Source organism: Empidonax traillii, unplaced genomic scaffold (genome assembly GCF_003031625.1).
Source record: "Empidonax traillii isolate 1590-97213 ecotype Southwest subspecies unplaced genomic scaffold, ASM303162v1 scaffold2:size4533513, whole genome shotgun sequence".
Classification (NCBI taxonomy): domain Eukaryota; kingdom Metazoa; phylum Chordata; class Aves; order Passeriformes; family Tyrannidae; genus Empidonax; species Empidonax traillii.
Genome location: NW_020955195.1, coordinates 1040952 through 1109125, shown reverse-complemented (window position 1 = coordinate 1109125; position 68174 = coordinate 1040952). Strand labels below are relative to the sequence as shown.

The window sequence follows — 68174 nt, the reverse complement described above, 5'->3', positions numbered from 1 at the left end:
ATTATTTTGTTTTCACAGCCAGAAGCAGTAAAATAATCAATCATGTAATAATGCCATGGATAATTATCATGTTGCTTGGTGTTCTTTGAGCTACTGCAGGTGTGTTCAGAGCCTCTATTGGTTGTGTTTAAACTGTGATTTTACAACTGAGATGGTGAAGAGCTTTGGAATGTACCCACAATTGCTTTACTCTTTTTTTTTTTTTTTTTTTTTTAAGCATAATGCACTACCAACAAAGACCACTTGTTATGAAATCCAGAATTACTTTGTGGGGTTTTTTTCTGTGATTCAATGCTTTTATATTCTCCCTGGACTGTATATGCTCTTGGACTGTAAAACATGTAGTTGTACAGAAAAACTATGCTGGTGATAGCTGGTAGACTTAGTTACGTTGTTGCTAAATTAAAAATTTGGGTTTCATTCTTAGCTATTAAAGATTTCTGGTTTAATTCTTAGTTATTAAACATTCAGGACAGTTTTATTGGCATAATTACATGTCAATTTATTTCCAAGTACTGCTTTATGCTTTGCTTTTGTTGACTAAGAGCAAAACCAGAGCTCTGCTGTGACTGTAGGGTTCCTCTGCCGCAGGTTTAAATCTAGAATTCTGTGATCAGCTGTAGTGGCATAAATCGCCACAGTCATCAAAAAACTGTCTCTTGCCTTTTCTGTGTCTTAGCTTCTTGCTTCCATGCTGCTCCTTTCCTTGTGCTGACTCAAACACTAATGCAGCTGCGCTGGGAACCACTTCAGGGAACTAACCTTTCCCCCTCTCCACCCCTGGGGCAACTGAGGTGCAAAAGATTAAGGGATATTTACTGCAGACATGAGATTCAGGTGCCCACATGCTTTTGGGAGTCCTCGTAGACATCTGTCTACATCTTTTGGCATCAAATGCTTTTCTAATTTGGCCTAAGGTGGCTTGGCTAGGACCTTGCAGGAAGTCCTAAGAACTGAAAACAGGATTTGGATAGTCCTTTGTGCAGGCTGGGTTCCTGTTAAATGTTCTTCACTCTGCAGTGTAAAATAGGAGTTGGACTTTATTATAACTTCATCATAGCGTTTTGAATAGTGAATTAATAGAATAATTTGTAATCCAAAGCTTATTGTCTTCAGAACTTGTGGACTGGAAGTGGTGACTTAAAATGAGTGTCTTCTTTTCCGTGGGTGCTGTTTGTTTTACTGTAATGTTTTGACAGCTGTTAATGGGGGTTCCTCTGTGACTGAAATTCTGAATAAATCTTTATCTTTGGTTTGTCTCACTAGCATTTCTGAACTCTCATTTTAAGTGGGAAATAGGAGTTGCAGGAGAAAGAGTCTAAGTTATTTAATAGCTAAGCTTTATGATGAGGGTTGTGTAATGAAAAGATTAAGATTGGCAGTGCAATTGAAAATGCAGCTGTGTGGTTAATGTAAAATGTGCTTTAACAGTATGAGAAATTAAAATAAATCAAGGTATTCACTGAAGTCTGTGTTTGAATCCCTATTAACAATATTTTAAATGACATCTCATTTTGTTCTTTTCACACTGACTTCATGGTACTTGTTGAGGCGCCTGGCTGATGACTAACAAGATAAACTGCATCTTCAGCATGCTTTTTTTTCTGTTTGAGGGTTCACTGCAGCCCTGTGTGAAAATCAAGAATCATTCCTTCTCAGGATTGCTGATTTCTTTCACTGTGTTTTAGAGTGGTTGGATGGTAGGTTAATAAGGATTATTTTATTAAATGAAGAAGTTCCTGCAGGAACATTGTGACATTTTTGAAGTTCTTTTTCCATCATGCACTGGATAGCTAGTTTTCCAAATCAGGCAGCTTGTCTATCCTGGATCAATCTGTGAACACAAACACTCACAGAAACAGAGATTAAAGCAATATACAGATTCTCTCTTTATGCTTCATCTGACAAAATACAGAGTTTTGAATCTCTGTTAACATGTGTTTGAGAAATGAGTCTTCACCATGCAGAATGAAGGTGGCTTAACGTTTTGTTTGTTTGGAATTTTATTTTAATTCAATGATAAATTTTCTGTCCAAATAAAGAAGCTCTTTTAATTGCTACAGATCATAAGCCTTGGATCTGCCTTTGTTCTGTAGTGTAGTTCCCACATTTTGCAGTAGACTGTTTTTCCTGATTCTTACTGAAATGAAAACATTTCAGTATAACTGTTAGGTATAATAGAAAAAGAATCTAAAGAGGGGAAAATTCTAATGAAACAAGGTATTTGCTTTAACAAGGAATGCTTATAAATTTGGGGAATTTATTCTGTATAACTCAACGCTGGCTTTTGTAAAGGGTTTCTTGTCTGTATTTTCGACCAGCTTTCTGAAGTTCTGTGACTTGTAGGCTGGTGTTGTTTTACTTTATATTTTTGATGTTGTAACAGGCAGGCTTAAAAAATTTTACTCCCTTTCTAATAGTCTCATAGTGAGAACTTTTTATCATTATGAATTTAGCTGAAAGTAATTTTAAAGAATTTTGGATAGCCAAAGAATAAATTTAATTTAACTAGTTAGCCAGTTATCCTGAAAATAGTATGCTTTGCAAGCTGGTAACAAGGCAAGAAGTGACTCTTTTGCAGACTTCACAATTAGCTCAACAGAGCAACTGCAACAGAAAGTGAAGGTTATTTCCCCCACCTTCAGCTATTTTTACATGAAGCTGCAGCAGCGTGTGCTGTGAAGGTTCTAATCTGCCACCACTATGAAAGGGGCGCTCTGATTTTATGCTACAAACTGCGTCTTTTGTAGACTATTCACCACCCTTTACAGTTCTGCCAAGCCCACTCTGCAATTGGTTGCCAGGGGCTGCAGATGTTGGAAAAGAGAAATTTCAATGAAAGGCCCTAATTCAGCAACCCGAGCAGCTTGCCTCCCCCAGCCAAAGTAATCAGATTGGCAGCTGAATCAAAGGGTACAGTGGGCCCTTTGTTTGGGAGTTCCAGAGGTTAGTAATTGACAGAAGGTCAACAAAGTTTTACGAAGAAAAGAACAGAATATTAGAGGGTATTAGGCTGAAGAGAGAGAGGGTTTGGGAGTTTTATGTTATTGGAAGAAAGTTAGAACGCGAGTAAAAGGTTACGGCCGCAGGAAGCAAAGGTTGCGTATTGCTGCTTAAATCAGAAAATGGTTTCAGCTCCAGAAACAGGATTATTGATGAGTGGAAGAAAATTCTGAACAGAAATCTGCAGTTTCCCTAATTGTAGCTCTGTGCAATTGTTAGTGTTGAAGGATTTATTTGTAAGCTTTGGGATTTAAAATGCAGTGGTACAAAGATGATTGTTTAACTCGTAGAATCACAAGACTGGAAAAGATCCTATTTCACCCTGGGATAAGAAGTAGCTATTACCTGTGCAGTGTCATATATAAATAAAATAGAGGGCTGCCAAATCTGAGACCCTGGAAAATTTCATTCACTGAGAGCTGTGTGTTTGAAGAATACTAGTCCTGAGTCAATGGGTCATCTTCTTCAGACTAAGCAGGTGTAGTAATCATTATTTTTTCATTCTGTTAGTCATGGTTTGTAGAATATCCTCATGGTGCTAGTCACAGCATTTCAGTTTTACCCTTATCCATCCTGCAGTGGAACATAAGAAACTGAAAAAACAATGCAGGGCCTTACTAGGTTTGAGTAGATGGGGAAGATTACTGTTGTTTATGTCTGCTGGTATGAAGTCTGCCTTGTTTGCAATAGCTTGTGATTGTTGACTTATGTTCAATTCTAATCCATGTAAGCCAAGTCAACGTTGGCTTCTACTTTGGTTATTACTCATCTCTCTGCTTTATCGTAAATGCTTAAAAATAACCCCTTTGTTCCATTATTTTTCCAGGAATTGAAGTTAAGCTGATAGCTCTATAATTCTCTGGCACTCCTTGTTTTACTCTTTTTAATAAATAATAGGAAATGTTTGTGCAATTTCTCATCTTTTAAGATCTCATCTGCGCTCTGCAGTAACTGAAAGACAGTTATTAACTTTGCATGTCATTGCATCAGCCAGCCCTTCACTGCTCTAAATCAGGCCTACTCTGACTCAAAATACCTGGCCCTTGTTTTTTTCTTCCTGTGTGAGGCTGAGGCCTTGGTTGGTCCCTGGTATCAATTATGGTAACCACCTCCTTGTGACTGGCTTTTTGATGAAGATTAATGCACTGTTTTGGTGTCTGCTTATGGCCACGAGCATTCTGGAATCTGCTTATTCCAATTACCTCCCAAGTAATGAATGATCTGTGAACTCATAACCATTTCAGAGGGAAAAATTCAGCTCTTTTATGATGACTGGTGTATGCCCTGTGAGCTGATAACTGTGATCAGTTGGGCAACATAGTTTCTAAGAGTGTAAAAGAGCATTCCTGTCAGAATAACACTGGCTATTTGCTTCTGTATTTTGTTGGTTATTGGTGCCTAAAACAGAGCAATGGGGCTACTGGTGCTGGATCCTGTCAGTAAGCAAATTGTCCTCTTTTATTCAGGAGAATGGAATTGACAAAACAAGAGATATTTATACACAATCTCGAACAGGATTTCCTGTATCCCTTGTTTTCTTGCTGCAGTTTGATGCAGTAAGCCAAAGGAACAGAATGTATTTTGTACATCAAAATTATAGAACACTGATTTTTAATTATAGTTTCTCTTTTGGAGTTGGCAGTTTCCTTAAGTTGAAATAGCTTCCTTTACTGCCCTGAAAAGTTAAGAAATCTTCTCTGTGTGAGTGAGCAGTTAAAAAGAGTTACTGTTTACAGCATCTGCATTTTACTTGACTGTGTCTTCCATGAAAAGAGGGGTATTCCTGAGTATCTACATGTGGCACATCTGGCACATACATTGTCCCATGCTGACAATTTGCATTCAGGCTGAGTTCTGGTTCTGCTGAAGTCTTGTCTGGTCATGCAGTTTGCAAGGAGGACAAGGCACTCATCATATTTTCATACCTCACTCTGTCACTGCAAATGTAAATTGAAGAAGTGGGTTTTCAGAAGTGAGCTGTGACACATTTAATGTCTGAGCAGAGAACATATGCAAGTGAAAAGTAAGAGAGTAACCTCACTGGAGCAGATTAGAGATCTGTGCAATGCTGTGTCTTGGTTCTCATGGCAACAAGAAGGAGGTGGTGAAGTAAAAGTGTAAGAGGTGTAGGTTTGTAGTTCTGCTCTGTGCTGGATATTCACCTGTAGCCCGTGTGAACTCTGCCCTCAGTCTAACTATATCATGTCTGAGAAAACTTTGCCTTGTTTTAACTCTGTTTTGAAATTGATTGTTGCTATTTTTTTCTAACGCTGCCATCTCTTTTACTGAGAGATAGGTCCATCCACTCTAAACACTCTCCTGACTCCACGGGCCCTTACTGTCAGTGAACTCAGCTGTCTCCTTCTCAGAGCGGCAAATCCCAGTAGCAAAACCTAGCTTATAACTAATTATTCTCGCTGTTCTCCCCTGAAACTCTTACAGCTCTTCTGTACCCTTTTTGAGATGAGAGAGCCTCAACAGCACACGCTGTTCAATGTTCTCAGTATACTTATTGCCAGTGTGGGGTGGTAATATCACATCTAAGGTTCAACTATTGAGCGCTTTTCTTCTTATCAGTTTTTAATAACAACAGTGCTGTTGTTCTGCCAGTTATGTGTTTTGAAACTCTACCTTTTTTCTTGGCATTTTACGACAATGTGTGTATGTGTTATAGATATAAAAAGAAGTGACTATCTGATCTTCGTGGCATCTAAAATCAGTTTAATGAACAGTTATGTCTTTTCTAGCACTAACTTTTCACTGATCAAGACTGAAAATTACTGATAATAACTTCTGGTGGTTTAATTTGTGGTACAGAAACTTTGGGATTAAAGCTTGGAATTTGTCCTAAATATGGTGGAAGTGGAATTTACATGTTTCTTTCATAAAAGCAAGTTTTAGTGACAGATCTGGTTTGTACTTAAAAAGTACTTACAAGTACACAAAAGATTTTTAATTTAATTTTAATTTTAATTTAATTTAATTTTAATTTTAATTTTAATTTTGCTTGGTTCTTGGGACTTTGATAATAGACGGTGTCTATGGCTTGTAATGGTTCTCCGGTAAAGCACATCTGGAGATTAATAATTTTTTTCCAGGCAGAAACATATCAAATGCAAGAGTGAATCACACAAAACTGTTATTGAAATTTTTTCAAATCAGCAAATACTTTTGTTTCTTTCCATCTTTGTTTTGAAAAACTTAAGAGAGATAAGGCTGGGAAGGAGAGATAGGAGAAGAAAACATTTCTATGCTCATTTATCTTAACTTCCAACATCTTTTCCTGTGATTAGCACCACTAAATTACTGAAGAAATGGAACGATTATTTTAAAGTTGAACCTTCTAAACCTGTTGTGTGACATAGAGGAACCAAGAGCAAGGGAATAGAGGTGCCTTGCCCCTTGGTAAGAGCAGGATGTTATGTATCTCTGCTGAAATTTGACAGAACATGCCTATCATGCATCCACCGTTTCACACTGAATCAAACAAATCAACAAAGCTTCTGTACAGTAAAAAGTCGGGCACTAAGTCTGTACTGCGCCCTCAGGGGAATGAAGACACACTGCAGTGGGATTTGCAATGGCAATTTAAGATGTCACCCATTTCCATTTCTCCTTCCAGTCTGCAGATTAATAATGTCTCCCATTTCCATTGGCCAGTGCTGGGAGTGGCAGAAGATGATGTCTGCCCAAGCCTTAACTGTTCCAGTTTGAAAGGAGTGTGTTACCAAGGGTACAACACCATCTTCACCATCGCTCCAGTTGGGGTGTCTGGGAATAAGCACAAAAGTCAAGTGGAATCTGTAGTGCTGTCAGGCAAGGAGCCTTGAGCAGTGGGAGATGAAGGGAGGGATGAAGTAGTGATAAGGTGGCAGGACTGTGGCAAAACAGATACTTTCAGACCCAGGCTGGTGTAGAGAATGTCTTCAATTTCGGTGTTTCACCTTGTAAAGCTAAAGGCAAGTTAGCTAAATCTTTTCTCAAATAGTGGGTAAAAGAATAAAAGGAGAACAAAGAAGTCTCAGTTATTTTCTTCTTTCGTAATGTGGCAGAAGAGAGGGATGGTGTTACTTGTGTTTCATCACTGTGACTTGCAGTCAGAGCGTTGTTGTAGGGCGTAATTTGGAGAAAGGGTAATGGGGACAAAAGGAAGAGAGAGAGAGCCTTTTCTCTAGTTTCATTTTACCCAAAATGATAGAGTGGACACGCCTAACAGATCTCCAAACCCCAGATCCTTCACTTTAGATTCTGATTACCTCAGATTTATGTGCTCTTTTGGTGATATCCCAAGGTCACAAAGAATTTTGGCAATTAAATGTAAATTAGAAAAGATGAAAAAAAAAAGGGGGGAGGGGGATGTAACGATAGAAGTTATTTTAGTTAACGCACATCTGCAGCTTTATCTGATATAGAATTTCAGCTCTGTTCCTTACAACACCAGATTTTCAAAAGGGAGAGCAGACAGGTCAACTCCTGATTTATAACGGTCAGGGTTTAGCAAGACCTACAAATGCAGAAAGGAACATGAAAGTACTGTCTGCTGTCTGATGACTTGCTCTGATACGTTAGACACAAGCAAGGAGGACAGACAGAAGATGTCTGTCCCTTTCCCTACGCTTTGAAATGCTTAAAGTAGCAGTTATTTTATTTTCATTTGTGGAAGGTATCTTTTAGGGATGAGGCTGGGCATAGGATAAGAAAGTCAGCAGCGATGGTGAGTCTGACCTCTGGAAATAGAATCTGAGTTATTGTAATGTAACTTCAAAGGTAAACTTGCGTCATTTTGCAATTGGGACTGTCAGTAAAGCCTGAAGTGCCGCTTAATTTCGCAAGCCAGCATTGCTGACAGGAAATATTTGCATTCTTTGTAAAAATGTGTGAATTTTAATCCGGCAAGAATTGATAAGTAGTTTTTAATGCTGTCTGCAGTTGCCAAAGTACATCCACAAAGTAAGTTATTGTAAAGTTTTCTGATCTGCAGTGGATAAATCCTGACCTCATTAGGGTGTGTTTCCTGTGTGCTGCTCTGGGAGCAGAATATGGACTGAGTGAGTTTGCTGAACTCAATATTGTAACGCTGTTTAACAGAAAGATTAATTCAGAACCTCAATTCCTTCCTAGGTGAAATGGAAATTCCGGATTCAAATGACCCCTTAAGTCATGTGGATAGACTAGAGAGACCAATTCCAACACCTAAAGGTAAAAAGTAGTTTATTTTTCTTCACCCTGCTTAAATATAAACATACTTTGGAAAGGACCATCAAACTCCTGCTATTGTGTGTTCCCTTGATTTACCTGTTAATACAAGTCTGTAAGAAAGGCAGCCTTTTGTCCCTTAATACTTCTAGTTCCAAGCAGGGATAGTGAAGTTAAAGAAGTCTATAAAAATTAATTTTTAAGAATGTTGGGTCCTCCCCACCCCCACCCCAAGGGATTAGATGTTTGGTCCAAACACAGAGGGCTATTATTACCTTCCTAGAATATTTTATTTCACATTGTTGTCATGAAATTGATTTAATTCTGTACAGTGCCACACTTGGCCTCTATAGGTAAATCTTAAGTATTGGTATATCTAAATATCTTTGCTATAAGGTAATTAAATCTAGCCCATGACAACAGAAGAATACTTACTCTTCAAGTAGAGCTGAGCATTAGTGTTTGTTGGTTTGGGGTTTTTTTAAACTCACTGTAATGTCAGAATTCCTAGTAACTTAATTAGTTAACACGAATTTCATGATATTTTATCACTTAAAACTATATATCCAAATGCTACTCTCAATCTGAAAATGCACATATTTACTGCAAATTGTGATTCCAGTGGCAACGTGGTGCGACTCCCTAAAGCAGGACATTTTCAGTGTTCTACCTTACTAACTATATTTTCTCACTTGTTGTACTGAATTTTTTTCTTTTTAGGAATACACTGCTGTGGTACAATGTCAATTCCTTTGCTTAGAAAAAAATGCCAGGTAATCATGTTGGCTTCATTAGATGAGCACATGTTGAAGTCTTCAAAGCTCTGTGATGCTGGTCAGATGTTATTCTTGTAGTTTCTCTTTCAGAGGAACATTTCTGTGGGGGCACTTTGGAATATAATCTCATGGTTATCCAACACCATGTAATCCTTATTGCGCTTCACTTGAGTACTAGTGAGAGTTCGTACCCTGACTGTGCATACTAGAAGGTTTTTTACAGAATCTTCCTTTAAATTTTGTCCTTAAGTGGTTAAGAAAAAGATGTGTTTATGTTTGCACCATGTCCAACACTATCAGTGTGGGACTGCGTCCCTCCTGTTTGTGGGGAAGACCTGGTATACTGCTTTTCCCGACCCTTCCCACTTTCTGAAGCTCACAAATTGTTTTAGAGGATTAAAATTTGTCATCTATTATGGGAATAAATCTCAGTAATAGTCATTCCTGTCAGTTAGCACTGTGTAATACCAATTGTTTTATTCACACCCATGGACTCAATTCTTTTGATGGAAAAAGGTCCATGACTAATCTTTAACTGCATCTGACCAGCTTGTTTGCTTGGCAAGTTGGCCCCACTTTTCTCTTCTGTTATGTCTGAGCTTTTAAGGGCACAGACATAAAAGAATTTTTTTTTTTCTTCATGTGACAGTGCTTGGCTGAATTCTTGCTGAGAAAGAAGTAGCAGTTATTTCCTTCTTTTGCAGAGCCACAGGCAATACCTGTCTAAGGAAGTAATTAATCACATCTAAAACATTTCTACATCATAAGGATTTTGTATTTCCTTCAGAAGAAAACAAAAAAAACCCACACCAACAAAACAGAGACCCTTGTTCTTAAATGATTCATTGGTATAGAATCAGTTGTTAGTTACCAGCATGCCTGGTCTGGAAATGGCCGCATTTTCCTTTTATTTCTGTGGCTACAAAATTCTCCAGACAAGCAAAAATCCCTCGGCTGAAATTTTTTGTTTCTTTAGTTGAAGTGTTAACCCATGTGTTTCTGTGTCATAGTAAGGTAGTAAATTTTGTTTCAAAAAAATGTTGGACAGTTCTACTTCAACGTTCGTGCATACTGTTGAGACCATTAGAATGAGTTCTTCAGCTTCTTCCATCACATCAACCTTCCTTCCTTTCTTGATAAATCTGTAGTTATTGTGCTTGTAACCTCTATGGGGTTTTTTCTTATTTTAGAATAGACCCAAAACAGGTCTGAAAATAACAGGCTTTAATAATACCCAAAATTTAAAGTCACTTTAGAAGTACCAAGTATATTAGTCATCCTCTGCTCTAGAATGTTCCAGAAGCCCTGACAAACATTTGTGTCTCAAAAGAAATAACCAGGTTAAGCAAGGTATTATTAATAATGTGCACTTATGTAGATCTTGCATCGAAAAATGATGTGTGTTGGTGAGGACGTTCGAACAGTACCCTTTAACAGTCAAAAAAAAAAAAAAAAAAAAAAAGCATGAGAAAGGGCAACCTGCAATAGCTGAGCCATTTAGTGAGTGGGGTTGCTCCAGAAGATGTGGTGCCTCAAGCCTCTGACCTTAACTGTGGTTTCTGCACAACTGTGCCTAGGAACTTACGCTGGTTCAAGAGGTACTTACACGATAAATACAGTTTTTTACTTGACTACTCCTGCTGCTTTGACTGGACATGAGGTAACCTGTCAGGAATCAGTTGTATGTATTCTAAAAGTAGTGGCTGCTGACCCAAAAAGCAGTCCATGTCCAACTACTGTGGCCCTGCAAAGATCTGCTCCTGAACGGGCAGTATCTTGGGATGGGTGGTACCTATGTATTCCCAGTCTTGTCTGAGAGTTCAGAAAACAAGAAAACAAAACCATTCCACCTCATAAAATTGGATTTCTGAGCTAGGTGAGATCTTCAGTCCTTCAAGTATGAGAAATGACTGTTCAAAAATAGTTTCCCTTCTGCTCATAAGAGAGTTTAAGCTCACTGACTTTGGAGGAGGAGATAATGTGCATGCTGAGACAGTATTTCAGTGCTATTTTTGCTTCATTCCTGGCTTGGCAGTAGTTCATTCCTTATTCCAAGGGAAATTTCAAGAGCATGTGAATCGAATCAATTTATTTTACATGCTTCTATGTGCATTTTTGTACATTGAGGTAAAAAAATAGTATGGAAGATGAGATGCAAATTGGATTAAATTAGGCTGTAAAGGTATCAGTTCATTATTATGTGTCTGTATAAACCAGTGTAGTTTCCTTAACTACTCATATGTACTTTGGGAGACCTGAAAACATCCCCTCCCATTTCCTAACCTGGCTCCAATATACTGTAAATCGCTCATCTTCATATTGTGATTAAATAAAGCAGAGGGGTGAAGAATTGGTAGGACTGTTTTTTATTTAGGGACATTGTTCTGTACAAAAAATCATGAGTCTTTAACTTTAATTTACCTTCCTTATTAGGATGATGTTTCTCAGTGTTGTTACACATGCATCTAGAAAGAAATGCTTTGAATTTCGGCAACTTCCATGTACGTTTTTTCTTATTAAAGTCTTCCTTTATAAGCCCAGAACACTCTGCAATTCTTTTATAATATTTATAGATTGCCTGTCAATGCTGTGAACACTTTACACTTAGTACTGTGCTGGAACAGTATTGTCTTCCTCAGGTTCATTATCAGACATTCCATAAGCTAAACTATACGTCCTAGGTGAAAAATTATGTCTTATTATAGGAAATTATTACTTTGCTTCTAATGGAAATATCAGTAGTTTAGTTACTGGAAATTATTTTCCCCAAAATCTTTCGTACTGGATGTAAGCTGATATTAGTCTTAAAACGCCGTTGCAGAAGGTTGTCATCTGAAAGAACTGTGGTAAGAAAGGCCATGTTCTTTTATTTTTATCTAATAAAAAAAAAAAAAATTAAGAAGAATCACAGAATCAATTATGTTGGAAAAAAGCTCTGAGATCATTGAGCCCAACCTCTGACCCAACACCACCATGTAACCAGACCACGGCACTGAGTGCCACGTCCAGTCTCTTCCTAAACACTGCCTTCCTGGGCAGCCCATTCCAATGCTCAGTAACCCTTTCCATGAAGAAATTCTTCCTAATGTCCACCCTAAACCTTCCCTGGCAGAGTTAAGACTGTGCCCTCTTGTCCTACTGCTTGTTCCTGGGAGAAGAGACTGACCCCTCACCTGGCTCCTCAGCCTCTCCTCACAGCACTTTTGCTCCAGTCCCTTCCCCAACCTCATTGCTCCTCTCTGGACCTGCTCCAGCACTTAAAGGACTTATTTGAAGACAAAAATGAAAAAAGATTGGGAGGGAAGGAAAAAAAAAAAAAAAAAAAGCAAAGGGGCTTAGGGAAAAGAAAACCCCACATTGATTTTTACACAGAAATCATAATATACATATTGTTATAGGGGCTTTGAAACAAGAAGGTTTTATGCCATGAATCTGAAAATGCTCTAAACTGTGTGCAGTTATGCAGACAAAAAGTATTTTTTCTTTTTCAAAAAACTCTTCATTTTAAATTTTGAATGTCTAAAGCCAACATTCCTGTAAGTTGTGACATGTTCTGTAATACCAAGCTGGTGGCTTTATGGGCTTTTCTTGACTGTTGGATTAAGTTATATATTTCTTACGGAGAAATAAGTATTCTAAAAAGTAATAAAACCATGTATGTAATTGTTACTAGCTAGTCTAAAAAATAAACTGTTGTATCTTCAGATATCTAGCAAATTACGACTCAGATTCCCCTTTCTTTTTCTCAGCAACTGGATATTCAGTGTTAGTTTCTCTTGTGCAATGCAGAAAGAAAGGTGAATCAACTTGGATAGGAACCAAAATGGAAGATTATTTAATAACCTCAGTATCTCAGGCACACAGAAAGATGTGAAACTCAGTATAATGTCATAGATATTGCCACTTAGCCCACGTGTGAACTTTGGAAGTCACTTTAACTCCCCTTGCTTTAGTTTCCCTATTGCAAAATAGGTTGATGCTATCATCCCGTCTCATGAGACTTCAGTATTCATACATGATTTAGAAGTTCCCCAAAAAAAGGAGTTGCAAATTTTTACTAAATGCTATTCATGGATGCCATCCTGAAGCTCGTTTTAAAATTAGTAATGCATAACTATTTTTAAAATCATATGGGTAAAAAGGAGTAATAACAACAAAAAATGAACAGAAACTAAAACTCGAAAATGTCTAAGGCGGAATTGGTTTGATCTAAAGTGACTGAAGAGGTTTAAAACACTTTTTATAGAATGAACTTTAAAATCACAGCTCAAATCTTAAAATAACATGAGCAGAGCAATCATTCTGTATTGTGTTTATGCCAAGAATAGCACATATGGTTTGAGCCAATAACTTGGACATGTAAGTGCCAGAATAATGTAAATAAAGCTAAGAAATATAATACACACGTGAGGTCTTAGTGATAGCTGCACCCTTTATGTTTTTAGCTTAGTATCTATTCTTGTGCATATCTTGACAAAGATTTGACATGCACTGGAAAAGTTTATTTTTATATTCTTGCCAAAACATGAATAATAGACCTGTCATGTTAATTTTGATTTGCTGTGGGATTCTGTTTGATATATTTATATCAAATTTATTCCATTTAAAAATACGAAGTGCTGGCAACCCAACAAAGGTTTTTCGAAATATGAAAGAGTTTTGCTGGAGTTCATGTCAGTCATTTCCCTAAGCTGCGTTATTCATAGGGTACATAGAATATGATAGCATGGTATAATATAGAGATTAAGTTGAATTATCCTCTCACAGCTTCTTGAAAGAACAGTTTTTACTCTGTTCAAGCAAAATAAGTACCAGTATTGGCTGTAGACTATGTTAGAAACCATAATAAAAGAGAAATTCAATTTAGAGTGTTGTTGTATACAGCAAATGCAGAAATATCCACCAGATAGCTTTTCATTTTGCAGTCGTTTAAGCCAAGCCAAAGACCACGGAAGGCAAAGGAAGCATTTTCCTTCATTTCAGTGACCTTGGAAACAAGGGTATAAAAAATAAAACATAACAACAGTATTTGTGCAACACAGAAAATTCCTGAACATAATGCTCATATTTTTTTAAAAAATTCCATTTGTTATCCATCTCCTAAATAAAATACGATTCCTTATAATGTGTCATTTACAATTTTAACAGTAGATATAGAGAGTATTTAGTCTCTGCTTCAAAAATATGTTAGTATTAAAACAGGTTAACAACTCTGTTCAAGTTTTAAAAAATTCTAGTTGACTGATATTTAACGCAAAACATAGGACATTAGTTAAATACAAATTCTAGCACCTTCCCATTAAATTTTCCTCCATACTTCTCCAAATTTTAAGATTTATTACGAGAGAAAGCAAGCTACTCTGGGGAAAAAAAAATTGTTTTGCATGTCGTTGAGGTCCTAATTTATCCTGGGAAAATCTGTGTTTTTTCCCCAAACCATGGCATCAAACTGGCATCCACACTGTGTTTGTGGTGTGACGTACATCACAAAACAGTAACTGCTGATTATCACCACGGAAATTAAATAAAGAAAACATCCTTAAGAACATGGTTGGTTAAATTTTCCACTTTGTTTGAAAGAATTGCAATTATGGGTTATCCAAAGCGGACACCAAATAACAGAGCAGCTCAAAAAAAAAAATACCCGTTCTGCCGTATGATTACTTCAGAATGAGGGAGTATGTAAACATCAAACTTCAGCATCATTTCTCAAAGAGGAAATGAAACTAGCAAATAGAGAAGGTGCACTTCAGAGTATTTACAAAGGCAGAGAATGGGCAGTGAGCTGCCCTGCTGCTCCTGAGCTGCTCTGGAGAACGTCGGAAAACACAAGTGCTTCAAAGTTCAGTGGGTTACAATATTTTTTTGCTTAGTTTGCAGCAACAAGGTAATATAAAACACTGCAGAAAATACCTGTAAAATTGGCAGGAGAAATAATGAGCTGAAGCCAAATTCTGACCTGCAGGAAATGGATGCAGTTACACTGACTTCAGGGAAAGTCCATTTAACCACTTATTATAATTGAGTCTGAATTAATTCATAAATCTTTGGCATCGGTTTTGGTAGTAATGGTTTTGTTCTAGTTAATAATAGGATTTGATCCATGGATTCATATGAAATACTTTGGATGGCTTAAAAGGTTTGGATCTAATTACTTCCTACGGTACCCATGGTTTAATTAGTAAAACAGAACAGTCTAACATGGATTTAACCCTTAGTTAATAGGTCCCTAATAAGTAAATTCACCATCTGTTTTCATCCAAGTTTATTGGAATGTGATATCCCAAAAAGAAGACTCAACCCAGCTCATTTTAAACCAGAAAAAGTTAAACAGTGGTAACTGATTAAGCTGACCAGTGGCAGAAGAACAACTTAGACCTTTCATGTACTTGTGTGCAAAGAACAGAAAGTTTATCAAAGAGGCCGGAAAACCCCAATCCCTGGCTGTGAGCTTACAGTGCTTGCATTGGCCCCACTTTTTAGACAGCATCTTCTCTGCCTCTCCCATTTCTTATGAATCAGAAACACCTCTGAGCCAGATGAATGTAGCTCTGTGCTGGCTGCCTGCTGGAAGTGGACGGAGTTCTTCTCAAAGAGGGCCTTAAACCATCTGCATTGCCTCCCTTGTATGAGCACATTCAGGCTGTCCCCACCATTGCTGAGCCTCAGACCCACCGAACTACACGACATCCCAGGCTGGGAGGTGCCTCAGAAGATCATCTGGTCCAGCCTTTTGGTTGAAACAAAACCTAGACAAAACAACCTGGTGCCGAACACTCCTTGAAAGCCTCCGGTGTGGGGACTCCACCACATCTCCAGAGAGTCTGACTGTTCTCACTGCAAAAAAGTTGTCCATGTTCTGTTGAAATGAACCATCTCCTGATGCTCCTTGCCCTTCTTGCTCTTTGTCTTCTCCGTGTAACTGCTTGTGAAGAGAGTCTCCATTCTCTTCGTAGACCCCTCTTAAGTACTGGAAAACTGTGACAATGTCTCCCCTGAACCTTCTCTTCTCTAGGAAGGAGAGACTTAACTACTCCAAGTCTTTCCTCACAGGACAGGTTCTACAGCTGTTTGATCATACTGATGGCCCTCCTTTGGATCCTCTCCTGTCTTCCTGCGTTGTTCCTGAATTTTGGGGACCCAAACTGGACATTGTACTCCAGGCGTGGCCCGACAGACACTGATTAGATTGGAGTTATTGCATCTCTCTCTCTGCTAGTAACAACCCTATGGATACAGCCCAGGATCTCAGTGGTGCTGATGAGAATTAATGACATACGGATTATGAAAAAGTGACAAAATGTGTTGTTTTACTCTCTCAATAACCAGCCAAGAGTGAAACAGCCATAGAAAATTCTTTTCTAACCTGTGGTAGGATTGATCACACTGTCTTTCTTGCTGCTAGAGATGCTTATGTATAAAATATTGGCTTAAGTAGAAGTTTCAATAAATTCCTTCTATTTTCTGTATCAACAAAGCAATTTACCGTTTTTTTGTTCCCTGCCAGAATGTCATCATAGTAATTCTAATTTTTCATTAGTGAAATGTACCTGGGAACTACAACAAATGACACTGTTGTGGTGTGACATTGCTGAGAGCATTAGGGTATTTCTTCTCCTTTTTATATAAGTATTTGAAAAGAAGTATTTTTTGTGTCCTGACAAAATGTTTTGAGGTCAGCTAAAGATTTGTAGATTAACAGTAGGGAAACCTAATATAAAATCAGATAAAGAGTAATTTGTTATTTTATTATGGGAAAGGATAACAAATTATTTTCCTGTAAGTTTTCGATATCATGTGGAGAACATGCACGTATTTGCATTTACTTAATCTTCAATTTAAATTCACACTTGTCTGCATTATATTATCTATTGTTCATTAAAGCAGTATTTCTTTTGAAAGGCCAGTGGTAGAGAACAATCCAGGTTTCCAGAAAAGTCCAGTTTTCCAGCATAATCTGACTTTGCAAATTCATTATATTCTGATGTTTCTACTGCTCCCTTCTCCAGTGGTATACCTAGCCATTACACAAGAACTGATTTCATGGTCCTGTCAAACATAAATCAAAGCAGCACATCAATTTTCTGAAGGTATTTCAGCAATTAGACTGCACATGTTGACCATTGTATTGCTGGTGTTAGATTCCTGCACAGTAATACACTATTTCTTAATTAAAAAGTTGCAAAATAATCTGAAAGGAAATGGCACATGCGGACATCCGTCAGAGTTGTTTGATATTTGGATCCAACTGACACAAAAATGTAATATAATTTGAAGTATCCCTGATGCTTTATGTCTAGGTGGTATAAATTCACCAAAACAAACATATGAGCATGACAGCTAGATATTTTTCTTACCTGTTTTGACAATCACATTATTGTTCCAGTGGAATTACATGCTTTCAAGCTGTCAGTGTGTGATGTGTGTCAGTTGCAGCACTCCTTTGCAGGACCAAATTAAATTTACAAATAATAACCTCCCAAAGATTTGATTGTCAGGTTTTGAGTTTTGACATTTCTTCCATCAGTTCTTTCTCTTTTTTTTATCACTGGGGATCACCAATACACCCCATGTGCTTCTTGACAAGCCTTTTGTTTTCAATGAACCTCAAATCAGTGCTTATATAAGTTTTCACTTATAAAAACTGACCCCACGAAACTTTATTACACAACACCCATACAGACCTTTCTTTCTCCAATTGAATCAGTATTTTTGGACTTGGTGTAAAAAAATGGCACTCTATAATCAAATTAAAAGTGCCCTCTATTTCACAGGTTACTTCTGCAACTGAGATGTCATTTCTTTAAACTGAATGTAAGACATAGCATTACAATTTAATTATAAGATGAAGCTGCCCAAATCAGACTAGTTTTAAGATTTTCCTAAGTAACTGTCAAGTCAGATTAATATCTAAAAGTAACTTTTCCAGTGGTAGTTACTTTTATGACAAATCCATGAGCATGTAAGAAGATAAAGTGGTAAAGTTACAATAATAGTCCAATGTGGTTACAATTGGGATTACTCTTTCATGGAATAAAGGTGTATTTTGCTGTTGGAACAGAACAGCAGTAGATGTATGTTAGGCATGCCAGGTGTAGAAGAAGTCATTACTGCTTCAAAATAAGCATCCACAAAGGGAGTTAGGATTGTAATGGTATCAATTTGTGCTTGGATCCTTCTAATCTGCACACCTACCTGCACACCAGCGTGAAGTCAGCCCTGAAAGACAAATAGGAGTGTGATGCTGAGGTGTCCTTAGGAGTGAGTTGCATTTTTGTGAGTATGTGCCTGAAAGAAAAATGAAACTGTTTCCAAGCTTCTCTCTTCATAAAGTGCCTTTGGGCAGGCTTTTACCGCAACCCAAGTGCAGTCTGATCTTTCACGACCTTTTATTCTCTTAGGTTACTTCCTGACCTTTTTGGAGCCAGTAAACAACATCACCGTAGTCCAGGGGCAAACAGCAATCCTCCACTGCAAGGTAGCAGGAAATCCATCTCCGAATGTCAGATGGCTAAAAAACGACGCTCCAGTGGTTCAGGAGCCAAGACGGATCATCATTAGAAAAACAGATTATGGTTCACGTCTGAGAATCCAGGATCTGGACACCACAGACACAGGATACTACCAGTGCGTGGCTTCAAATGGGATGAAGACAATAACTGCAACAGGAGTGTTGTTTGTCAGGCTTGGTGAGTTCCTGGCTTTCGTAATTACTCAGTCTGCTCTATAAACTAGGTATTATTTTTCACAATAGCATAAGGAGAAATTAACTTGCTGTTTTTTCAGAAGAACTCTCAACACAAAAGGAAATAAATAAATTCATGGCCTGGTTTCTCTCTCCTGGCACAAAACTTCTTAGCTGAACTTGATACCCCTTTACTGGTAATAAAAGAAAGTAAATACAGATGTAAAGGTCTGTAAATACATAATGAAGAAAAAAAATTGAAGAAGTGCCAATATAAAATACAAAAAGGTAGCATTTCATTGCCTGGAGCTTTCACTCTACTGCTCAAGTCAGTCTGTAAAAAAAATAAAAAAAAAAAAATGAAGGGAAGAAAGAGAAGCAGTTTTCTACGTGGCGCATAGTGCTGGGCCCATCCTTGTGAAATATCACTTCTGTACAGCCTGGCCCCCAGTTCTGTCCTTTGACAGGTGAAGGTACACCACACCTGTCAAGAAGTATTTCTATTGCTTTTTTGAGACTTAATCATCCAGCCCAGAAACCAAGGGTTTTTTTTTTTTTAATTTCCTTCTAGAGCAATGGGGAAAAAAAATTTCCAAATAATTTTTTCTAAAAATTTATTCTAACTTTGTGATGTAAATAGTTAACTCACAGTGTAGTTTGTAGTGATTCACTAAATGCTGGGTGTTAAACTTTGTTCCTTTGTGACAAAAATTGAGTATCCCCTTGCCACACCATAAACTCTGAGAGTAAGCCTGAGGTAAGGCTTGTTAAAAGGTAAGTGATGTGTCAAGATAACACCTTGTCTTTTTAATAGCCTATGTTTTTATGGTGGAAGATATTTTCTAAAAAAATTAAGTCCACTCAAGTTGCTTCCTGAGCAGACAGTAGATTCATCTGATTTTTATTTGTGGCTTTGAAAATAGCAATATATAATTATGTGCAGGAATGCAGAGGGTTTTTGTTTGAATCTTGAGACGAGCCTTCCTTAAAGAGACAGTTTCCTTTAGATTGCTATTGACTTTTTTTATGATGTTGTCCTTGGGCTGAACTTGTCAGCAATGCCTGTTTGTTTTATGTTTACAGGTCCAACAAACAGCCCGAATCACAATCTTCAGTAAGTACTCTTTGGAAAATTACTTAATGCACTCTGACCACTTTTGTTTTGTAAGAGTTCAGTTCATAAACTCAGTAAACACTGCCTTCAACCACAGTGTTCTTGCTAAAATTATCTAATTTGATCAAAAAATCACAGAATGGATAAAAATTTTGAAACAGAGGTAGCTTTGTGTTGCAGTGGGTTTTGATTTGACTGAGTTTTCTTCAGAAACCTCTACTTGCTTATTTCGTATTTTGGACAAGCAAAATACCACAAAGTCACAGTGTTTTAACAGTAGTTGTTTACAGGGCAAGTATGGGCTGGAAGAGTGGTTAAAAATGAATGGGTGAAATGCTTAGGTTGCTGTGGTTGTAAATTTACCCATGTTACTCTATTATAAGTTGAAAAGTCCAGTAAAACAAGACTAGAATCCTGTCTCTGAGTAGCTTAGTAAAACCTCTATTTTTTAGTGTCATTTTGATTTGAGTGGTGATTTGGTGATTTCTCTAAAATGCCTGAGCTCACTTGCTGATCCAGTCATAAGGATGAAAATAGAATTGTGGAATGGTCTGGGTTGCAGGGTACCTCAAAGGTCATCTAGTTTCAACCCTCTTGCCTTGGACAGGGACACCTTCCACTAAATAAGGTTGCTCAAATCCCCATCCAGTACGGCCTAGAACACTTCCAGGGATGGGGCATCCACAGCTTATCCAGGTGACTTGTTGCAGTGCTGAGTAAAGAATTTCTTCCTGACAACTGCCCTCTTTAGCTAAAAGTCATTGCACCTTGTCCTGCGCTACCTACCAGTGTAAGAAGTCCCTCTCCTTCCTTTCCATAAGAACCCTTTAAGTACTGGAAGGCTGCAGTGGGATCTCCTCAAAGCCTTCTCTTTCTCTAGGCTGTACAACCCCAGCTCTCTCAGCCTGTCTCCATCCCTCTGATCACCATCATGGTCCTCCTCTGGAATCACTTTGACAGACCCACATCATTCCTGTGCTCAGGACTCCAGAGCTGAATGCAGCACTCCAGGAAGGGTCTCATGAGGGCAGATAGAGGTGGGGAATCACTTCTCCAGCTCTGCTGGCCGCGCTGCTTTTGATGCAGCCCAAGAGGTAGTTGGCCTTCCAGGCTATGAGCGCACAGTATTGTCTTATATCCAGCTTTTCATCCGTGAAAACCCCCAAGTCCTTCTCCAAAGGACTTCTCTCAATGAATTCTTCTCCATTCAGTACTCAGGTCTAGGATTTCCCTGACCCAGGAGCAGGACCTTGCGCTTGGACTTACAGAACTTCATGAAGTTCTCACAGGCCCTCTCCTCAAGTTTGTCCAAGTCTCTCTGGATGTTATCCCATTGTTCTATTTTGTCAACTGAACTGCTCAGCTCGGTGTTATCCACAGATTTGCTGAGGCTGCACTCAGTCCCACTGTCTGTGTCACTGATGAAGACACTGAAGAGCAGTGGTCCCAAGACAGAGCCCTGAGGGACTTCACTCATCACTGGCGTCCATCTGGACACACAGCCACTGACCACAAATCTACAGCTGCATGCATCCATCCAGTTCCATGGATCCATCAAATCCACGTCTCTGCACTTTGCAGATAAGGATGTCACATGGGATGGTATCGAGTCCACAGAAGTCTAGAGAGATGACATCTGTTGGTCATCTCTTGTCACCCATTGCCTTCACTCCATCGTAAGCCACCAGACTGGTCAGGCGTAGTTTGCCCTCAGTAAAGCCATGCTGGCTGTCTCAGATCACCACCTTATGTGCCTTAGCATATCTTCTAGTAGGATCTGCCCCATGATCTCATGATCTTCCAAGGTGCAAAGGTGAGGCTCACCCATCTGCAGGTCTCCAGATCTTCCTTCTCTCTCTAAAAACGGGAACGGCATTTCCTTGTTCCGGTCACCAGCGACTTCACCCGACCGCCATGGCTTTTCAAATATGATGAAGAGCAGTTTGGCAACAACATCAGCCAGTTCTCTCAGGACCCTGGGATGCATGTCATCAGGTCCCATAGGCTTGTGGATACTCAGCTTCATCAGGTGGTCCCAAACTTGCTCCTTGCTTATAGCGGGTGGGACACTTCTGCCACACTCACACGGATGATCAAGGACTTGAGGCAAGTGGGAAGCCTGACAGAGGTAAAAAAACTCAGTGAGTATCTCAGCCTGCTCCTTATCAGTCACCACCAGTTCATCCTTATTTCTTACTGGGGTGTACAATGCAGTACAGTGCTCCTTGGCCTTTCTTTTCTGGCCTTCATCAGACAGCAACAGTGATGTAACAGAACTGATCTTAATGTGTTAATTTAAATATTGCATATTGTTTAATTTCTTCAAATAACTTCTGCAGTTGATCAGTTAATGGATGAGGAGTGCAGTCTGAGGCCTTTCTGTGTGTTAATGACATAAAATTAATTCTGATGATGAAAAAACTAAATATAATGACTTCAGTGGAAATGCATTAAACAGCTGCAGTGGGATGAACATTAATCTGTCCATTTGCATGTACTTCAGTTGTCATGAATATATTACAGAATCACAGAATATGCAGAGCTGGAAGGGACCCACAAGGATCATGAAAGTCCAGCTCCTGGCCCTGCACAGGACCATCCCCAAGAGTCACACCATGTGCCTGAGAGTATTGTCCAAATGCTTCTTGAGCTCTGTCAGGCTTGGTGCTGTGACCACTGCCCTGGGGAGCCTGTTCAGTGCCCAACCACCCTCTGAGTGAAGAACCTCTCTCTAGTATCCAACCTAAACTTCCTCTGACACAATTTCAGGCCATTCCCTCAGGTTCTGTCACAGAGAAGAGATCAACGCCTGCCCCTCCTCTGCCCCTCACAAGGAAATTGTAGCTGTTACTGAGGTCTCCCCTCAGTCTCCTCTTCTCCAGGCTGAACAGACAAAGTGATCTCAGCCACTCGTCATATGGCTTCACCTCAAGGCCCTGCTTCTTGTTGTTCTTGGAAATCAGGACATTTGCCAGCTTCCAGTCAGCTGGGACCTCTCCAGTGATACCTTGGAGTTTTGATGTTTTGATTTTTTTTTAATTTTTGTAGATCTCAGAAGTAGTTTAGATTTTAGAGTAGCAGCTCTTTACCCTTAAGACACCAGCTCAAACCCCTGTTACCCATTCCCATATCAATTCCCTAAATTCCATAGCCTGTTTAGTCTCTTTTTCAAGGCAGAATTGTAGAAGAACATCTTAACCCCACGGATACAGCTGTAGACCCAACAACCTTCAGGCCTAGAATTCTGGAACGCCTCCAAGTACATTACGTGCTCTGAGGAAGATGAAGATGAAGAAGAGGGGGTCCCAAAACGCCCCCAGACCCAATTTCCAAGAGGCGTGGCGGGGGCAGAACCTGGGTGGTGGCTGGACTGGATTGGGTGAAAACCATTATAAAAACTGTTAACATCTCGATTTTGGGTGCATGCTGGAGGTATTCCAGAAAGCCTGGGGGCTCATTAAAACCTTTGTATCCTTATCTTATCTCCTACCTAATTTGGCTTGGAGTCTTTTTTTTCCTCACAACCATTTAGGCAACACCAGATTCCCAAGATGGCTCAAAAATCAAGGAGAGAAGTTTGCAGTGATATCAGCTAGCTTTCTGAGGATTCTGGAATGAATCCCATCAGGCCCCATAGGTTTGTAGGGATCCAGCTGGAATCTTTATGCTGCGTGCACCCCGTCAGGTGTCAGTAGACCAGGAGTTGAGTAGATCATCCCACGGTCAAAAAACCCCAAATTTCTCTGATTACACCAACCTTGGAGCCAAGCATTGACTTGATGGATCTGCCTATTAATATCAATATTATTCCTTGTTACCAGAAGGATCAAGGAATTCACTACCTGTGCTCCTGATGTCTCTTCCAGTTTTCCCAGGGCTCTGAAATCTCTTTTGATTGCCCTTGGACTTCTCTTTGTTATCTCATTGCTGCCAGTTTGAACAACCAATAGTGAACAGTAATCAGAGGGTCTTATTAGACTGCAGACTTTTCCAGTAATATCCCTTACCCAAGCCCCTGGGACACAGCAGAGTTCCCTGTGAGCTGGGTCCAGTCTGCATATCGGACCCTCCATTCCCCACGGAAGGGAATCTCCTGTTATTACTACCCTTTATTTCCTCTTAGAGGAGGTCTTGGTGCAGGTTACAACTGGTGTTGTTTTAGGGGGCCACACTACCCCAGAAGGACCTTCGCCCTTCAGTTGTCTGGCTCTCTACTTCCAGAGCCTCATGCCTATTGTAGAATGTTCCGGTCCTACCTGTGTCCTTTTGAGGAGGAGGAACCTTCCTTCTGGCACATGCAGTGACCCTCTTCAGCCTTCATCTTTAACAGACCCTTGACTGATAGTCCTGTGACTGATTTCCCTGCAGGGTTCCGAGTCCACCTGCTTCTCCCCTACATGCAGGATTGAAACTCCCGAGAGCCTTGAGACTGTGGTGGTTCTGAAAATAATGGGTCTCTCTCTTGCTGGTTCACTTGAACGCTACACAGCCTGTTCACTTCTTCCCATGGCTCCCTCACCCGGTGACTCAGCCCTTCAATCACAGCACATCTTCTGCAAAATAACTGTTTGTCAGCCCCAGCCTTGCCAAGAGGCATCAGGCACTGCTGGAAACCTGGAGAGCTGCATCTACCACCAGCAGGTCTGACTGGCTGGAGACCTCTGGCACAGCTGGTTCAGTGACTCCTGCAGCTCTGAGGGGCGTGTCATCACTGTGACACAGGCAGCTTAAACTAATATGCTAATGAGACTGGGCTGAAAGGATCTCTTTGCTCCTCCTTACCAGCTTCTGAGCCTGTTTGGTGCCTCTGCTGGCTGCTCCCAGCTGGTCAGAGAGAAGCCCTTCAGCACAGGTTATTTTCTGCAGGTGGGGGAGATCAGGAGAGAGTGGTGTGATTGGGTCTGGGTTGGGCTCCACAGTGAGCATTTGCACGTGAATCACCTGTAAATATTGTTGCTGTTACTCTTGGTTTTCTTATCTCATTGCTGTTTCCAGAAAATTGTTCTCATCTCAGCCTGTGCTCTTTACCTTTTGTGCTTCCAGTTCTCCCCTCCAGCCCCCTGCAGGGGGGAATGGGAGGAGAGACCAAGAGAGTGGCACATCCTTTGCAGTGGTTTCAGTGGGAACACTATAGATGGGAGAATACAATTCCTAAACCATGATACAATATGATAGGGATTTAACAAGTTTTCATATTTTCTTACAATTGATTGAAATCAGCTGTTCATTACAGTACAAAAAAACCCCCAAACATAATCACTTCTGTAACACTGAAATCCTGCTTCAGATCTTAAAACTGTTGTGCACCTTCTTTACAAAGGAGAAAATCAGTGAAATACCAGGAAGCTGTCTGATCTTTTATGAGATCAGAAGGCAGAGACAAGAGGCAGCAAAAACTTGTAATGAAGCTCTGAACTGAAGTTCAAAGATCAGTCCTCAAAGGTGACTGAAGCATAGTAAGCTCTGAGCATAAGGTGTAAAACTGGGAACCACATTTTACATCGATTCACTTTTTGTTGTACAGCAAGTAGTTAATCTGATTTCTGTTGGTTTCCCTAGTATTTCCCAAATGCTTCTCCTGTACTGAGGATGAACTGAATAATATTTTACAAGTATCAACATAAATGAAACATTTCAAGTAATACAGTGAAAAAAAATTGAATTCCTATGTATGTGACATGTAGCTCCTAATTATGTTCTCTCTCTTATGTGGGAGTGAATTAGGGTTCCCAAGCCATCTTTCATCCTGGTTTCGCCTAGGTTTTGAATTCTTTGCTGTTCAACCTCTACTGGTTTTGAACTTGAAGTTAAAACAAAGAAAGAAATAACTCAAAAAGAAAAAAAAAATCTGTCTTTTGGCTTATGACACTTCACAATGGGCATTGTACCATTGGTGTTGGTGCTGGACTTGGAAGCAACAGTGTGCCATCATTGTTTTGGACCTGCCATTAAAAGGTGAAGTGAGGAGTACACTGCTGGTAGATTATTTTTGTTTTAGTATCCACCAGATTGAAGAGGAAGCAGAAATTTCGGAAGAACAAGGTCAGGTCAAAGGTCCAGTGAGAAGTCGTGAGGGACTTATCATAGGAGATCCAGGAGCTCCTGGGAGTTACAGATCTTTGCTTCGTTGCATGCCTATTCCTGTTTGGTTTTTTTTGGGTTTTTTTTGTCTCTCTTTCCTACTTAAACAGGTTTTATCCACCTTTCCAAGGTTCCTGCCTTTCTTCTGATCCTTTTTTTTCTTTTTTTAAATTTTCTTTTCACAATTATTCCCTATGTTCCTCCGCTCCATGTCTCCTAACTAAGCCCTTCAAATAAAATGCTGTGTTTTGACAGTGTAATAATTTTCTTCTCAGAAACTGTGATTTTTTTTTTTTTTTTATTTAAACTGAATATTTTGCGTAAAATCACGTGGATCATTTTGTAAGCCAGAAAAAGGCAAAAAAGCATCCAACTGCTTGGAAAGAGCTCTTAGAGAACAAAGGACTCTTTCTGTTTGCTGCCTGCACGGCGCAGTCTCGCGTTGAGCCGTCCAAGAGCTGTTACTGCTGCTAGTAAGGCTTCAAAAGAGACACGCTTCAGTGGGAACACTGAAACATAAAACCATTGTGATTTGGTTTAAAACTATACCTGACGAGTTTTTAAGGGGTCAGAAGCATTACCTATGCAGATACCATCTATCAAGGCATTTTTATGCAGCCCATGCTGTGGATTTTCCAGAAATTATCTGCAATTAAAGATTGACAGAGATCAAATGTGTGTTATGCAGTCAGACTTGCCAGTGCAAAAAAGGGTCCTGACATTCAGGTAGTGAAGTAGAGACATTTTCACAAAAATCTGGAAGCAAAAATTTTCAACCAAATACATAGTCTTAGTTTGCTGTGAATTTTTTTTTTTTTTTTTTGAGTTCTTTATTTTCTGCTAAGGTCCGTATGTGTAAGAATTTCTAGGGATTTTCCTATAGAAGTGGAAGCATAAAATCTATCCAAATTATTTATCAAAAGTATTAGTAGCTGGTAGACATTAAATTAAAAAGGAAATAAAATCAAAACACAGGCAAACAGTCTGTGACTAGCATTTGCTGTCCAGAGGACTGTGCTACTAGAGGACTGTAGTAATAGAGTATGACTCAGCAATCCTTTCTCTTACTGCATTGTACTTTCACCTTTTGTATCATCAGCATTATTAGCTTTTTCCTGTCAAAAGAGAAACCTCCTGACTGTTTGGAAAGGTGTGTGTGAATGAAAACAAAATAAAGGTTAGCAAATATCAGAGAATTTTTCTTCCACATGGTTTAAAATAAAGCAACAGATGTTGATCTCTTGGAGCCTCAAGAGTAGGTGGGCAGAAACAGTTCACTTCCCTTCTAGAAGTGTTGCTTTTACAGGATAAAGTAATTCTAAAAGTTTGTGTGTTCTCTAGTCTAACATATTTTTCTTTTGAATCGAATGGTTAGACTGAATTTTACCCATTGGGTAAATTCGTGCTTTGAAGCAGTTCACATTTCCTATTGTGGCTGTAACTGTAGTGGTGCCACCTTGAAGGGAACTTGGGTTGGGAGATATCTGGCAGGTTGCTGACTTGTAGGGCTTCTGGAAAATCTGATGAAGCTTTAGCAGAGGTGAGGAAGGCACAACAGAATACAGGCAGAAAGAAGTACCTGTGCGGTCAGCCCTTGCAAAGTGTAGGTGGAAGTGGCTCTGTTGCCAGTCCTTCACATTTCCCTGGGTGACCTTTCTGCAGTCTGCTCAGGAGACCAGGAGGTAAACATTTCCCTCCAGAGCCCTGTGCAGGGGAACTGGGCTTTTCAAGAAACTCAGAGAAGTCCTTGTTTTATTGAACTTCTGACTAAAATCAATTCTCGGTTTGCAGCCTTTGATGCCAGTATGGTGGACCCTTAGAAGGAGAAATAAGTGGGAAGGAACACTGTCATAGAAACATAGAAATTATCCATTACTATGGGGAGGAATTTTTGATGTATTATTCACTTAGAAAAAAATTGCATGCACTCATGACGGATTTTCTTCAAATAATTTTGGACAACAGTTAAATTTTTGAGATCCAGTCCATTGAAGAAAAGTGATGAAGCAATTGCAGTTGAGAAAAAAAAAACAAACAGTTCTTTAAAACAGTGGAAAACAGAATATCTAAAAACTAGTAATGCAAGTGTGTTAAAACTCTAATGAGGAACCCTGAGACTGCAATAGTCAATTAATTCTCCATGGCCTCCATATCCTGTGGCTTTTATTATATAGCCACAGCACACCTTTTCTGTGACCCCTTTGGGAACCTTCTGCATGATGTGAGGGGAGCTCATACATCTTTATGATAGGAACAAATATCTTTTCATCATGTGTCTTGGTAAAGAAGGTGGAAAGGAGTGAATCATCAGAGTATTTCACTCTCCAGCCACCTCCCTGCCCATGACTGGGGTCTTTCCAGGTAGAAGGCAGCAGCTGGGGGGACAAATAGTTTTGTGTACTGAATCTGTCTGGCAAACCAAAGGTACCTAACATCACACTAAAAGGAAAGAATGCTTTCCTTGCCATCAAACACCGCTGCCACTCGCATCTTCCTCCTCTCCTCAGGTGGTGTGGCAAATATGCTTTAGTCTCAGTGCAGTTCAGTCACTGATGACATTGTTAAATTATGCAAGATTATCTTAAAATTCACATAAACAGATGTTTTTATAACCAATACAATGTTGTCTCAACTCTGAAGTTACAGTGTTTATTCAGGCCCACGAGAACCAGGTGTTTGATGATGGCTCTCCTCCAGAATGACATGCACGCCTTTTGTTTCCTCAAAATATTCACATGGCAGAGACAGCCATACTTGAACTATATATGTTTTTCTAAGATGTTTGTGTTGACATGTTGAATTTACGGAATAAGCACATACTTTGTGTTCTCGTTTCCTGTTTTAATCAAGGGAGAATAAGGATTTAGTAATTAAAACACTGGACTGTAATTTTAGAGGTCTGGTTTCAATTTCTGATTGTACTCCTGTCTCCACATGTGATTGCAGCAAGTCATTTAACCTTTGTCTCTCCATGTTTTGTATATCAAGTGGAGATGGTGGATCTTGGGGAGTTTTTTGCCTTCCTCTGCTATAGGATCAGATTATTTCAAAATGCCGAAGGTACTCTCTCTCCCCATAAAGCATGGAATGTTATTCCTATTTTACGAGTGAGGAACTGAGGCACAGATTATATCGGGCTGTTGTATATTAAACAGCATGTGTTTGTCTTGGCAGATTTCCTGACTCCCTGACAATCCAATTTGGGGATCTGGCTGGAACATGCTGCAATTCCCCTGTAGCCCCCGTGTGTCAGTTTCCTTTTTTCTCCCAAGGTCGCAGGGGAAGGCTGTATTTCACCCTTCTGTGGGTTTGGGGCTCCTTTCAGGGGATTTGGATTCACAGTCTCAGATCTGCATCTGGCTTCATCAGTTTAAATATCCTTTGACAGTCTCTCAGGCCCAGACAGGAAATTTGGAGCAAGGAGGGAACTAAAACCAAGGTTGCACTAAATGGTTTTGTGTACTCTTTTCTCTCTTAGCTATCTTAGAGCATAATTTTTCAGTTTTTCCTCTTGTTATGTAGGATACAGCCTAGTAGAGCTCATAAACATACCATGTCACAAATTAAGACACGTAACTGAAAATTATAGTCAGTTCTGCCCAGAGAGGTGGGGTGTACTTAGAGGAAGCTGACTCTCTGTCTTGTTATAAAAACTGAATTTTTCACCCTAATATTACTTATATGTTTCAAAAAAAAAAAAAAAAAAAAAGAAACCCAACTTTTTTTTCCTTGTTTAAAACCCCGGAATATGTGTAATACCTTTAAAACACAGAATATGTGTAATTCAGGACTGAATTGAAGAGCAGTGGAAATACTGTTTTGGTTTGCTTTGCACCACTCCACATCCCAGCTTCTTCCCACACTGCATAATTTCTCCATCTTTAATCTTCCACTTAAATGTTTTCTAATCACCAGTAAATAAATGATGAACAATCTAGTGCATTTTGTATTATTTAGTGATAGCAGTAAAAATCAACGTGCTTACAAAACTGATGAATTTTAAAAGCCAGATGTGCATTTAAACTAATATGAAAAGCACCCTGGAGTAGACAGAGGTGTCTGTACTCCTGCAGCTTGTTATCTGGGGAAGCTGTTTCAAGGGGGAGGGTTTTTGTCCTTTCCATCAGAAGAACGGAAGAACAAAAGAGAGACGCTGACAGGGAAGGTATAGGGGGGAAGAAGAAGAAAAGTTGTCTGTTATGCTCAGTAATCCATACTGTTCAGAATCCCCTCCCCCAAAAAAGGAAGCCAAACATATGCAAAGACAGATCTGCAGGAAAGCTTTACCTTCTTCATGCTACTGTATAAATCAGATGTCCTTGTATAAATTGAAGCGTAATGCAGCTGCTTTGCCTGGTTGCAAAGACAAGAGAGCAACCCTACTGGACTTACCTGCAGTTGGGCAAGATTTCCCTCAGGAAGGAGAAGAAATTAGTTTCATTTCTTACAGTTAAGCTAACTTAGGGTTAAATGTAGAAAGCACCTTCCCACTTGTGATTGCAGGGGTGCTGCCAGGGTACTTTCAGATGGGTTGGATCAAGCAGTGAATGCAATGAGTGGGGCTACAAGCATGCAGTACACCAAAGCACACAAATACTTCCTTTCCTAGGAGTTCTGCTTTTCTAAAATTCAGATAATTTCGCTTGTAAGTGGATATTAAAGGCAGCTGATGGTTTCTGCAGGTGAGAGTTCACCTACATACAGCCTGTGTACTGGGAGAGCCTGCATCCTACTCTGGAGGGCACTGGCTGGGGTTTTGATAGCCAACAGAAAAGCTGTAAGGGGCAACACTTGAGATGTGCAATACATGGTAATGAGCCAGTTACAGCTCTGACTTCGTAAATATGTGACCCCAATACCTTTTTCCAGCAAATTCCAGATCAGCAGCAGGTGCTTAGGTTTGAGCAGCTCAGAGAAACAAGTTTCAATAAACTACCAAAGAAGCTGCAAGCAAAGTAAGGCACTTGTTATTCCCTTTAAGGATCTATGTAAATTGATATTCAAAGTAGTAATGGCCCTTGGGCTTTTGGCAAGTAGCTACTGCAGCTGTTGGACATCCCTGATATAATCAGCAATCTTCAGTGTGTTTGGATCCTACTTTTTCCCTCCCTCCCTCCCCTACTCTCATTCTGTTCAGCAGCTTAAATGGCTTTCAAAGTATTTATTGTATGTCTTACAAAAGGACAGCTATATGTCCCTGAGACTTCCTGTAGGCATTTGATGCCACATTGAGTTTAATTAGAGTTCCTTAGGATGCTGAATAGCCTCTAAGTGCATACAAGGAAAGGGTAAATGTTGTAGTTAGGCACAAAGATAAAGGAACGCTATTCTAATGAAAAGTAGGTAATTTGGCTAAACGAGATAATTCTGGAACACCACACCATAAATCATCCTTTCAATTTTTATGGCTTTATGGTTAGTTTTCCCCTACTTTTGTATTATTATGTTCTGTATTTCTGTTTGAAAGAGCCAAACAAACTATAGATGCAACTAATTTAGTGTACTCACGAAAAGGTCGAACAGATGGTTTAACTGGTAAAATTTGAACAATTCTACTCAAAACTAAATAAGATTAAGAGTCATGGAAGGGATTGTTATTAAAAAGGAGAAAGAAAGTGTAGTAAGGAAATCTGCTCTTATAAATTGATACTGCTCTGTTGAGTCTTAAAATCCGAAGTATTTGAGGTAATGCTACTCTTAAATATAAGGTGGCAAGAAGCACATCATCAGCTGTTTCTCAAACTCCTCAAAGAGCTTAGTCATAAGTCTTCCATTTCTCATTTTGCTCACTCTGATAATGACATAGGAGAGGCAAAGGATTACTTTAGGTGGGACAAAAAGGAATCTTTGCTTTTATGAATAAGTGTGCACACGCATAGACGTATTTCCCTCCACCCCAAGTTTTTCAAACAGTTCAGTTTGCGGGCCAGAAAAGGTGTTTATCCTGCCTCACCATGCCTTTCTTCAAGCTGGGAGGTGTCTCCTTAGTTCAGCAGGCTGACCTGCATATAGAGACCCTTATGCTTCAATCTGACTCCGTTTTGCAAAATTATGTTGACAAACATCCATTATTTCACCTGCCTAATGACAACAGGGTAGTTCCAGATTGCAAAACAATTATAGAGGAGTAAAGAAAAAGAATAGGAAAGAATATATTAGAATACAAATGCAATACAATATAGTAGCTCGCCTTGGCAGGGAACTGTGAGAATCATTTAGTCCAACTTTTTGATCACTCCATGGTTGACAGAAGTTTAAGCAATTAATTAAGGGCCTCTCTTTAAGGCATTGACAGGCACAGGACATCGACCACCTCTTTGGGGAACCTGTTGCAGTTTGACCACCCTATTGGTAAGGAAATTGTTCCCAAGGTCCAGTCTGAACCTCCGCTGGTGCAGCTCTGAACCATTCCCACACGTCCTGTAGCTGGATCCCAGGAAGAAGAGACCAGCACTTCCCTCTCCTCCTCCCATCCTCAGAAAGCTGCAGAGAGCAGTCAGGCCATCCCTCAGCATCCTTCTCTCCAAACTCAGCCAGGTCCAGAGTCCTCAGCTGCTCTTCATGGCACGTTCCTTCCAGCCCTTCCCCCAGCTTTGTTACCCTCCTCTGGATGCACTAAAGTACCTTCACGGGGTTTTTTGGTTGTTTTTTTTTTTTTTTAGTGAAGAGAAATGAAATATTGAAAAATTCTCAGGCCTCGTTTTTTGAAACATCTGGCGACTTACTTAGAACTAAAAAAAAAAAAATTAGAAATTATCTTTGGACTGTGGAAAACTGCAGGTCAGAAAAGTTCTGCAAACTAAAGAGCAGCTATGAAAATAATCTCACATTGGGAATTATTCACAAACTGTAACTTTCTGCAAGATTGCCTATAATTAGTTCATATTGCATCCATAAAAAGTAACAGAGAAGCTAACAAGTATTTAATATTATCTCTCACATGATTTTAAAGATGTTTTTCAGATAAATGGAATATGGTAATTTTTTTCCTAAGTCTGGAACACTGACACTTCAGTGTTATATGGTTACAAATATCAATGTTTCAGTAGTTTTAATAAAAATGTTCTGCAAAAGACTTTGAAGATGAATACTTGGATACAGTTATGTAACCAGTGTGTAGCTGGTGGTGTGGTAATTTCTGGCTGTTTTACAAAGCTCTCTGCTACCAGATATATAATCGCTGTGGTAACTGAAATAGAAAAGCCACATTTGTTTTGTTTTGTTTTGTTTTTAAAAAAAAAAAAAAAAAAAGAAGAAAGAAGGTGGGGGGGGAATGCCAGTACAATTTTTTTCATTTTTTTTTATTTACTCCGATTCTTACATAAGTGACCACATTTGTCATGGCATGGTGGGGTAAAATATTTTTAATTCTGAGAACAATATGGGGTTTTTTTTATAAAAATGTCATAACTTTTTGACCTCTGCTAAAAAACCAGGAAACACTTTGTAGAAAACAAAGTGGAAACCTTAGAGCACTTACATAGGATTTCATTTTTCTGTTTTAAATTATTCCTTTATCTTTCTTGTAATCTCTCCTTCTCTTTGGATTTATATAAATGGCTATTTTTGACTATGTTTTTGCTGTCTCCTCTCCTCTCAAGACTTTCTACCTCCTACCTGTCTTCTTGGCATACATATGAAGTCCCATCAATGGCTTTAAACCAATTAAACAACAATTAAAAATTTTTATTTGTGCATAAATTCTGCCTCTGTAGGTGAATTACAATGCACTAACATCTACCTGAAAACTTGTACATTTTGGTTTTTTTTTTTAAATAATCATTTCAGGTTAGGCCCTGGTGGCATTTGTAGGGTGAGGTGAGCTTCACACTAGGAACAGTTGGAGCAGCCTGCTGGGAAGTGAGCTGCCCTTTTCCCACCCATTCCCAGCGGGGAGAAGGGACCCCAATTCCCAGACCAGTCCCCTTGGAGAGTCCTGACACCCACCCACCCCTCCCTCCTTCCCTGCTTGCTAGAGGCTCCTTAGTGAGGGTCTGGTGGCCCTGCTGACCTTCCTTGGAGATGCCAGAGAAAGACAATTTATTAGACAGCCATAACACACTGAGAGGGATAATGTGCCCTAAAAAAAAAAAAAAAAAAAAAAAAAGTTGGGTGGAGAGGGGGACTCATAATGGTTTCTTTGGTGAGTGAGAAGCTGGAATGCTGCATGGCAAGGTTCATGTTCCCATATGTTGAAATTAGTTTTCTGAAGGCTTTTTTCTCAGTTTTTTCAGTAACCGTGGTTGCAACAGAGATGTTTCTGTTAAAAATATCTGGCACTCAGCAAAACAGACCTGCAGCCTTCCTTGGATTGCCAGCTGACTCATCTGATTTCGAGATTTCATCCCAACGTGCTGACACCTATGAAAGCAGATGGAGAATTTACAAAAAAGCCTTCGAGTAAACTGAGGGAGAGAGGTTGCAGGCAGAAGTTAGAGTGTTGTTGGCAGAATATAAGATAATCTGTTTGGAGCTGCATGTTGTAACCAGAGAACTGTGGCTGGTTATACATCTAGGAACAATCGTCTGTTGAGTGCAGAAGTTCAGGACATTGATGTGTTGTTTAGTTTTGCTTCTTTGACTGTTTTACCCATCTTAGTGTAGTAAAAGCCATCCTGCCACCTATGTCTGGAAGTGATTACTGTACGTGGGAACTGCAGCATTGTTGGTTACACTGAAAACTTTTCTAAATACATAAAGCAAGTACTGAGGAGTACAATTTGGGTCATGATTCAGTGAAGGTATATGGTTAAACCCTACTGATGTTCTCTCTCTTTTTCTTTTTTTTTTTTTGTGTTTAAATGCTTTTTAAACACTTTGTGTTAAAAGAATCCTCCCTTTCACAGTAGCATCAGAATATATGTTTAAAGCATTATTCGGATTATGTTTTAGAGACAGGCTGTAGAGTCTGTGTTTTGTATTCCAAAATACTGATTTTATAATCCTTTGTGGAAATAATTTCAATAGCCTAAAAATTAGGTTGTTTTAAAACCTCAAGTTGCCATTTGACAAACAAGCTACTTTTCTTTAGCTTGCCGCAAACACTAAGTCCATTTGTAGCTGTATTTTTGCTAAAGACATTACAATTATTTGCTGTCTGTTACCTGGATTAAAATACTGCCTCAAGTCCTATGATTAATATGAACAAATTCTTCATTTAATAGAACCAGTAGAATAAAGATCACCTGGGTTTTTTTTACTGATCTTAAACATTGAATCTGAAGTTTCAGTTCACAGTGTACTTTTTTTAGTAGCTAGTAGGTAAATAGTCCAGTCATGTGCAACACAATTTTTCTGCTCAGTAATTGTGATTTTCAGTGATTTTATTTTTAAGTATTCTCTGATTTACTACTTTTCAGATAAAAAGCAAGAAATATTCATCCAAGTTCCATGTTTTTATCTTGCTATTTGGGTCTGTTGCTACATTCAATGAGCATCTGGTAGCAAAAGTCACGGGTCATATCCGTGGTGAGTGTAAATTGTCATAGGTCCATTGATTTCAACTGAGCTATGACTATTTACACAAATACCCCGGCCTGATAGTTTTTTTTTTTGCTTTTTAACACTAAATGCCTTCTTTTCTGATAGTATTTTTTACGCTCCCTTAGCGCATAGGAAAAGTTTTATACCCCTTCCGTATTGGTACTACTCTAAGTCCCTCTTTGAGGTGTTAACTACATCGATGTGCATTTTCTGATATCCCAGGAGCACTGATCTTTAGACACAGGTGAAGATGTGCAAACAGTGATTTTAAGTGCCGGAAAGGTGGGTTGTTTGCAGAAACCTGTGGCCAGAAGTGTTTGTTCAGAGAATGGATACAGGTAGGGCAGGAATCCCCTGCTTGTCTCCCGTGATGTGGGTGTGGGGTAGTCTTCCTTCAGGCAGGGTCTCATTGCAGCAGCCAAGTTGTCTCTGCCACCCTTTCACTTCTTGGCTTCAGCAGGCAGGGCAGAGATGTCCATGTGTGGAGTTTCTGATGATTTATGGGGGTTTTGGGGGATTTTAGGTGGGTTTGGGGGATTTTTGGGGGTTTTCCTGTACACCTGGGTTTTGGAAACTATGCTAAAATCTCCAACCTATTTGTGTGAGTTACTGAATTTCTGGCCTGTATGGGCAGAAATTATGGATGATGTCAGAAGCAGCTGGCATTAGCCCAGCTCTTCAATGGATAGTAATAGGGCAAGCCATACTTCTTTTAAAATATTCCATTCTTTTCCTCCATCAATTATTTATACCCTAGTCCTGTTGCCCTGAACGTCAGCAGTAAAACTTCTGTTGATGTTCTGTGCACAATGGGAGGCCTATGAGAGAGAGAAATTTTATAGCCCATTGTAACTATTACTTCAAAAAGACAACCCTCCTGACGAATTTTACTTCATAGTGAAAAGAGAAATGGAGTGTTTTATTTGATATTTTCTCTGAAGACAAACTTGGCCAGAATGTAACAAGTGTTTTTCTACAGTAACATTAATATATATTTACTATGTTTTTGACAAGAGGCAAATTTTATAGAGGTGATACGGCAGATGAAAAAGTAGCACATTTCTCTTCTCTCAGATCTTGCCTGTTTCTTTGGGACTATCTGGAGACATAAACTCATTTTAGACACCGAAAAGCTATCCTCTTTTGAATAGAGTTTGCTCCCCAGCACTATGATATGATACATGTCAGGAGTAAGGGTAACAAATTACAACAGCTGTAGTGCAACGTTATAAGAGGTCCTGATTTTGAGGTTCAGTATAAACAAGCTATGAATAGATATGCATATTAAAAAAAATGAAACTCCTGATTTTCTTACTGCAGCCCTTTTTGATGCCCTTCCCACAAGTCAGAGTGATTTGCCTCTCTTTGATTAAACATCAGCCATTTACTCCTTTATTCTTTTTGTATTGCAGGTCATTTAACTTGTTTGCTTTTTGTTTATGAAGTAGCTACACACTGGGCTAAGTAAACTTATAATGTGAAAAACGATGCCTGCCCTTTTCCCTCTGATCTTACTGTCAGTCGTAATTATTCTCTTCAGAAAGCTTCTGACATCAATTTTCAAGTTGTAACTACCAAAAATCCTGAAACTTTTCCACAAGAAAATAGGATAACATAAATCATTTTTCCTTTCACTCATCTATCACAGTCTAATTGTGGGTTTCTGTGAGATTATCCTTGCTTTGCCATTCCAATTGTAATGAGGTACGAGGGGGAGTCCTAATATTCTCGGTATTTAACAGTTCCTAATTAAAACTGTTTAATCTCTGGACAGCAGGAAAGAGAGTTAAAACGTTTTGGTTTGCTATTTGTTGTGGGAAAATTTACTGGAAATTTTAGTTACAGTTAACTTGCTTGTGGGAAACTGCTGTAACGAAGTTTCTACTACTTTTTAAAAGCCAACCTCTGGAATATCCTGTTATATTCTATTGAATTGGTTTAGAGTTGTTTGCTTTGGTAAAGTGTAGGCTGAGGGTATTATTAAATTAGGGTTTTTTCAATGTTTTCAATCAAAAAGCTTATTCTCTCTGAGTTTTCTGGTGGATTTCTGAGTTTCTTTTTATGGCTGATGCAGTGTTGTGTTTCTTCTATTTTCAAGATTATAGATTTAACTTAAGAGCTTCTGCTGTCTTTGTAAGTAAAGCTTGTAGTATGCAATCAGAATAAAGGTGTCTCACCAGCAAATTAATAATATGTGGATACTTCTCAGTTCTGCTTTCAGAATTCCTTTTGTAAACCCTTCCTAGAAATTGTTAGGTCTTCATGTTTTTTCTCTATTCTTCTGCAAAACCACAAGCTTTGCACTTACTATGTTTCTAGGGGCACTAAAAACTACTGAAAATTCTCATCAGACTTGGGTGTTTCACAAGGTATTTGGCATACAGTACATAATACTCAACATTAGTATTGAAGAGTTTCCATGGTTGCCTTTGTTTTACTGGGAAACTTTTTTGTTTCATATGCCCTCTGGTCTGTTCAGCTGTGACAGTGGCAAACAATGGGTGGTGTAACACAGGTAGCATATAAAGTATATTGTGCCCAGATGTAGTCTTTCAGCATTTCAGGCTTTCCATGGGGAAAAGCCTCTTTGTTTCCTAGACATTTTGCTTTGTACTACTTTGTTCAGGATTCTTTCTGTGTCATATATGAAAATAAAGTAATGCATAATACAAGGGTAGGGGTAGTGATGTTCACTGTGTTTTTTTCTGTGACCCCTGGAATTCTGTTTATATATGCTTCTAGAGCAGATATCTACCTTATGGAAGCACTGCATGACCTCCACCTAGAGAGTTTACTATTCATGCATGCTTTTATTCCTATTCAGAAGCACCTGGTTCTACCTGTTCCTCCTTTACAGAGCCGGGTATCCCTGGAAGTTATGTTCCCTCTCACTGGGAGGAGTGGCACTGAACCACTGAACCCGCATCTTTCTTCTACACTGTTTATTTGGTTAGTTCTCCACTTCATACAGACTTCTGCCCAGAACCCTGAAGGCAGGCTGTATTTAATCAGGTGTTGCAGTGCATGTGTGATAAGGAACCTGTAAATGCTTATCAGTACTTCATTCTTCAAGATGTTCCCAGACCTGGTAAACCTGATCAAATTCCATGTTGTACATAAAAGTAGTGTCAGTGTTGCAGTTTTACTTCTGTGTGGCAGAGATAGAAGACTCCTCTACTTTAGTTTCATATTAGAAAACCTGTTTCTTAAGTTTATTGTTCTGGTAGAAGATCACCTGGTTGGCCTGGAAAACTAATGGCATTCATCCTAAGCAAAGGAAGTTGGGGTTTTAGGAATAGAGGACATGTTAAATCAGATTCTTTACAAATTCATTTTTAAATCCAAACTCTGGTCAAATATTGTGGGGGACCAGCCCAGCTGGTTCTGGGCTCTCTGTAAGCTGAAATACTGAAGATGGAATACTTACACCTGGCTTAGGTTCAACCACAGACAGTAAGGACTGTGACACAGAATGGGTTTCCTGTGAGGAATGCTGAGCTGTGGTACTCGGACATGTGTGGCTATACCCAATTATGAGTTGTTATGATAGTGGTAAACCAATAGTGCATGTACATGTGTCACCCAGAACTGTATAAAGGTAGACACACTGTTGTAATGAAGAGCTGGTATCCTGAAACCATGTCGTGTACCACCCCAACCCACGACAAAATATAACTGGAGGAGGGTTCCCTCAGTAAGAGTATATACCTTCCCTCCATTCTAATTGAGTTCTGAGAAAATTCAGTTTCTTGCTGCCTTTGAGACCATCTTCCAGCAAAGGTGCAAAAAAGATCAACACTTAGGATGGGCCTGATTCTATTCTGAAAAAAAACAAACCCCAAACCCTATAAAAATGGAAGAAAATTACTAGGTAATAAAGGTAGTGCTATCTAGAAACGTTCAGAAATTAGATAACAAAGGTAAAAACGTACCTGTGGTGGTTAGCTTGTAAGATTTCTGTAAGTGAAACAAATTGAACTCTTCTGGATTCCTTTTGCGGAGTCAGGTTTCTGCTTTCACCAGGGTTCTTGATCAGAGCAGACTTTATAGCTCAAGCGGCAGGAAATTGAAGAGTCAGTATTTCTGCCTATTTTCAGCAGCTTTTAATTATTGCTCTGATCAGCAACTGAATTGCTGGCATATGTTTTGGAGCATGAATCAAAGCTGCACATGGTTCCAAAGGCTCCTGTTTGAACTGAGCATGGTGCTGCTCCTGGGCTATTTTATCAGATTCCCCCCGGTTGCTTTTTTGTTGCAGATTTTTTTGCTGCATGCCAAGTGTACATGTAGCTGAAGAACAGACTAAATCTGTAAGGAGACCCTTAGTGCTGCCACTTCTGCAGCTTCGTTGAAATCAAATATTTTATTAGAGAAGACTAATGTAATTTTGTCCTCTCGGCAGTAGGACCAGTCAAACGGCACTCACTGAGTCTCTTGACCTGAGGAAGATGCATGTAGAATAACAACCCAGCTTTTGTCAGAGTAACTGACATCAGGTTACTGTTTACTTTTGCTTGTGTCCATGGTAGTGGTCATATCCAGTTTAGTTTAATCAGCAGTTGACTATAACATGGGAGAGGGGAACATATGTGTGTATTTATAGTATCTAAGCTGTGTTTAGAAGTTCCTGACAGAAATAAATAAACCAAGTAAGAGATCACACTGCTTTTGTCACCAAACCCATGCTGTTTTGAGTGCTTTTTTTTTTTGCTTTTTTTTTTTTTTTTTTTTTTTAATGCTGGCGAGAGAACCCTGAACTGAGAGCTGAAGTGTGAGATAAAGTTTCAGTAAGATATTATTGAATTTGCAGTGTTTTATTGCAGGCTTTGTTCTGCAGGATAAAGGTATGATTTTACTTTTGAGAAAGAGGTCAGATGAAGGTTTCATATTCGTTCAGATCCTTACGGGAATTGCTGACTTCCTATTGAGGTGGTCAAGGATCATAAAACAGACACAGACAAAATGTTTTGATATTTTTGTCACTTCTCGCATGATGCAATTGTTGCAAAATTACAGATTTTCTTTTAAGAATGAAATAATGTCACTGCGGGGAGTAGATGATCCTAAGACTCTTCCTCCACTTCATCCACCATAATCAAAAACTTACATGTCTTTGTGGAAACAGAACTTATTTCAGGTTTTGTGGACAGAAGGTTGCTTTATGAATGTTTGACAGTCATACTCTGATAGGCAGTAAAGGCCAGAACTGCGCAATGATGCGCTTTATATCACCACGGTTTATCTAGCAGTTTATGTGATGGATAGAGTCCTGTTAAATCATTGTCTCTCTCGGGAGTAAAGGGAGAGATGCAGCTCAAGGGGTGGTCAGTGGTTCCACGTTTTGGCTACACTGAACAGACAGTTCTGCTCAACCTTCCCATGCCAAAGAGTTTGCACTTCAAGAAATATTGGTAACACTTCCCTGAAGAGATGAGCTTTATCAGGGAGACTCAGCAGAGGAAAAATTGGAAGAGTTTGGTAAGACAGAGTAAGGTATTGCAAACGAGGAGCTGCACTGGGCACATGTAGGTGCCGGGTGATGTGCTCAGCACGGCCAGCTCTTGCCCAGCAGCTGAGTGCTGTGCTGATCTGGCCCAGCTGAAGCTACAGGGTTTTCCTTGTAGTCACTGACAGTTTTGTCCTCCTCCTGTAGCACCCTTAGTGAAGGTGAAGGTATTTGTAAAGAGGAGTGGAAACATGGCTGGCCAAAAGAGGTGCTGATATCTGAAGGCAACAAAGCACGAAGTGCAGAGGAGTTTTAAAGTCATACTTCAAAAATTGCTGATATTGGTGAGGTGTCTCAGACTTCCAAACAGTTCGGTTACAAAAGCTGATTACATTTTTAGATGCCCTACTCTAGAGGTATGGTTCTCTAGATTATGTTTCATGCCTATTTTCTGTCCATCTCGCAGTAAATGACACAATGTGAATCCATCAGGCTAGTGAACCCTAGCACAGGGGCTGTACCAAGCCAAAGGAAGCACAGGGCACACTCTGAGAGTGCTCTCTCTCTGAAGTCCCTTTTCAGTGCTCTGACACGATCTGCAGATCAGCTCTGTATTATTTACAAGGGCTTTGGGGATGAAGTGTTGAACCACTGAGCCTTTAGGCTAGGGCTTTTGTGCCAAAATATTTGTGTTGATGTAAGGGAGTGAAAGGCCCAAAGCCTCACTGAATTGAAAACTGTATTAAAATATATGTTGAAAGAGAAATTTGGCACTGACTCACATTACAGAGAAAAGAGGTTATAACCTTGGTTACTTTTAATTCTCTTTACCTAATTCAAAGTTCAAAATTATTCCATGTTTTAATTCAAACTTGGCAAGATCTCTTCTGCTATCAGCTACAGGAAATGAAGAATGGGAGAGAGAAGTGGGAGAAGAGAACAAACTGCCTAATTTTACAGGGTACAGCTGGATGCCAAAATTGCACAGGGACATATAATAAGATCTATGTTTCTGTCTCAGTCTAAAGGCTTTTTAATAGATTCATCTGTCAAATCCCATTATTATTAGTATATGATTTTTAAATCAATCTCAGGTTTTGTTTTACTTCCTTCTGTAATGAGCTATTTACGGGGTCCCTCATTAATACTTTAAGGTAGTGCAGAGAGAACTGGAGGAAGAAGCTGCACCTGGGGAATGGAACAATTTCAGATTTACAATATTCTGCCTTTTTCTACTTTTGTAAGAATATGTTTTGTAAAAGTACACTGGAGGCAGCTAGACACTAGCACATAAAATCCTAACGTGTCTTTTGCAGGGAAGATTACCACGAAGATGGGTTCTGTCAACCGTACAGGGGAATTGCGTGTGCGAGAATCATCGGGAACAGGACCATTTATGTGGACTCCCTCCAGATGCAAGGGGAAATTGAAAACCGAATTACTGGTAAGCTTACACACCTTTTTAGCAGTTGAAAAAAAAAACCAACAAAACCCACATTAATGAGAGTATCCAGTTCAGGTACAAACAGCGCCATCACCCTTCCAGTTTTGTCAGTCAATAATAAATCCTTATATTAAGGTTTAGAGGAGGTGAACCTGTTTCTGACTTGTGCAGTTAGCAAAATTTGGAGCAAGGAAGATGAGTATCAGCTGTAATGTATAAAAGAAATGTGTAAAAGCTTCTTTCATGTCATTGAGTAAAATATCAGACATTTTAACAGCTTCTAGTTTATACTGGAGATTTTCGCATGATGGATTCAAGATAAGATTTTTAAAAAAAAAAAAATTTGTTATATATTGAAAAAGTACTGACTTTTTATTTTCTTGAAAAATGTAGGCTGGCTTTTCACTTGAGTTTCCTCCCTTATTGCATAATTCTAGCAGAGTCTGGGTTTCACACTGATTTATGTAAAACAAGAGTTGACCTTCCTGTGCTCTACCTATGCTTAATCTTTCTCCGAACATATTTTTTGCACAGAGACACAAACGTGCATCCAAAATTTTTATGACTTTTAATGGGCTGTACATCAACATAGGTTTTCTTCACTGGATCTCAGTTAGCTGACATTAGCAGCTGTGACTCTGATGTACACAAGAAGATCAAGCAAATGAATCCATGGAATAGAGCACACTGCTTATCAAAATATATAGCAAATTAGCTCAGTTCAGCAGGAGCTTATTGCATCTGGCCAGAGACGGATCACTAATTGACTCTGCAGCTTTAGCATAACTACTTGCTAAAAAGAGTTTAACTTCACCTGTCAGCTCCAACTCCTTAAAGAAATTACCTTAAAGGTATTGCCTTAAAGGCTCTGGCAAGCCAGATATCCAGGTGACTTTCTTTATATGTTCTTGAGATGGTGATTGGATTCTGGGACTGGCAAAGTCCAGGTGCTGAGGTTTCCTTATGCTATTACAACTCTTTCCCCTCCCTACTTTCTCCTGTACTCTGTTGTCATTCCAGCCCCTTTAACCATTATGTCATCAATTAATACATAGTATTGATACCATTTTTTCCCAACGACATAATCTCTGTCCTGTTTGGATGCTTTTTAGCAATATGTAAATGTTCAACTGTCTGAAATGATTAAGTCCGTATCTCTGGAATTAGGTTGATAATGCCCCTTTCAAAAAAAAAAATAAAAACAAAAACCACAAAACAAACAAAACAACAAACCAACAAACAAAATCTAAACAAATCCAACAACTAAAGAACTCTGGTATCATCCAGAAAATGTTTATTGATCAAGTTTGTATTGTTTCTGGAATACATAACACGGGCATTGATGACGAGGCTCCTGGTTCCCCATTGCCAACAATTCTTGGTTATGTTTCGGAGGCTGGGGGCTGGAACTCACTGTTCTGGAGTTGAGGAGAATTTCTGAAGGGACTGTTCTTTTGGAGAAACATGCTATGAACCACCATGTAGAGCTGCCCAGTGCCTAGCTAGGCAGTAACAATAATCCATTAATAATGCAACATTTTCAAACTATCTGTATCTGAAGGTCATGCCAAATGCCTTATCAAAAATGGTCCTGAGGATTTTATAGCATTGTTGGTTCTTATGACTCATCTTTTATATGTAAAGCAAGTAAGTATTCCCAGACTGGGGTGTTCTCTACCCAAATGAGAGCGTATTTTTGAAATTGCAGTAACTTAAGTGAAGTTAAAAAAAAAAAGTACTGAATAACTGCTGTTGAGATTTTGCTTATAGTTTTGCCCGTACCTCCTAAACATGGTTTTTGGTGGAAGTGTTTGTGCTCCAGTGTGCATGGGAAGTGGTGACACCTACTGCCCAATGCCAGGAACATTTAGCAAGGTTACATCTGTGGGGAATTTTTGCTCAGGATTTCCCATTCCCTGCCGTGCTGGTGTGTGAAATGCATACCCTTTGTTGATCAAAATTCTATAATGCAGTGCCTTCACAAAATTTAGTGTGGAGGTTCAAATAGCCAGTGCTGACTACGTCAGTCTTCCAGTTTTATTTTTATCCTGTTAGCCTTTGGGGCAAGTGTGTGTCACAGATGCATTTTTAGGCCTAATGCTGTGATTGCATGCAGTATTCCCTACAGGACTGAAAAATGGTGCTATTCCTGCATTAATATTTTTGAATTATAATAAATAGTATGAAAGGCTGGATTTGAGGCTGCTTGCTGTATGTTTGGTGTTTAGGAAGACACAGGAGACTCTGTGATAGCATGTGCCAGCAGGAGATTAGAAGGTTGAAAGGAGAGAGTGGAACAAGAGGGAAAGAATTTATTTGTAGGTTGTAAATGGACTGCTGAATGACATTTCCTCTCTTTTTACATTCTGAATTGGTGGAACATGCAGTCTAGCAAACCTCACTCACAAATTATGCTCTACTGGGGGAATAAGTGTTTCTACATTAAAGCTTGACTCAGCACCAGATACAGGATGCACAGGTATTAGTCTTTTCTTTGTAGTGTGCAAGAAAACTTTGAGATAAATTTTAGCATGTAGGTGCCAAGAGCTGAAGGATAGAATCATTTCTAATTCATTATGACATTCATCTTAATATGATCAGCGTGCTGAGACTGATTACATTTATTTTCCCCAAACTGCTGCCTGTAAGGCTCCTCGTGTCTATTAATAACAGTGTCTCCCCAAATACCAATGGAACTCTTCCTTTTGCCTGACAAGACTTGAAAAACAGTTTGTTTATTGGTCAAAATGTTTACGAGAGGAAGAAATTAGGTGATCCTTGTTCAGATTTTACCTAATTAGGAACTTTGGAACATATCAGTGTCCTGGCAGGTGTATCTTTACCTTTGCTCTTTATCCTTTCAAATTAAAATTAGCCAAGGCCAACAGTTTGAACAATGGTAGCCACATGGGTAAATTCCTGAGAGCTGAGGTCCTACAAGCTCTTTGACGCAGGCAGAGGGACACTGGGATGCCGGGTTTGCTTTCTGCATTTGTCAGCTCTCCTTTACACCAGAAGTGGCCTCGGTTACCTGTTGCGTTGTGGGCTTTCAGACCCTCAGGAAAAGATAAAAGCTGTAAAAGGCAAATGACATGGTTTTTGACGCTTTTTTTTTTTTTTTCTGAATCAATACTTATGCAGTACTTTTGTTCCTTTGCAGCTGCTTTCACCATGATTGGCACTTCCACGCACTTGTCCGACCAGTGCTCGCAGTTCGCTATCCCGTCCTTCTGCCACTTCGTGTTTCCCCTGTGTGACGAGCGCTCTCGGACCCCTAAGCCACGGGAACTGTGCCGGGATGAGTGTGAGGTTCTGGAGAATGATCTCTGCAGGCAGGAGTACAACATTGCCAGGTCAAACCCCCTCATCCTGATGCAGCTACAGCTGCCGAAGTGTGAGGACCTCCCGCGACCTGACACCTTGGAAGCTGCCAACTGCATAAGGATTGGGATCCCCGTGGAGAGGCTCAGCCGATGTAAGTCTGGGTGTTTCATCGCTGGGAAAAAAATAGAGTCTGTTTCTTCCTTGGGTTGAGTCTGGGAGACTATTTTATCAGCCACTCTTTTTGTAGAGAAAGTACGGCTGTACTGGACAACACCGCTTTTCGTCTTGTTAATACTGACCATAATCTTGCACTGTTAAAAGGTATAGCTAGGACGGCAAAGAAACCTAAAGGACGCTGCTTAGTACCAAAAAGGATCGTGTCAACCACCCTGGGCTGTAGAACTCGGTGTTCACACAGCCAGTTTGATACAGATTTGCGAGGGGCAGCAGAGTGTTGCCTCCGCCTATAGCTCAGTCCTTGCCTTTTTGGGTGAGCCACCCCCTGCATCTGTGAGCTCTGTTTGCCCATCAGTAAACCTCAGTTAGCCTATTCAAGTGTTGCTAATTGATCTGTTAAGAAATGAAACACTATTTTCATTCTTTCAACGCGAAAAAATCCACAAGAATATTAATCCTATAAATTTCATATGGGGTGTTATTGTCTTTACTTACCCACAAACAATGAGCTAAAACACTTATCTTGCTTCCATGAATTTATATTTACGTCCAGGATTAGAAAGGGTGCTCTCGTGTCACTAATTACATGCGGACAATTTTTCTGACTACTCCATTTCGTAGCAATTAGGCCCCTACAACATTCAACAAGAAAATTCCAAGAGACCAACACTGTCTGCAGTTCGAAGTGTGATGAGATTATTCTAAATATTCATTGTCTGAGTGCGCAGTTAGGAGGAGGAGTCATGGCATAACCAGTGGCCATGGAAGACCAGCTGTGTGCTTGTAAGTTAATAATGTAGTGTAGCTGAGAAGTAGAAGCAGTGGAGAAAACCATGACAGAGACAAGTCAGCCAGGGAAGAGGTATCAAGCAAAAGGAATGAAAACAAAACCAATAGAAAGTCTGTCAAAAGCTGTCCGTGATCCTTGGAGCCAGTGGTGCTGCTGCTGGTGGAACAGCTGCAACTTGAGTACACTCTGGGTTTGAAAGGTCTGCATTCCTGAGGACTGGAGTGATCAGGAAAATGGAGAAGGTAATGTTGCAAACATGCAGGAAAATGCATGATTCAGTTCAGATGATTCATGTGAAAGACAAGCATTTAAAAACTCTGAAGAGAGGAGAACAGCAAAAAAAAAACAAAACAAAAAAAGAATAAAGATGTGGGATCAGCAGATATGAAAATGATGCATCTAAAGAGAAGAAAAGCCTGAATCCTTTTCTTCCTAAAGAAGAAAATAAGGAAAAATAGGCAAGCGGCACTAGAAAACACACACTAATTTCTGTAGAAAGTGAGTAGCATGAAGAAGATGGGAAGATTATGAGAAAAAAAAAAGTGACGGGCATCTGAGGAGTTTTACTGAAGTGGAACTCCTGTTTCTAATTCTGGTTAATTTAACATGTTCTGTAGCTAAAGGTCCAAACGTATTCCTTAGTCTCAACTTCCATTTAAAATTAGAAATGCTCGTGTGTGTAGCCGTAGAGCTGAGACACTCGAAGTCAGAATCCAGAAATAACTGCGTGTAAAAGGACACGAAAATTTCAAACTGACGTTCATTTCAGACACTGAAATTTCAAAGCAAACACCTTTCGTTTAAATCCTGAATTAAATGCCTACATTTCATTACTATTTTGCATACACAGTCTATGGGCCTCAACAGTTTTGCTCTTGATGTCTCTTTGTTGTTTGGGTTTTTGAAACATTTTGCCAAACCCTGTGTTGCAGATCATCAGTGCTACAACGGATCCGGGGCAGACTACAGAGGGACCGTCAGCGTTACCAAGTCTGGCCACACTTGCCAACTCTGGGACTCACAGAGTCCCCACAACCACGACCTGACAAGCACACAGTTTCCAGAGCTAGGCGGAGGACATGCGTATTGTCGAAATCCCGGAGGTCAGATGGATGGTCCCTGGTGTTTCACAAAGAATAAAAACGTACGCATGGAACTGTGTGACATACCCTCTTGTAGTATGTATTCTCTTTCTTTTTTCCCCTACTACTGTTCTGAATCCTGTGTAATTTTGAATGCTCCTGATTAATTACAAGCACAGTACACTTAAGGGGGTTATGCTTTTAAATGTTTAACTTGCAGCAGCTTTGTTTTCTCTCGTGGGTTTTAATGTTTTCCGGAGATCAGAGCTCGTAACTGAGATAATGTGACACTTCTTGATTGCATATTGGAGGCTTAGTCTGAGATAATAATAAATGATAATGCTGAAGGTTGTATTTTGACTTGTCAAATGCCAGATTGGACATAGAAAACACCTGTGTGTGTTTGATTTGCTCATGACAACCAAGGCTATATTGCTTTTGTTCTGTGTGACATCTTGCAGGCAGCAAGGATTTTCAGATCCTATAGAGGGAGATATAGCACCATGCCTGGTGGGAAAGAAACCACTTGAAGGGCAGAAGCAGAGATGGCATAAAAGAGATGATCTTACCGGAAAAGTCATGCATTAGCTGCCAGTGGCTCTGTACTGCACAACTGGTTGCAAAAATAAAAAGCACGGCTCTCGTAGCTTAACACTGTTCCACTCAGTTCCCTGTATTGGTGCAGACTTCACACGTTAACAGTCCTTGGGCATGACAAAGTGACTTATTACTGTGCTTCATTAGGAAGAAAAGCATGTTTCCTGCAGCTAAAGGTGTATATATATCGTGGAAGCCATAAAAGTGGATTGCCTGGATCTTTAAGACTGCTCAGGATTAATACGGAGTTTCTTAGTTACTTCACTTTTTTACAGTAACATGATTTGACATTTATAATAAATTTTCTACATTGCGTGTAGCATGGTGTAAAGATAACACTGGGATGTGGTTGTGGTGAAAGCAGTCGCCACAAATAGCAAAACCACAGGTTACAGAAAATATCCCAGGCAGTTCCAGCGAGCATTTTGGACTTCTCTATGCTTTCCTAGAGTCTCTAAATATTAAGGGGAAAAGTGTTTCAGGAAGCTTTTAAAGAACAGTCTTACTAAGTGTAAGATGGCTCCTTCATTTCTGTCTCGTTCTTAACATAAAATTACTTTAATTTTACTAAGTACAGAACGAATAATATCTCTGCTAATGAGAAGTGAGATTTGTTTTTTTCTGGGCAGAAGTAGTATCAGTGGAGGTAGAGAATGGGCCAAGTGCTGATAAAATGGCTGAAGCTGTGAGAGTGGGACAGACTGCAGTGTTGTGCTGGTGTTTATCACACCGTGTTCATCGCTTTGTATACTGTCACGGAGACTGTTTGTTTTAATTCCCTGAACAAAATAATGCATACTCTGGTCTATATTCTGTCGTTTCCACACCTGGAAGCCTCAAAAAAAAGGCAAAATTAGTCAAATACTGTTACAGTCAACACACTAAGTGTGGGGCTCCTGATTTATCTTCATACTGCTAGTTGCTATGTCCATTCAAGCTTCTTCAAAATATTTAATGGAAAGTTATGGAGAAGGGGTAGGTGTATTGTGACTTCTGTTTTCAAGGTATGGTTTGCTTTTTGTTTGAAGTAAAGTATTAATAATCATAATAATTTTCTTAACTATGAAATGTCTTAAAAATACCCATTGTAAGCAACAAGCCTTTCTGTGCTCAACAGGTCCACATGACAACAGCAAAATGGGAATCCTCTACATCCTTGTTCCCAGCATAGCCATTCCTCTGGTGATAGCCTGCCTTTTCTTCCTGGTCTGCATGTGCAGAAACAAGCAGAAGGCATCTGCCGCTACGCCACAGCGCCGCCAGCTGATGGCATCTCCTAGCCAGGACATGGAAATGCCGCTCATTAACCAGCACAAACAGGTATTTCTTACAGAATTTGCTTAGGCCTGCTGATTTCCGAGGTGTTACGATTTTCAGTGCCTCAGGCTGTCTGTGTTCAAACTGAGCCGTGTTGCAAGGGACCTAATTTTCATGCTGTGCAGGCCATCTATTTCAGGGAAAAACAATCCTTGCACTTGCTGTCTGTACCTAGAAATCCCAGCCTTGTGTAACAGCTTTCAGTACAAAGTGTTTCATGGCATTTGCCCTTGCCTGTCAATCACCATTCTGCCTGTTGTCAGAGTGACTGAAAGTGTTGTTGTGTCTGGTCTAGTCTTCAGCCTGCAGCTCGTTTTTTTGCTGCTGATAATGACGTGGCCAGTTTGTTTGTTTAAAGCATGGTGCACAGTGGGGCTTTCTGTCTAGCCCATCAGCTTCAAGGCAGCCGGTGTTCTGATCCATAACTGAGTGGAGTGCAATGTTTTTAAGGCTGAGTATATCACTCAGGGTGGTGAAATGAAAATGGCTTTGAACTCCTGTCTGCAGATTTCAGCCCCTGCATGGGATTTTCTGGGCCAGCAAACTGACCTCTGTGCTGAAATCCTGTCCAGAGCTTATGTTTAATTTTTAACCACAGCATTTACAAAATGCAAGCTCTAAAGGACAATGCTCGTTTTGGAACAATTGACAACATCTCTTCAGGAAACTGTAGAATATTGGATGAATATTACCAATTGTAACAAATTGGATTGATTTTTTTGGGTAAAGTATATGTTTAATGGCTAAGCAGGACTGTGCTGGTAATTTTCTGGCCCAGTCCACAGTCTGTTGGCCACTAAAATCAGGGGTTGTTCCCAAATCAGCTGTTAAAGCCTCTCTCCCGCCTGCCCTACTCCCTCACGCTGCAGTGCCATGTGTATGAAGCTGTGCCAGCTGCACCTTCCTTGGTCAGGGACTCCTCCATCCCATGCTGGTCAGGATGGATCCATTACAACACCATCACAAACTCCCTTTCTTTACCTCCCAGCTACAGGAGGGAGGCTCTGGGGATTTGTCACTCCTGTGTTTTCAACCTTCTCCTTCAAGTACCAGGGAGAAGTTCCTTATTCTGCACACTGGGGCACTGCACACTGCTGCCCATGGGCAGGGGTCATTCCTGTAGTGCAACAGGGGCAAAAGGGCAGATCTGGTACAGCAGAACTGAAAGAGAAAGGTTTTGTTCCTCCTTCTGCTGAAATAGATGTTTCAGTTCGCTCCGAGGCTTCCACCTCCTCAGCCAGGGCTTTTCTGACAGGCCTCCACTGGGCAGCTCTGGGCTGCTCTGTAGGGCAAGTACAGCTGCAGTTAATAGATGTCATCATTTGCCACGTTTACTCTGAACCCATTATTCATTTAGCTTGCAGGAAATGTGACCACTCCTTTGTAAAAATAATTATACTCATTATCTTGCAGCACAATTCAATTTACACTTCTGATGATATTATAACTCACTTCAAGGTTAACTGTAAAATCAATATACTGATGTGAATATACACAAAAACTGAGAGGTCATTTTGGCCCAATTTATCTTGCATTTGGACATCTAACCACCGGGAGATTTTCTTTAGTAAGAGATTCTTGAATGTTTAGGAAACATTATGGTATTTTACTGACTGTCTTTCCTTCATTTCAGGCTAAGCTTAAAGAAATTAATCTGTCCACTGTGCGCTTCATGGAGGAACTAGGAGAGGAGAGGTTTGGCAAAGTCTACAAGGGGCACCTCTTTGGTACGGCACCAGGTGAACAGACACAAGCTGTTGCCATCAAGACGCTTAAAGACAAAGCAGAGCTGGCTCTTCGGGAAGAATTTAAACATGAGGCAATGATGAGATCACGATTACAGCACCCAAACATCGTTTGTTTGCTGGGAATAGTGACAAAGGAACAGCCTATAAGTATGATATTTAGTTACTGTTCCCACAGCGACCTCCATGAGTTCTTAGTGATGAGATCCCCCCATTCAGATGTTGGCAGCACCGATGATGACAAGACAGTAAAATCCACTCTGGAACCAGCAGACTTTTTCCACATTGTGACTCAGATTGCTGCAGGAATGGAATATCTTTCAAGCCACCACGTCGTCCACAAGGACTTGGCCACTAGGAATATACTGGTGTTCGATAAACTGAATGTGAAAATATCTGATTTAGGCCTTTTCAGGGAAGTTTATGCTGCTGATTACTACAAACTGATGGGAAACTCCCTTCTTCCCATCCGGTGGATGTCCCCTGAGGCTATTATGTATGGCAAGTTTTCTATTGATTCAGATATATGGTCATACGGAGTTGTGTTGTGGGAAGTTTTCAGCTATGGCCTGCAGCCTTACTGTGGTTATTCCAACCAGGACGTCATCGAGATGATCAGGAACCGACAGATCTTGCCATGTCCCGATGACTGCCCCACGTGGATATACACTTTGATGCTGGAGTGCTGGAATGAATTTCCCAACAGAAGACCAAGATTCAAAGATATACACAACAGACTAAGAACGTGGGGAAATCTCTCCAATTACAACAGCTCAGCGCAAACCTCCGGGGCGAGCAACACCACGCAAACCAGTTCTCTCAGCACAAGCCCTGTTAGCAATGTCAGCAATGCTAGATACATTGGACCAAAGCAGAAAACTCCAGCCTTCCCTCAGCCGCAGTTCATACAAATGAAAGGCCAGATGAGACCCATGGTCCCGCCCCCGCAGCTCTACATTCCAGTCAACGGCTACCAGCCGATGCCCGCCTACGGTGCTTACCTGCCAAATTTTTATCCTGTCCAGATTCCAATGCAAATGGCCCCTCAGCAGATGCCTCCCCAGATCATTCCCAAACCAGGATCCCACCACAGCGGGAGCGGATCCACCAGCACGGGCTACGTGACAACGGCCCCTTCCAACGCGTCAGTGGCCGACAGGGCTGCTCTGCTGTCAGAAGGCACGGATGACACACACAATGGAACGGAAGATATTGCCCAGAATCCCGTCCAGGAGGAGGAGGAGGAAGAGAGCTCTGTGCCTGAAACGGAGTTGCTGGGTGACAATGACACACTTCAGATGGACGAAGCAGAAATTCAGTCAGAAGCCTAAGGGGTTTGTCCTCAACTAGTAAGAACCCCACGTCGCTTCCACGCATGGAGACAGTAGATCCTTAGGCTTAATAGAGTGATTTTGATCTGACTAAAAGGAACGAAACTAAAAAAGCAACGCCAGTGTAAAGTGCAGCAGTAATGATATACCAGGTTTATTGACCATTTCCACCACTGGATTTTGCAAATATGATGGTATAGAATTGCTGGGTTTAATCTCTTTTACTGTCCTACAGTTCTTGAGAGAAGCTGCTTTTCAGATATGTACTGTTGCTGTGCAACATATTGCAGAGTAGCATTGCACATCGTGTATATCATGATATGTGAGTGTAATGCTAGTGAATTATGCTTAAACCAGTAACACAAAAAGGAATCCAACTATGGTTGCAGAATTGCTCTAAGCATAAAGAAGTGCCCTGGCTGTGATGGACAGCTTAGTTTGTAGTATTTATCTCTTTGATGTAGTAATGGACATGGGATTGTTGTTTGCTTTTTGAGCACGAGGAAAAAAAAAAGCTGAGAGTAGCGATCCATGTTTGTGTTACAATAATAACAAAAGTAGGGAAAAGGAACATAAATCTGACTGTGCTGAGTAAGACCACGGGTCCATCCAGCCCAGTAGCATGTCTTGAAAGGCCATGGATAATGTCTACCCAGGGACAGACTGCAAGGGCAATTTCCCTCGTAGAATTTCCCCAGGGTACTTCCCCAGCCTCCAGCAATTTGTGGCTTAGTGACTTCCCAAGCCAGAAGTGGATTTTATTTTTTTTTTTCTTAATAGCCCTGGATGGAATTTTGTACCATGAATTTATCCAAATGATTTTGAACTCACATAAACTTAGAGTATCCACAACATCTTGTGGAAAACCCTGAGAGGAGAGAGGATGGATTTCTTTCATCACTTCCAGTGAGTGACTGTGACAGAAGCTTCCAGATGAGATCATCTGACTGCATTTGTGGATGAAAGTATTCCTTCTCTGCTGTGTATTTTCAGCAGCAAACAGCCTTAATACACTGTTAACCAAAAATGGGGATATTGTAGGGGATATTATAGGTATGCACTAACTTAATAAATCCAACTTTAATTGCATATTGGTTATCAAGTACAGAAAATGGCTCCACATGTATGTTTCTACATTGTGAAAGTCTTGGGTTTTTTGAGGGGTTATAGACTTACTTGATTTACCACAATTACTGCTGGATTGCATGTGAAACCATGTTTTTTCCTGCCTTTTTGGTAAAAATGATCTTTGAACTCTGGAAGACCAAAATAAGCAATACTGTACAAGGTGCTGTTTTTGTGCTTCTGTTTGCAGGATGAATCATGTACAGACCTTTAAATGTAATTTATGTTTTACTGCAATTTATATACGGTTTTTCATTGAAATATTTGGATTTTTGAATGAATGACTTTATAACTTAACCATTTACAATATTCACACGTGATGAAGTTTTATGGTGTTGCTGTTTCATTTTGTTAAACATGCAGACAGGTCCACACATTTCATGACCCTTTCTGTGCAAATGCAAGCAATAGACATTCTCATTTTAACATTGTAGCCAACACACACTATAGCTATAAGTTGTAAATCCAACATGGAGTATTCAATAAAGTGATGCAAAAAATATGATTAAGTATGTTATTCTACAACCGCTGTTTTGTTATGGTACTTTGTGGAAATAGAAATGGCCCAAACTGTTGAAGTTACAGGTTTCACACCTAAACTAAAACCTTTTGTTTTATTAGACTGGTATTCAATTGTAAGTTGTATATCATTTTGATCTACACCCTGTGTTCAAGGTATGGCAGCATTACTTATTTCCAGCATTTCACCTGGATTTGGAAATGCACTGGTAGGAATAAAATATGAAAGCTTTATTACTTGTGTTAATATAATGCAGCTTTGGGTGCTTTTACTAAATAAAGGATAAATTAAAAAAAAAAAAAAAGAAAAAGTGAAATTTATTTACATGAAGTTCTTTGTTTCTCCTAGGTTTCATGTTCTCAGATAAATGCTTTTGATTAATCAACTACATTGACTCCCTTTATTCCACTGCTAACTTTCTGTAAAGTAAGCGGAGTGTAACTGGTCCAGTCACACCACAGATTTGTCAGTGAGAGATGTAATAAACAAATAAGTGGCAGTCAGTGAAAGCTTCTGTACAGAACTGCCTGAAGTTCAGCTCATTTCTGATAGTCGGAGTGCATTACAACTTTGTGTGCTTTGAGTCCAGTTTGGGGAAACTCCTAGTTCTCTTCTTTAGGCCTCATAAATTTGCCACAGCTGAAAAAAAAGCAGGCCAGACTCCTATACCGACTTCCCCGTCCCGACTATACTGTGGATGTGCTCTCAAAGTGATGGAAGAGGAGCAGAACAAAATTTTCAGGGTCAGCCTTGGTAGCACAAATGGCACTGGAGAGAGGTTTCCCCCCTCTGCTGATGTGGGTGCACTCCCCTGAGCTGGCAGGAGCCACGGTAGCAGTGCCAGCCCCTCCTCTGCACCTCAGGTGAGCATCTGCACGAGCAGCACTGCCAGCACGTGAGTGAATGGCCACTCTCAGTCATGTGGATTGCAAGTAACTCGCTGTTCTGCAACTTCCCAGGCTGTGACGTCTGCTGCATGGATCCAGTCAGAGTCAGGATCTGCCTTTCCTCCTCGAGATTTGGAAGCAGGGCCAAGGGAGAGCAGGGAAGGTGTGAGGCAGTAAGTGGATGGGTGAAGGTGGTAAGTTGTGAATAAGTGAGGGGGAAGGGTTGGGGCTGGGGCCAAGCAAAGCCAGCTCAGTGCTGCCCTTTAAGGCATGCAAAGTTACTTCTTCCTGATAGTTCTGGCAAAGCTAGCATTTTTCTTAGTGGCAGAACAGCTTTTCTAGGCAACAAATCCATGTCTGGATGGCCAGGAGAGGGGCAAGGTGTTTTTGAGAAGAGTGTGGGATGTTTCAAAAGTTTTTTGTTGTTTCTAGTGCCTTACTCTGCTTCAGCTAATACAGTTTTCCTAAGACAGGGTCTGACCTTAGGAAAAGTGGATAGAGCATTGGCACTGTCCACAGCAGCCCCCTGACGAGGCAGGAGTGTCCGTGTCTGCAAAAGTGTATGGGGCAGACGGAATTGGATAGGAAGTGGAAGAGATTTGCAAGCATAGGGCAGGAAAAATGGGTAAGGGTTCATAGCCTGAGTGGGGAAACTGACTGCAGATGTTTCACTGGGTCAAATCTGAATCCTGTCCTGATATTGTCTGAGAACTGGGTTATTGGAGGGTCTTTTCATGTTTGACTCATTGAGACTACAGGAAGACAAAACTATAAACATTGCAGTATTAACAACTCTGTAAGAACAGAGGATTCACCCACAATACTAACTGATAAGTACAAACAGTTGATATTACAGGCTTTGATAGGTGCTTTCTTTCCTTCATCTAAATGTCACTACTCTTAGTTTCATCTAGCAATTTTCCTAAGACTGATCCAGAGGAACAAGCTCCCTGCTGAGATGTAAGTCCCTTGCTTCCTGTTTCTGCCATGGCAGTGAATATCATAGTGAGTCAAAGGGAATTTACTTCATAGTAATAGCACCTCAAACTTTTATTTGATATATGATTTTTTTTTTCCTCACATTATCTAACGAGTTTATTAAATGTCAATAACTCTGGTGTTCAGGAAAATCACCTATCTTCAGCCAGGTGGGTATGAAGGGAAGAGGTCTGACAATTTCTGTGAGAGAGCTCAGGAACACTTGTTGAGTGGGGAGCACTCTCAAAAGATGTTGGACATTGAGGTGTTTGCCAAAACAGATGTAAGGATAAAGCACTCAGCTGCAAGCACAGTAATATCTTCAAATAAAGCCTAAGTCATAGTTTCACCATGCACAGACAGCAATTCTCTTTCTAGACAGGCAAATACTTCTGCAAACCGTTCTCCAAAACAGCATTTCAGTTACCCAGAATATGAAGAAAAAAATCCACTGGCAAAACTATCCCCTTTTTGAGGAAAGGGATTAAGCTCATATTGTAAGGAACAACAATGTATGTTCCTGTTCTGTAGATAAACCTATGAAATGTCAATGGAATGCATGACAGGAATAAAGTTTTTCGGATTTTCTCAAACACTGCAAAAGTAGTATTAGAAAAGTAGTAGCATGCAGCACAAAAAAATGGCATGGCTGAGTGAATGAGCTTTAGTTCCACCTTTTTGGAAAACCGAATTTTGTCCTTGTTTTCCAAAAGTGACCTTGTATAAGCTCTTAGTTTTGCCCAGCCTGCAGATATGACAAATTGTTGGCTCCGTCAGTCAGCAATATCAAGTCTAAGCAATCTAGGGATTATTAAGCAATACTAAGTGCATTCACTTGGGAAGACAAAACAAGTCTGTGAAACAAGTCAGGCAGACCTTTCTCTAGACCAAGATGTACTGTATCTACTGTGATAAAAAATAGGCAAGTTGGTTTGGCAAGATTTCCAGAAAAACGCTATAAAAACATTTCGCACCCACTATCCCCGTCTTGTACCATGTTTGATGTTGAAAAGTTGTAGTGTCTGGACTCTGTAACCTCTGTTTCTCCCTTGAAAATAAATGGTGGGGTGGCTCCTAACACTGGGTTTCCACTGCACAAGACTGGGTTGCCTGGCTTGCTTTGAGACCTCAGGTAGAGGGCAGTTCCCGTGTGTGTGTGTGTGTGCATATGCCTGGTTTTGGAAGGAAAAAATAATGCTGGAATATGAGGCAGTAGCTCTGTATTTGGGGCCAGATGAAACGTGTGTGGGGCCAGATGAAACGTCTGTGCACGCCTGCAACGTATGTACACACAGGTGCTTGCAGACGTGAACCAGCAATGGGCAATCCACGTTGCAGTTCATCAGGGGATGTTTTCCCCCTTTCCTTCTGTGATGTGTTGTGGTTCCAGGGCTGCGTGAGATCTTTTGCAGCTCTGAATCCACATCCAGTTATGTCCTGGTGTGAAGTGAAGTCCTTGCCTGGCACTGCTTCCAGTCGGCCACAGTACTGGGGGCTGTGACAGAAGACTCACAGGATGAGCCTTCCTTGAGGAATCCCCTAGCAGCCCCCATGGAGCACTGCCCCCCCTGGAACTTGCAGAGGGAGTTCTCACTGTCAGAGTTAGGCTCCTGCTTTCCCTGTGACACCCACGCTGACCGTCTTGGTGCACTCCCTGACCCAGGCCCCATCCAGTCGCTTAAAATGAAAAAGTGTTGCTCTAAATCTTAGCTGAACACTGCAAGATTGCACAAGCAGGGGGAAGTAATGTAACTGAGGTTATGGCAGGAGCTGGAAATAGTATGGGGTTCACAGGGCTGTAAATCTCCAGGAGAGTCGGAATTTAAAATAATACGATACTGAGGGAACGCAGAATCCAATGTAGCTACTTCTCATTTCTATTGATCTGAAAGAGGAACTTCATTTTATCTCAATTACAGTGTACCTGATGGTTTAACTGTCCTTTTTAAAACCTCTGCCTAAAACTGGAAATAATCCATCTGTTCAGTAAGTTCTTTTGTTAACTCTAAAAGTAGTGGAATTAGGGGAGAGAAATTAAATTAAAATGACCGTATTCATTTAATTGAAAATTTATTCCATATACCAAGTAATAAATAATCGTCATGGAGATTTACATAAAGTGCTTTTGTTGTTCCATATTTTATATCTGTTACTGGAGGAGATTTTTTTTTAGGTGCCACCCTTCACAAAGACTTGCAAATTTCTTTTCAAACTAATAAGGTAGTCACTGGAGATGTTGGAAACTGCTGAAGCTTTGATTCATTATGATCAGTTTTAAAAATCTTATCAATATGCCCAACTCTAATTCATAATCTGCTTTAGAGGTATCTGTTTAACATACACCAACAATAACAACCAAAAGGAATTCCTTCCATAACAACAAATTACATTGTAATTAACAGATGGGATGGTGGGTAGGAAAATAGGCAGCTAACTAAAGAAGTAATTTACCATATAGCAACTGCCTCTAAGTAATTTAAAACCAGAAGCATTTCAGGTGCATTAATTTAATTTAGATATAAAATTTCAGCTGAGGCTGATTATTCTCAAATGTAGTCTGTGGTTTTACTGTTATGATAAAGATCTTTGTCTTGCTCCGTTGTTAATCCTGTGAATACTTTTTCATAACTTGATGGGGGTTTCCATTTAATTACTTTCATATTAGATTTAAATTAAATATATATATGAGAATTAACCTGAAATGCTGGGAGAAATATCTTATAAGAGAACTAATGGTCGTGTGCTTTTCTTATCAAGGAAGAGATGTTATGTTCCATTTTTTTCCCATTGTTTCTTACCCACACCAAACACGTCTCCTTAGTGAATCCTTCTGTTCCCAGCTCAGTTAAATGATAATTTTGAAACAAATTACTGAGGAAGCATTTCAAATTACACACTGCTAACACTGAGAGAACTGGGAATAAAGAATTTGTTTCTTTATGAAAGGAATTTATTTCGTGTTGTCATTGCTTCCTCTGTTCCTTGATCCTTTAAATATTCCTCGCCCTTGTCCTCTGGTAGATACTTCTCAGAGGACAACCGCAGCATCCACTAATCCATTTCCTCTGCCTGGAATACTGTTCTCCGAAGGCAGAGAAAAGACACAGTTTATACATTTGTAAATAGATATGTTTAGGAATGAACTCAGTCTTGACATGTTGAAAAGACAGTGAAAGAGTGAGAATTCTGTTGTTCTCTAACTTGCAGATTCAGACATTCCCAAATGAAAGGGTGTGGGGAAGAAGGATCTTTCGTTTTCAGCAGAAGTTCACCCCTGACTTTGCTGTTGCCTGTGCCTTTTCATCCTGTAAGATGTAAGTGGTGGGTGTTCGTCAACATTTTGCAATGTCTTGGCTTATGACTAGTGAACATTTCTATGATTTCTTTACCTGTATTTTTTTATCCAGGTATCTGCTGCAACAGTCCTCTGCTGTCGATGTCTGCTACTTTTTGTCGAGAGACCTATCCCACTTTAAAAGAAACAAATCCAACCAAACCGCTGCAGAGCTCACCTCCAAAACAAACGGGATGCTCTGAGCTCAGGCCTCCTGCTGCTCTGGGACACCCTGCAAAAGCCACAGCAGGGAGCACTGCGAGTTTTCGTCACTTGCCTCAGCCTCCAGCCCATCACGTTGGCTGGTTCTGTGTTGCTGGTGCTAAAACACTGACTTGGTGCTGTAGGAGAGCAGGGGACTGGGATCCTTTATTGGGCAGGAGCCTCATGCTGAATGTGGTGCTAAGCTGCTGAAGGCAGTAGTCTTCTGAACTGCCCTAACTAGACTCAAAACTGCAGATTAATTAAACTGAGTATTTTTCCTAACTAAGATTCCTCAAGGAATGGGGTTAGTTCTGGACTGAATGCCCACGTCCGTCACTTGGCACCGTGTAGGACCCCACGTAAGTTGTTTAGGTTTCAGTTGTCGTTTCTCCTGTAAGCCACAAAACTGTGGGTGCTTCTGCAGGCACTGTGAAGGGATGGGATACAAGGGAGTTGATACTGCAGGCGAGATTGGCAGCCTGATGGCAGATGAGGCTTCCTGCAAGGTGTGGCAAAAGGGTGTTACAGAGAGGCATCCTCTGCTCCCCAGGACATCACTGCATTAACAGGCTGTGGGGACTGCTGGGCTTGGTGCAGGCTGGCTGACTGTAGACATGCTGTGTGCAGAGGCAGCACTTCAAGGGGGGACACTGGTCTGAAATGAGTAGGTACATCTTACAGTAACAAATGTTTTTGAGGCCTGAAACCAAAGCCCACTGAAGTCATTACGAAAAGCTTTTCAGCTTCAAAAAGGTTTCGATTAAGGCCATAAGAAATTTTCATCTTGTTCTCTTAAATAAACATTCCCCAATGTTGTAATCAACATTGTTAACAAAACATGGCTTAAAAATCTTTTTTTTTTTCTTTCAAAGCTTCCATTTCAGACAGTGAAGAGAGTATTATCTTCTGAACAACTTTAAAGTCGGTGATTTTTTTATTTTTTTTTTTTTTAATGGGGTAATATGACATTATATCACCTTATTTTGTTCTGTGCATACCAAAAAAATATTCACGGTACATACTGTATTTTCATATAATCATTTTGTTTGCTAGCCTGTGCCCTTGGGAAAAATATTTGACAAAATAACAGTCACGAAAAACCTTTCTCTATTGTTATTCTTCTTCTTCTTACTATTATTATTATTACTCTTATTTTCTTTATTTTATTTGTTGTGGCTTTGCCTGGAAATCTGTGTGCATATTTGCAATAAACTGACTTTACTAAGCGGGGAGTTAATATAGCTACTTTATTCATGCATTTTAAAGTGTGCTAACACATGAGTGTCCTTTGGAGGAAGGGGGATGGGGAGCTGGAATCTTGCCCCTTTGGAAGAAGTCCACATCCAGTCCCAGATGCAGATCTGACAGCGTGTGCCTGAGCAGTGGGCAGAGATTTTGCTGTGTCCTGTGGCAGCGCTTAATGGAAAACAGACAACATCTCAGAGGGAGCCTGAGGGTCAGGGAGCCTGGGGGTGAGGCAGGGGCTGCATCCCACCTGAGTACCTCCTGGGCAGCCTGGCCCACCCCTGCTGGCCTCTGGCTCTTGGGTCTTTATTCCTTTCTTCCAAGGGGCTGACGCCTGGGCTCTGTCCCACGGCACTGAGCACCATAAGGCTACTCTGGCAACTCCACGAGGCTCCAAGGAAAGGGGTAGTGGTGAACACTGAGCTGCCCAGGACCACAGCGAGGTGTCCTGGGGGCTGGGGATACAGCCGCTGTCTTGAAGGCTAGTGATGGTTTCACCTGACCCTCTCCAGAAAAAGCTCCCACAACAAGAAGGCGCTTGTCTTCGTCCTGTCAGGGACCTTGGTCTGACAGCAAGTTTCAGGCAGGGTTGTTAGTGCTTCCTCTTTCCAGGACAGAGGCACAGCCCTGCAAACCCTCTCCTGCTGCTGCTGTTCCAGCACTTCTACTTCTGGCTGGCTCCTGAAAGAAGGGAGAACATGCCACAGTGAGGGGAGAAGGTGTTTTTCTGGAGTCCCAGAAGCTTTCAGACGCGTTGGTAAATTCTTCATATAAATCAGTTTACATGATTTTTTTTCATGGGTTTAATACACAAGGTTATTATACTTGTGCTTACTGTGGCACTTTGATAACTTAACTTCCACATTTATCTGGGTTCTTTGCTTTGACTTGCAGCTTTCCAAGACACTGTTATCAGTTTGTGTCCTTGTGTGCACACTTTCACCCAGTGTTTCTCCCCAAGAGGTTTTGCTGTGAGCACTGGCTTGAGACTACATATTTCTGCTAAACCTTTCAATATCGTGTCAAAACGATATTTTTCCTAAAAAAGACTCCAGTTTGCATTTTTCTGAGAAAATGCTAGATCTGATTCTTCAATATTTTTTCCCTGAAATTTCACTAAAGCCAAGGTAATTTTAAACTTGACCTAGAAATAAATTGCACATGCCTCAAATTCTTATTTATTTAGATCCCGTCTGTACAAACATGCACATTAATACCTTTGTACCCTTACAGGGCTGAGCAGACTACTGAATGGCTACATCCTTGCAAAAGTGGCCAATATTTCCTACTGTTTTAGAAATTATGTTAAACAAACAATCTCCTTTTCACATAACACAGTCAAATACAATTCTGTTTTGGCAAAGGGCGCATTTTCAGCATTTTTTTAAAAGGCGTGCTTTTTAAAATTTATATGAAAATAAAACAACATCCCTGGAAAACGTTTACGGATAAGGGAGTGAGCAGCAAGTTTCACAAATGTAACCCAGTGAGTTACTGGCAAAGAATTTCTTGTGTTTTAAGCAGTGCATTGACATTTCACCTGGCATTATAAATTCTTATAAATGAAGAAAATGGTAAGTGATTAACTTGGCCTTTTGCTAAAAGATGTGACAGAAGACTCTTTAAAGAGTTAACCTTGCTGCACCACCAAACCCATGTGGAGGTCTTGTCTTTCGAGTAAAAGGATATGGAAGAAGGGGATTCATTTTTGTGTTTGACATTTATTCTTTGCTATTCTTTTCCATATGAACCCAGATCTGGTAAGACTCATAAGTATATGATAACATAAGGCACAAAATCAATTCTTGGGGCTATTGCCACTGAAACCGAGCACAAACTTCAAAATCAAGAGCTAGAGGATGTGGTGTATTTCAAGACGTATTTCAATCATAAGTGTAGCTTTGACCTGCGATTTTTTAGGTGGAGAGGATAAGCATGTTGCCTACTAAATGAAGTAGGAGTGTGGGTGTCTCTAAGTAATTACTTCTGAAACATGAAGATGCAGCTGTGGCAACCAGAAAAAAGTTTCACTGAAACTGTTTTTCATGGAGATACAGAGGTGTTTTGAATATTGTTACATGTCTACAGAAGGCAGATTTTGTTAAGAAACTGTAGAAGCAATGAAGAAAATTTGATTATAGAAATCGCAAATCACAGAAAGACTTCTAAGAAATATGCCAGCTCTTTTTGCCAGACAGGATAGGAGAGACAGATCATGAGATATTTCCCGGTTGTACTTTTGAAATTGAGTTTGCACATGTGCTTCCACATAACTGAGAACTTATAAACTTCTGCTGCACTGTGTGTCATAATGGGATGAAACAACTAATATAATTGTGCATCAGCATTCCTTAATTTACCAGCAGACCCTCAACAAATTTTTTACCAGGCCAAAGTTCATGCATTTTTCTCAGAAGCAGAAGTCTTTTTTTTTATCAGTAATCCTGAAACTAGGCACTGCTGTGGAAAAAAAAAAAATCAATATTTATACGTTTCCAATTAATTTCACGATTTTTTTTTTTTAAAAAGAGGCCACTTGAGACCTCTAGGATTTAATAAAATGAAGGGCACTGAATGAGACAGATGCCTTTTGGAATATCCCAGAGAGCTGTGATAGTGAGACAGATTTGCCCATATGCTTCATTTCACACTTTCTCAAAGGTTTTTATTGATTTGGTTAAAGTGTTGTGTGAGCATAGCATTGCCAACAGCAGAGTATTAAGATGTGTTACCCACGATGGCACCGTAGCTATGAGTTTATTTGGAATCCTTTGTTATGTAACAAAACATCTTGTGTTGACAATTGTATGACAACCTTATGGAAAAGTAGGTAATTGAGTTGATCGCTTGCTGCCGGGTTTATCTCCTTTAAAATGAAGCTCTTTATTTGGGTAATACAGTTTAACTTGGGGAGTCATTTTGATTTACCCCCACACCAGCCTTCCAGACTTCCACCTTTGCACCTTGTCTCTCATGCCAGTCACAGTGCTCTGTTACTGCAGATGGCAGGTAGATGTTCACCTTTACTGCTGGTCCCATTAATTTTATTTGCAGCTATGCATGTATTTTGCAATCCACTTGTAATCTATTAATTACACTTGTTGTTTCTTCTGCAGTTTTCCTTGCATCTCCAGTAGGCTTACCTATAAGTCATTGTTTTTACCATTTACTTAAAGAATTCATTTTTCTATGATGCACTTTCTTTAGTGCCAAAGGACCATTCTATTAAGCAGTTCAGTACAGAAGGCAAATAAAACTAAAATATAATAAAGAATATACAGAGAAATCAGTATCCCTATACCTATGCCTGTAGATTTTATTTTTAAATTTTGTAGTTCACTTACAATAGTGTCATATTCACTTGTAACTCTTGGTTTAGATCTGTTGCTGAAATACTGTGAAGTGAGTGAAATATACTACTCCTGCTTTATATTCTTGTCCTTTTTTAGTTTTAGAAGGGGTCACTCATAACTCCATGCTACTGAACTACATTTACATCAGCTATAAGTGTGTGATGCTCCATTTTTCCAACATAATAATTAAATACCACAAGATGACCTTGGTGACAACAGAAATGTTCCTGTTCAGCATTATCATGGTCAGAAACAGTAAAAGTGCAGTGTTTGTCAACTTCCACGCACTAAGGTTTCAATTAAAGTATGTATAATTGTATATTATACCAAACCAATCTTCCAAATAAGTAGATATGGACTCATCAGTGTTTTCTGCAAGTATAAGAATTTTTCATGCCTGCATTCACAAAGCTTTTATTTTCCCCATTTTCCACGATTGGGTCTTGCATTTAAATGAGGTAATTCTCTAGGGGGGGACAAAGGAACTTAACAAACTTTGTTTTCTTTTATGCTCCATTAAGTCAGTGTTTTCCTTCCCTCCTCCCTCTCTCCTTTAAAAATCAAGTAAGTGTTTATTTTGGAGCAAAATAAAGGCAGTCCCTCGACCACACTTTTTTTTTTTTTCTGCCTTTTTCTTCTTTTTTTCTGCCCTTTTTTTTTTTTTTCCTGCCTTTTTTTTTTCTGGTGTGTAGGGTCAGAGACAGCAAAGTTGCCTTTTGGTTTTTGGTCTTGGGTCATAAAATACTTGCTTTGTAGACCTTTGCCTCATCAAGTAAGCTTAAAACAGCTAAGAAAAACAAGCCTTTTAAGACTGTGCTGTCTCTACTCCATACATTAGTATTTTGTGCTCTCAGTTGTTGACCACGAAATAATCTGCTTATGTGTAGCAAAATAAGGGTTCAGGAGAATAAACACTCTTCCCCAAAAGTTTTTGCAATGAGTATACATTAGTGAGTTCAATCCAACTGACGGAGCTTGTTGGCTTTTTTATAGAAAATTTGCCAGTAATTTCAAGAGTTCCCTGAAATTTCAAAAACTGGATGAACTTATTGCTAAAACCTTACTGAAGTACAAAAATTGTCTTGCATACTAAGTTTAAATCTAGTTTATGTGCCTCTAGATAATTTTTATTTGGCATTCTCTTTTCTTTTTGTTCAGCAGATTACAGTCCACTTGGTTAACCTTGGCCAACCTTTTTACTAATAAAACACTGAAGCTCTGTGCAAAAAAATTGCTCAAATATTGTATTTGCAATTACAGATTTAAATCTGTGGATTGTGTATCTGTTTCTTTATAATAATTCTGAAGAGGCCAGTGATGTCTAAAATTTCATTTGTGTTGGTTTCCAAATTAACAGGTACTGGAAGAAATGGATGAGTAAAGCAGAGGTAAGTTCCTAAACTAATCATAACAGTAGTCTCCACAGTTTAATGTGGGCCACTGGGATAGTACTCTAGATGGCTGAGCGTGCAGAGGAAAGACTTACCAGATGAAGCCTCTTGCTTGAGTTTAAAAACAATTTAAATTGTTTAGAAACTATTTAAAACTTTATTAAAAAAAAAATTATGTTTTCTCAATCTGTACATTCCTGTTTCAGTATAAATGGCTGCCTCAGCTGAATAGACTGGATATTCAGCCTGTAAAATTTCACAGGTGTTAGAAACTTGTATGCTCTTACTAAATAAAAACTTTTTTTTTAAATAACTCTGAGAGAGGAGTTCCACACAATGCCACAATTTCAATACTCATACCTAATGTTTTCTCATTTTAACTAATTTTGAAATGCATTTTCTGTTTAAATGAAGCATTGAGAATCTTGCTTTGATGCATTAATTTCTTCTAGTGCATGCTTTCGAGAGTCATGTAAGGATGATGGTTTATAATGGAGTTCATTTAATGTGATTAATTTCTTAGTAGTCTCAGAGCACTTTATAGTTGGAGAATTATACTTCAAATTAATTTAAAAATTAAACAGTAAAGTAGTGACAATCATCTGCTATTCATCAAGTATAAAAAGCTCTTATCTAAGAAATAATTTATAACTATCTGAGAAAGGATCACCAAAACACTATATAAATATGCATTACTGTCCTGTCACTGCATAGACTTGTAAAAACAAGAGTCTTTAACTTTGAAGCTGACACCATTTCCACTGCAGCAGCTAAGGGCAGTGTGGGCAGTGTCATGTCCATGGGACAGAGATGATCAGACCCTCTTCTTTATTCACACAGGTTACACACCAAGGGCCAAAGTGTGTTGTGATTCCCCCTGGAAGGACTAGAGAAACTATGGTCACCTCCATGCCCTCTCCGAAGAGAGTGACAACACTTCGCATACCAGCACTGCTTTATGTACAAAGAGGTTAAATGTTATTGCATAAATCTGAACATGCCAAGAAGCAGTGCAGGAATTAATTGGAAAAAAAAAAAAAACAAAAAAAACAACAAACCAAAGTCTGACAGCAAGTAAGAGCATAGAATAGTTAGGCATCAGCTGTGCCATGAAATGTGAATATGGAAAATTGGCAGCTTTTCCAATGGCAAAATTAAATTTGAACTACTTTGCACTCTGTTAACCTTGCAGAGCCAACACAGCTGGGAGAGCATGATCCAGCTCTCCTACCTTCCTTCCTTATCGACAAAACAGTTTGGCAATTTCCATTCAGAGCCGTGTGTGCGCTCCCTCTGACGGCATTGCTGTTGCACGGCTATTACTGATGGATGACGTAATCTGAAAGCTGTAGTTCCATTTACATGTTATTAACCATCTAATTTGTCTGACAGAATTGTTATTACTGCTGATTGTGTGATTCAGTTCTTTGAATATGGGTCCATTAACACAGTTACGAAATTGTCCTGTGACTCGAGCTGACCTCAGAAATCTTCACTGACTTCTCTGTGTCAAGGGTACTTAGATTTAATTTTTGATGGGTTGCAGGAGCTACAGCCTTATCAGGTCTCACACATACTGTCTGCCATAATTTTGAAACCCCACACCTGGAGACAAGAAACTCTTATCAGTAATTAATCCTTCAAAGACAACCTGGAAAACAAGATTCAATGGGACTTAGAAGTCTCCAAAACAAGGAAGTTCCTTTGAATCAACTTCATTTGTTCAAATCTTCTAATTTTCAGTGGTTAGTGTCTGGAAATGGTGCTGAAGCAGAAGAGTGTCTTACGAATCCTCAGCATGTACAGATCTGGGGACCTGATCTGAGGTAAGGCAGGAAAGTTACTTGAGAAGATACCAGGGATAACATTTTGACAGCAATTTATGCCACAGTAATTGAATGCTGAGTGGGACATTTTGACCAGAAAACAATGCTATTTTTAGCAGATACACAGTAGCAGCAAAAAAAACCCCCAAAAACAACAACAAAACCAACCAAACAACAAAAAAACACCAAAAAAACCCCAAACAAAAACCCAACCAAACAAAAAACGCACAAAAAACAGCAAATGGGAAAGTATGCTTATGTAAATCCTTGTTACAAAAGAACATAGATTACACGTTCTGAAAGGAAGAGAGCATGATCTTCTGTACTCTGTCAGCACTTAATTTTACAGTCTCATTAATTTTTATGTGACTGTAAATGACTTCACTTCTGCTCCTATTAAAAAAACAGTCAACAATAACCACCTACAACACATCCTACTACAGTTTTGGTAGTGACGTGAAAGAAGCTACTGAAGCAAATCTTTTCATAGGCTTATGGTATGGAGAACAGTAGGTAAGCTGTGTCCCACATTAGGAAGCAAAATATTTGTGTCAGAGTAAAGCTGATTCATGGCAGCTCTCAGATTAGTGGGACTTGGACCCGGCCTGTAGGAATAGATTGTAATTCAACACCTTGCTATTTGCTAACTTGCTACTGAGATTGCAAAGCCTCTGGAAACAAGGACACAACAATATAGGTGGTGAGAGCATCCAGCTAGGA

At 39.8% G+C, this 68174-nt stretch overlaps 1 protein-coding gene across 1 annotated transcript; it reads left to right on the top strand.

The window, feature by feature from the left end:
• Positions 1 to 8128: 8128 nt before the first annotated feature.
• ROR2 (receptor tyrosine kinase like orphan receptor 2) lies at positions 8129 to 54527 on the top strand. The gene is made up of 8 exons (XM_027893348.1): positions 8129 to 8202; positions 18377 to 18664; positions 19744 to 19774; positions 42101 to 42228; positions 45389 to 45703; positions 47452 to 47697; positions 49316 to 49518; positions 51149 to 54527. Exons 1-8 carry the CDS (start codon positions 8130 to 8132, stop codon positions 52589 to 52591), a joined length of 2727 nt encoding a protein of 908 aa, XP_027749149.1. The 5' UTR covers position 8129; the 3' UTR covers positions 52592 to 54527.
• The last annotated feature ends 13647 nt before the right edge of the window (positions 54528 to 68174 follow it).

Coding starts and splice junctions, on each gene's coding strand:
- ROR2 (XM_027893348.1), top strand. CDS start 8,130: ATGGAAATTCCGGATTCAAATGACCCCTTAAGTCATGTGGATAGACTA. Junction 42,229..45,388: donor AATTGAAAACCGAATTACTG/GTAAGCTTACAC, acceptor GTTCCTTTGCAG/CTGCTTTCACCATGATTGGC. Junction 49,519..51,148: donor TCATTAACCAGCACAAACAG/GTATTTCTTACA, acceptor CCTTCATTTCAG/GCTAAGCTTAAAGAAATTAA.